General features: G+C 41.0%; 5 protein-coding genes and 1 non-coding gene across 9 annotated transcripts; 1 reads left to right on the top strand and 5 right to left on the bottom strand.

Moving 5' to 3' along the window:
* Nucleotides 1–249: 249 nt before the first annotated feature.
* Nucleotides 250–8,416, bottom strand: SELE (selectin E). The gene is made up of 14 exons (XM_065842281.2): nt 7,802–8,416; nt 7,444–7,518; nt 6,637–7,023; nt 5,748–5,855; nt 5,440–5,625; nt 4,622–4,807; nt 4,330–4,515; nt 3,594–3,779; nt 3,302–3,487; nt 2,849–3,034; nt 2,147–2,254; nt 1,693–1,714; nt 1,497–1,569; nt 250–1,160 (listed from the first exon to the last, which is right to left on the bottom strand). The coding sequence occupies exons 2-13, from the start codon at nt 7,478–7,480 to the stop codon at nt 1,512–1,514; spliced, it is 1,836 nt and encodes a 611-aa protein (XP_065698353.1). The 5' UTR covers nt 7,481–7,518; nt 7,802–8,416; the 3' UTR covers nt 250–1,160; nt 1,497–1,511.
* A 12,285-nt stretch (nt 8,417–20,701) lies between these two features.
* On the top strand, nt 20,702–23,284 carry LOC136103921 (14 kDa phosphohistidine phosphatase-like). The gene is made up of 3 exons (XM_065842430.2): nt 20,702–20,914; nt 21,360–21,484; nt 23,098–23,284. Exons 1-3 carry the CDS (start codon nt 20,785–20,787, stop codon nt 23,188–23,190), a joined length of 348 nt encoding a protein of 115 aa, XP_065698502.1. The 5' UTR covers nt 20,702–20,784; the 3' UTR covers nt 23,191–23,284.
* Nucleotides 23,285–25,764: 2,480 nt separating this feature from the next.
* Nucleotides 25,765–31,083, bottom strand: LOC136103999 (histidine protein methyltransferase 1 homolog). 4 transcript variants are annotated; one of them, XM_071810036.1, is made up of 3 exons: nt 30,668–31,083; nt 29,319–29,688; nt 25,765–28,978 (listed from the first exon to the last, which is right to left on the bottom strand). In XM_071810036.1, the coding sequence occupies exon 3, from the start codon at nt 28,761–28,763 to the stop codon at nt 27,729–27,731; it is 1,035 nt and encodes a 344-aa protein (XP_071666137.1). In that variant the 5' UTR covers nt 28,764–28,978; nt 29,319–29,688; nt 30,668–31,083; the 3' UTR covers nt 25,765–27,728. The 4 variants fall into 4 exon arrangements, with proteins under 4 accessions (XP_071666137.1, XP_065698637.2, XP_065698636.2 ...); XM_065842565.2 differs by having other exon boundaries at nt 25,765–28,975; nt 29,176–29,688; XM_065842564.2 differs by having other exon boundaries at nt 29,176–29,688.
* A 742-nt stretch (nt 31,084–31,825) lies between these two features.
* Nucleotides 31,826–42,287, bottom strand: RABGGTB (Rab geranylgeranyltransferase subunit beta). Its single transcript, XM_065842404.2, has 9 exons — nt 42,207–42,287; nt 41,307–41,414; nt 40,062–40,259; nt 37,614–37,719; nt 36,115–36,167; nt 35,885–35,995; nt 34,393–34,518; nt 33,587–33,736; nt 31,826–32,729 (listed from the first exon to the last, which is right to left on the bottom strand). Exons 1-9 carry the CDS (start codon nt 42,207–42,209, stop codon nt 32,589–32,591), a joined length of 996 nt encoding a protein of 331 aa, XP_065698476.1. The 5' UTR covers nt 42,210–42,287; the 3' UTR covers nt 31,826–32,588.
* On the bottom strand, nt 41,064–41,146 carry LOC136104160 (small nucleolar RNA SNORD45). The gene has a single exon (XR_010651719.1). It is a non-coding gene; the product is annotated as a small nucleolar RNA SNORD45 (small nucleolar RNA).
* A 752-nt stretch (nt 42,288–43,039) lies between the features above and the next one.
* Nucleotides 43,040–57,745, bottom strand: ACADM (acyl-CoA dehydrogenase medium chain). Its single transcript, XM_065842306.2, has 12 exons — nt 57,400–57,745; nt 54,722–54,821; nt 53,842–53,939; nt 53,666–53,735; nt 51,042–51,142; nt 50,875–50,955; nt 49,663–49,793; nt 47,690–47,798; nt 47,113–47,253; nt 46,937–47,032; nt 45,390–45,638; nt 43,040–43,501 (listed from the first exon to the last, which is right to left on the bottom strand). Exons 1-12 carry the CDS (start codon nt 57,421–57,423, stop codon nt 43,430–43,432), a joined length of 1,272 nt encoding a protein of 423 aa, XP_065698378.1. The 5' UTR covers nt 57,424–57,745; the 3' UTR covers nt 43,040–43,429.
* Nucleotides 57,746–58,037: the final 292 nt, after the last annotated feature.

Below are 58,037 nucleotides of genomic sequence, written 5' to 3' on the forward strand. Positions count from 1 at the left end.
TAGGCAGCCAGTTCTGCTGCTGAAGCCATATCCACAGGGCTGGCATAAATCATTTAAATGATGTACGTTTCCAAAAAGGAAGCATTACATTCAAAACATTTTATTAAATACTGTTACAAATAGGACAATACATATCAGATGCTAAGTCAGAGATTTTTAATTTATGATAACTTAAACATAACTTAAGACTTTCTCATTTCAAGTCCTTTAACAGCTTAATGAATCATATTTGCAATATATATACACACACAAATATCAGGCTTACATTTTATTTGTAAATAATAGGCAGGCATGAAATTCTTACAAACACTTCTGAATTATTTTAAAATTACTTGGGCCCAGGTCAATGGCCACAGACCTACTTGGGAACAAGTACTTTACAATACATTTACAGTTAACAGCACAGAAATATCCACAGTAAAAATTGCACCATTAAACATTTATGTATACACCTGTATTACTGTGCATAATCCCACAGGGATGAGATCATTTCAGATCTACTTGCTGCATTCAGAAACCAGAGTACCTAGTATAAGCACTACAATTCCTAGTGCTACTACAAAAAGAGTTTGAAGTCCCTAAGTCTTCTGGGACATGCAGTAGAAACCCAAATAATTGCCCATATCACTACAGGCATATTTACTGACTGGGACATCCTCTTAAAATAAACTGAAATCAACAATAAACCAGATAAATGGTTTCAAAGCTATTCATTTACTATCTTTTCATCCCAATTATTCTGTTTCTGCAAATATAACCTATATGACTCCAGAGAAGACGTCTCCAGCAGTGTAGTAAGTGATGTGAAATAATGCTTGTCTTCACCTCACCTAGGTACCTTTGAGTAGACCAGAGGAGAAACCAGCCTCCTCTTTAGGCAGCAGCTTACTATTTGCTCACCATCTGGACAAGAGATGGCAAGCTCCCAGTTATGATAACTACATGACTGAATGCAGACAGTGTTTTGCCAGAAGGCCAGAGTTTTACTCTCTGCTTGACTTCAATGGGAATACCAGGCAGCTTGAGTTCAAAATTTCTAAACAATACACAAGGTCAATCATCTTGTCAGCAAGAGGTAAAAACATCTGGACAGCTGCTGATTTGCATGCAGTTTCATTATCTGGAAATGTCCAAGACATAAGTGAAGATGGCCTCAATTCCTGCAGAGAGAACAAAATTCCTCTATAAATTGGAAAATTGGCATAGATTTGTATTTTATCTCATTTCAGAGGAATTTTGTATGCAGCAGGTAGCAAAAATGCACAACAGTGTTCCTAATGCTACATGCAGCTGGACAGAATGCCAAGCACAGTCATCCTGAAGGAGCTGAATAACCATTTCTAAAGCAATAAATCCAGTAGTCTTGTTAGGAACTTTCATGCCAAGATGCATATTAGACAGCCCAAAGCACATATTGCTATTTCAGCAACTGCATAGCATTGCTTGCGTGATTAAACGGAAGAGAATGTGCAAGTGCAGCCAGCTCATGTGCTTACCTGAAACACCTTGAGTTAAACATTCTGGGCAGCACTTTGGAAACTGCCTTCGATGGTTAGGCTCTGGCAGCTACTATAAAAAAAAAAAACAAAACCAAAAATGAAAAGGACGTTAATGACAACTGGTTTAAATCAACTGGATTTTAACAAAGCTATTGCACTGTGTTTCATGCTGCTTTTTTGAGACATAGCTTACCTGGAAGGAGTAAATTTCTTTGCTGCAAGAAGAATAAGAAAAGATATTAGCATTTCAAGATAAAAGCCTGTTATGCAAACTTTTTCTTCTCCTCAAAAACTCTTAACTTCTGAATACGTAATAAAAAGCCATTATCTAGCAGTAAGTATCACAGGTAGTTATCACTGTGCTGTCATTATCCCTATCTCAACATAAAATGTTCCTTTTATATTCTAATCCTCGCTTCCTAAACATTCAGGTTTTTACTATTTTTGATTTTTAAATGTTCATCCAAAAGCCACACATGTCATGCATGCAGGTTTCTTGAAAATAATTTTGGAATTTGTCTCAGTATGGCAATTTTCACTTTTTCAAAAAGCAAGATATTGACGTTTAGAGGGTTTTTTTTTTTTTCCTCCACTGAAAATTTTTCAGAAAGGTAAATAAAACCAGTGGACCCAGTCCAATTGCTCACCATTTCTTCGGAAACGTCTTGCAAGCCAAAGAAGGAATGATGCTGTGGACAACAGAGAGGCACTTGTGGCTGCTATGCCCACAGAGACATAGCTGACTTGTTCAGAAGCTGAAAGGATGAAAACGTTTCAGTGAGATCAAGAAGCATGTGTGATCTTCGAAGCCCTCTCTTCTTCCTTTTCCTTCTGCTTTTAAAAGGGAACCAGAATTGCAGCTTATAACCCTTACTTTTCTCTTATTGAAACAGGACACATAGAAGATAAAAAGCTGCATACTAAAAATTATCCCACCCACTGCCAAAGCAATGGCAAGGGAACAACCCAGCTATGCCAGGGTCTGTCTGACCTCCAGTCTCACATGCAAATTTCCCCACAAGGTTCTGTTTCTCTAGAAAAAGTTTCTCTTTATTCACATAGAAAAAGCTCAATATGAAAAATATTTTAATTAAAAACCAAACAAACCAACCCTAAGTCAAGTTGTAGCTTTTGGATAAGAAATCAGTATTTTTCACCAAGACTTTTTAGGAGTTTTGCCCTCTTCTATTTTCAAAAAAACATACCGAGAGATTTTGTTGAGCTTTTTAACTCATGGACTTCACTAGAAGTTCCAGCTCACTGGCTGGTGTTACCTCCTCCACCCTTCCATACTCCATTTGACTAGAAACCCCTTGCCACCTCCCTGTGGCTGGTCACAGGTTACATACCTTCACATGTGGGCAGACTGGCACTCCAGTTTCCTGAATGACCACACTCAAGAACATGAGAACCACTGAGCTTCCATCCTTCCGGACAGCTGAAGTGGCAGGCTGTGTTGTATGTGAAGTTCCCAGCACCGTGTAAGCAATCCATGGAGCCTTTCTCAGGAGAGCTCAGTGGTTCACACTGTACAACTGAAATATAGAAAGCAATGCTTAAGAATCATTAAGGACTGTCCAGTCTTTGGCACTATTTTTTTCCACTGTATTTTCAAATTCATTTGACTTTGGCACAGGAGCAGTTCACAGAGCCTTGAGCAGGCATTTCTAAGCCAGGGCAAGTCACAGCTGAACACGAAACAGCACAGAGCTTAGTTTGGAGCCAGGACCCTATAGGAATTCACATTTCAGTGTGTTGTCCAGTGACAAGAAAACTGTATTTGCTAACCCAGTAAATCTTACCTTTGCATTTTGGCACCGGTTCTGACCACCGTCCCTGAGCAGTACACTCAATACTGGATGGGCCATCCAGAACATAGCCCTCGCTGCAGTAGAAATCACAATGTGAGCGATAGGTGAGATCTTCAGGAGCTTGGTCACAGGTCACAAAACCTTCTTCTGGCCAGGTTACAGCTTCACACCTCACAGCTGCAATGCAAGATCACAACAGCAATCAGCATGGATGCCTCAGGAATTCAACATGCCAGTGCTGAGAGCCCCAAGAGCTCAGGTGAGCAGGGGTAAGTAAAGGTACCTGCACAGGAGGGCTGCTGCCTGTCCCAGGCCCCAGAAGATCCACACTGCAGCATGGCTGGTCCTGTCAGGGTAAATCCTTCCTCACAGGTGAACTCACACATTGTACCCCAGGTGAGCTCCACAGAGGGATGGGAGCAGTTCACAGCACCATGAGCAGGCACTTCCAAGGCAGGACAGGTCACAGCTAAAAGGCATAAGAGGCAGCACAGATCTCAGACTGGAGTAGATCCAGATAAACACTCTCCTTTGAGCTGACAAGAGGACACATCATGCCTGGAACTGTCCCCTGCAGAGCCATAGTACTTTAGATCTACCAGTGGCTCAGGAAATGGGGATTTCAGTGTGATGCACAGTGTAGCCAGAACCCTTAAACATGCATCTAAAGCATGCAAGCTATCCTGAAGCTGGCTCCAGATTATATTCCAACAAGAAGGGTGCATAAACAAACACTGGCTCCCATTTGGAGTGTATGAAATAAAGAATTCCACTCCACTTCAAAAGCCTGTTATCATGTATTGGGGACACAGTTCCTGAGTGTTGCTTGTCACCCTGCACTGCTGTTTCCTCTTTAACAAAACAAGCTAAATGATCCCCATCTTGAGGTCTGCTTATGAGAAGTCCTATAAACATGCTAGGGATGACTTACACTTTGATCGCACTTGAATGAGGAAGTCTGTTCTGACTATGAAATATTCTAAGCTTTAATTGATGATTTTCAACTGAGTAAATCTTACCTTGGCATTTTGGCACCGGCTCTGACCACTGTCCCTGCGCTGTACACTCAATACTGGATGGGCCATCCAGAACATAGCCCTCGCTGCAGTAGAAATCACAATGTGAGCGATAGGTGAGATCTTCAGGAGCATGGTCACAGGTCACAAAACCTTCTTCTGGCCAGGTTACAGCTTCACACCTCACAGCTGCAATGCAAGATCACAACAGCAATCAGCACAGACGCCTCAGGAATTCAACATGCCAGTGCTGAGAGCCTCAAGAGCTCAGGTGAGCAGGGGTAAGTAAAGGTACCTGCACAGGAGGGCTGCTGCCTGTCCCAGGCCCCAGAAGATCCACACTGCAGCGTGGCTGGTCCTGTCAGGGTAAATCCTTCCTCACAGGTGAACTCACACATTGTACCCCAGGTGAGCTCCACAGAGGGATGGGAGCAGTTCACAGCACCATGAGCAGGCACTTCCAAGGCAGGACAGGTCACAGCTAAAAGGCATAAGAGGCAGCACAGAGCTTAGCATGGAACAAACCATTAGAAGTTTTGTTGTGTTTTTCTTTCCTGAAAGTTAGCAACATATCCACTAAAAGGAAGCTTTAGAAAAGACCTCTACTATGCTACCATTTCAGAAAGTATACAGGACTGGAAAGATCTCAAAACAGAACACTGACTCTTAAGGCAAGGCTGTAAAATCATCTGCAGCTCATGACAGCAACTATTAATAGTTACAATCAAAAATTTTCCTACTTAGTGATGCTTGATGCTTTTATGTGCTTCAAACAGTAGCTTATTCTAAGCTGAATACTTCAAAAATAATTCCTACAGTCGGGAATAACTGGCCCGTCCTGAGTAGTCTCACAGCTAGATCATCTCTGTTCCCTACTAAGAGATGGAAAAGTATTTCCTTACAAGGAGATCTAGACCAGGGCCAGAACATTCATCCTGCCCACTTCTCTTCAGGCACAGAGACCTGTGTCCTGCAATATAATAGCACCTCCACTGCGTAATTACAAAGGAACAGGCCAGAACTTCAATTTGTACCTACTAACAGAGCAACACTGAAGTTTACAGAGCTATGTATCACGTAGAAAGCTCAAGTGTCACTGCTTGAGAAGCTTACCTTTGCATGCTGCAAGGGGGGCTGACCAGACCCCAGAAGAGGTACAGTATACAGATTCCAATGCAGTCAGTTCATAGCCTTCCTCACACTGAACTGTGCAGGACGAGTTGTAGCTGAAGCTCTCCAACGGATGGTTGCACTCGAGGCTCCCGTGGTCAGGTTTCTTTAGTGGATCACAAGCCTCAACTTCAAAAACACAAGAAGATACCGTCAGTCTCACCGGCTGAGCAGGTAAATCAACAAGCCAAACTGAACACTAGCTAGCAAGAGGAGCACCCTGGTTTAAAAGTAGGATGAAGTCATCTTACCAAACTCGCATTCAGGCCCATAGAATCCAGGATTACAATGGCAGGTGTGACTGTTAATTGTCTCTATGCATTCTCCATGGCCACTGCAGAGAGATGGGTTGCAAGAAGCTGGGAAGAAAACAAAAAAACCAGCAAATTATAAAAGAATCAGCAATGGCCACTGATGAAACCAGGTTAGCACTTTGTTTATCTTTCTGGCACTAAACAAGCACTTTGTACAGCTAAAAAATAGCAAAGGGTTTGGTACATAAGCTTAACCCTGTCATTTCACAGAAGGAGTTCAGAACTCGCCACCTTTGACAGACTAGCTGACAGTGAAATGATTCTACTGGTAGGAAATTCCATAACCACTTGTTCTCAGGTAGATATTGGCAATACTTAAAATGCAAAAGGAACAATATACTATAGGGTAGGTAGAAATCCTCAACAAGTAAATTCTTCATTAATTCACCACAGCTCTAATTTGGCTGATATGTGAGTCAGATTTTTTTTTTTGACCTAGCCTTAACCATCTCTACACAACGTGTCTAATCTAACCAGTAGTCTACAGTCAGCAAACAGATGCCTCCAAAAGGGCCACTGTAATCTAGCTGAGACATCCACTTGAGAGCAGGTTGAAAGACACCATCTGGAAGAGCCTGTTTCTCTACATTAATTATAGAGAAGGTCTAGTGATTTGCTCATAAAAGACGTATAATATTCTCGGAGCTAAAAGGTGAGATCAACCCAGCTCTTAGAATAAAAACAACCTCAGGCCTGGAAGTAAGAATAAGTGTACAAGTGCTTACAGGGTCAGGTAGTTAACATGTAAGACTAGGTTAAACAACCCATCCCACCCACCATCTCATCTCCTCAGGTGGACACTAGAATGTCCTTTATTACACTCTACCTGTGTAGCACAAGGCAACCTTCTTTTTCTCACACTGTTCATCATTCCATTTGCCGTCATCCTTTCCTCTTTTGATGTAGATTTCAACGCAGTCCTCGTTGTTCCCTTTGCCATTTGGTTCACCTGAAGCCCAGTTTTTTGCCTCTTCTGTCAGTTCTTTGTTAGTTCCAATCCAGGTCCACACCTCATTAATTTTTCTGATTCCAATCCAGTAATAACCCGGATTGAAGGGTAAGAAGTTATTGAGATAGTTGATTTCATCCTTATTCTGGATGGCAACCATGTTAGTGTACCTCTTTTTGCACCACAGCTCTGCTTCCCTGTAGGTCATATTTGTGTCTGAATAATGGTATGTCCAACAGTTCACCCCCTGCAGTATTGTAAGTCCTAGAACAAAAAGAAGTCAAAAAAGTTGGTGTCTTTGTCCCTCCTCATTCTCTAGAAGAGTATATATAAAGTTCTATAAATATTGCAAACTTGTCAGTATCTGAAATTGCATAAAAAGTAGTGGCAACTATTTTTACAAACGTTTAACTGGCAAGCATCAAACCAGGCATGTCAGCATGAAGTGCAGCGACTTCAGCTTGTGAAACTACGACTGATTACGCAAAGCTTTGCAGACCTCATAGCAAACTACAAGAGCCAATTACATATTTGTCAGTCAAGCAAGGAAACATACCAGCGCAGCTAGAGGTTCTTCTACGTGAACCTGGCTCAAGTTAGGTCAGGTTCAAAATTCTGTTTAATTTTGAGCTCAAACAGAACAGTCACGCTAATATTGCCATTCAACTAGTTTTCCACACTTACCATAAGAGAGAAGAGGCAGTAACCACAAGCAAATCATGTTTTGGAGAGTTCTCCCTTTATCTTTTAAGCAGATGGCTATGAGAGATCAAAGGAACACATTTGTAAAGAACAAATACCACCTCTTAACAACTCAACATAAAATACTGTCTATATAATCTTTTCTAGATACTTTTTAACAATTATTCTAAAGAGTTAGTATTTCAATTTTTAGGATATTATTCATTTTAAAACAGCTCTTAATATCAAGATGGCTTTTAAATGTAAACAGCTTTTAAAGAACACCAACACAGAATTCCATCTGTCCAGTTTTCCTTTAGCTGAGCAATGAAACAGAATGACACGCTCCAGTTATACTCACAGGTTGCAGCTGAGGGGGGGCAGGTGGCAAAAGTCCTCTGCGATATTTCTCAGTGACTGCTCTCCGTTGCTCAGTTGCCACGTACAGACTTAATCTCAAATTCAGCTCCAAGTGTCTGCACTGTGTAATCCCTTGCCTTTGCTACGGCTTTTTATTCCCTCAACTAGCCTGTCTTCCACCAGACGGGAAATTATGCATGGAAAAAAATTTCTTGGAAAATCCCTGGATGTGGCCCTCCCCTACATTAAGCCTGATGCTTCCCCTGGCTGTATCAACCCTCCCACAAAGACACACTGTGCTGACAAACTGCCAAGTGCTGTGTTACAGGGTTTTACTGACAGATACACACAATTCCAGGATGTCAGGAAGGAGGAAGATGGTTAGTTTGAGCGAGTTGCATGAATAAGAAGGCTCCACACTCTCATCTAGCATCGTGCTTTGCAGCAAGGAGGTGCTGGTACTTTTGGAATCTCAGTAAGAAGGGCACCAACACTCACAGTTGGTTAACTAAGTTTGGGTAAAAGATGGAAGCAGCAGCATTGGACAAGCCCTTCCTTGTGGATCACAACAAGCTGTGCAGAGTTCTCATCTGTGGTAAGGCTTGCCAGCCCCAGGACTGCTGGTGCTCTTCTAGAGTCTTGTTCACAAGGCATATTCATCAGTCACTTGTAGCAGTCAAGCTTAGAATGTGAAATTAGCTTTGAAGAGCCCCTTGAACCCTATGCTCCAACATCCTTACGTCAATAGTTATAATACCTGAACAGGTGTGTACAATATTTCAGGTGGACAAGACAATACACCAGTGTCATACTGAACCCATGCACACCTGTTGTGTGTACACCAATTAATTATACTACTACACAGAACAGTCACATGGTGCCCATGGAACAGAGACCCATTCCTGATCCTAATCATGGATACTTTGCTATAGGGGGTTGGTACACAGGCTATTCAGAGTACACAGGAGAAGGCAGTGAGCACAAGGATCACCAGTTCCTTGCACAATATTATTGCAGCTGCACCCCCAGGCTCCACACCTTGATCCTCATGCACACCCTCACACCTCCACCACTTCAGTGATAAGACAAGTGACTTTCCACACTATATACAAAAGTAGTTTTACATATTCTCACTTAAGTAGCCTTCTCGCCTCCGTTATAGAAGGTCTCATAAGTACTGTTGAGAGCTGTCAGTAGGGAACGGGCATCACGACTGACACTTTAGTTCTCAACCCTGTGCAAGGACATGACACTAGAAGCTTGTTGCAGAGTCCACATTCCCCAGCACTCTCAACCCTGGTTGACACAAAGTGCTGTTACTCCCTTGTGCCTGATCTGCCATGTCACCCAATCCCTTGTTCCCTGTCCATGCAGGTATTAACTATGGAGGCTGCACCAGACAGTCCAGTTGCCAAACTGGTATTCCAGGGATAAAGATTGACTATCATAGGCAAGGTTTAACGATGCTCAGCATGTAAAGGACTCAACACAGGTTGTCAGCAAGAGAAGGACACAGGCTAGCACCCACATCATATCTGTAAAGCATAATTATAGTTATACAGCACACGTCTGAGCACCTATTTTGGATCCTCAGCCTGTTCTTAGAGAATAAAAATCAGTGGCTCCTGGATCCCAGGCTAAGATCTTGGCTAGTATCAATTCCTAATTTTTTCCACAGAAAAATATTTGTCAAGTGGCCTAATTTCCCAGGGGTTCTGTACACTTCATCCTAATAGAAGCTAATGATAATGACTTTTCATCGGACAGCCATTTTTTTCTAAAACATTGATCAGCTGTTATAATTGTATATACAGAAAAATTATAGACAGCTCCAAAACAGTTTCTATCCTCAATGGAGCCAGTAGGCAGAAAATATTGCACTTTTTCCTGGAGATTCACTTTTTCAAGTCATTTTATGAGCTTCCTACTGGTAAGTGCTCGTCCTTCTCGTGGCAGAAGCTCCAAAGTTGAGTGGAGGAAACTTTATCAGAATCGCTTTGCCAGTGGAATCTCCGGAGGAAGGAAGCGAGCATTTCACAGTTTACAATAGTTTTCCTTCACAAGGGCTGTCTGAGACCTCTTGTCTGCAGCAGATAAAAAAGTACAGAAAAAAAATAAACCACCAAAGCCTAAAAGCAATATGCCTGTAAAAACTCCAGCCTAAAAAAAGACTGTCTCTTTTTATTGGCAGCATTCCCTTGTGCATCACTCGCATGGGACTCTTTTTGGTTTTTCCCAGGGAATTCTGCCATCCACCAATTATATTTTTATCTCCTTTTAACATAATGGAAGATGAATGCAAATGCAAATTTTTCAGAAGAAAGCAAGCCCGAAAAGCATATTCAAAAGCACGCAACTGAGAGGTTAAAATCTCATTACTGAAAGTCAAAGGCACTTAAAAATTTCAACCTTGTTTTTCAGGAAGACTGGGATTCCTGTGAGCTAAAGCTTATATTGGACCTAAGTCATATAGGTATTTCAGGAAAAATATCTTCAATATGGTCACTTAGTTTGAACTGCAGATATTCAAGCTAGAAATGCCATCCAGTCTGCCTCTTAGCTGGTTTCTATGTTGCTACTTATTTGTTCTCTTCTCATTGTTATTTTACGTTGGTGGTTTTTTTTCCTTCCTTCACCAATTGATTTGAGAATATAAGAACATCATTTCTTGTGCCGCACTGAGCTGGGTGCAGCTGTCCACTCACTCCTTTCTTGTGCTACGTGAACAGCAATAGTTCCTTAAAATTAATCCAACTCCTCTCTAACAGAAAAACATGAAATACTAAACCTGAATCAAGTCACAGGTTTAGAAATGCCAACCGCCCCTTGTTCCTATACAATCCAGACCTTCATTTCCACAAGTGAAAGCTTGGCTTTTTACAAGTGAATGTGAATACTCCAGATCACTTCTTTTCCCTTACAAACGGAGGTGCCTAACAAGGATTATGTAGCAACAACTCATTTTCCAGTTGGAAGGTTTATTTGATAGACCACTGTGAGACACAAAAGGTTAGAAAAGGCTATATAAACACATTAGGAGTAAGAACAACAAAAACCAGCTCTGCTCTTTAAAGGACAGCAATTGGGAGGTGACATGTCAAATGTCATTTCTTTCTGCACAGAGACAAGTTAACAGATACTCACTGTAATAGCCTCATGCATTGGGAAAAGAGAACAGGTCAGACTATGGAAAAACTATGATTATTTAGATTACAGCCAATCAAGCTACTGTTTAAGTATCTGAACACTCAGTAACAATCTTTGAGAGTATGGGGAAAGGTGTCAGATTGCTGTCAAAAAGCAAATACTGCCTCTGTATCTAGGAAAGGAAGGTAATTAATTAGAAGCCTGGCATTCCACATGAGCCTCTAGGAAAGACAGCAGAACCACACTGAAAAAACTTTAGAGAAAACAATTGGAAAATCAGCAGAAGGCTACTAAGCTGTCAAGAACAGCTGACATTGATATTATTGATTTATTCTTGGAAGATCAATCTAGTTTGTACTTCAAGGCCGAGCGAGTAATGAAGAAACAACAGTGCACTATAGTTTGCTATAATTAAGCCTTTTAGTACTGTACCATGAGACATTCTTACAAGCAAACAAGTGAAATAGTGCTTAGCTGAAATCACCATAAAATGAACATGCGAGACATTTAACCACTACTCCAAGGGCAGTTTTTCATAGATCACTGTCAGTCTGAGACATCCATAGAAATGAGCCCTGCAAGGGCTTACCCTGAACTGACTTGAACTAATTTAAGTTGGATGGTAAATTATCATCTAAAATGTCTAGAAAATCTGCAGAGAACACCAGGATTTCAGGAATTGTAAGAGTTCCAAAGGACCAATATAGGACTTGAAGGTTTTAATAAATTAGAAACATGATCCTAAAGAAATAATGACAAATCGAGAGAAAGAAGCACAATGGTCTTAATCTAAAACAAACCAACCCCACAAAAACCACACACCAAAACAAAACCAAACAACAACAAAAAGGAAACAAAGCGGGGAAACTGCTGGCTAGGCAGGAGAATTGCAGAAAAAGAACTAGGAGTTATAGCAGATCACAAATTCAATATGGGTTAACAATTTGTTGTCATTTTTAAAAGTAAGGAGTGATATATATTAAGAGGAATGTGTTAAGGAAAATTTTGCAATTATTCTATCCAATCTGCCATTGCAAAATCTCATCTGGTACACTGCACCTGATCTTAAATACCACAATTTCAGAAAGCTGCAGACAAAATACAATCAAATCCTGAGCAACACAGTTCACACATTACATAGAATGAGTTCAAAGTTTTATTCTCTTTTGGAAAAGAAACTAGAACCCTCTCATACAATCTTGATATCCTGCACTATTTTTACAGCAAAACAAAACACTTTACTCATTTTATTTCTTATGAACACCACCATTTTTTTGCTTCTCTGAAACACATAGGAATGCTTGTCTGATTTGTAAGGAGATTGTAAGTGATCTAATCTTCCAAACTATTAGCTCCCCACAGATCACACTTCAAGTAACACATGCTCAGAAAATATGGTTTATGAGCAAACACCCAAGGCATTTAACTTTCATTCCCACCCTGCTGTAGAAAAGGGTGCTAGAGGACAAAAATCTATTCAGTAAAGCTTAAATGTATTGTAGAGTACACAGGAGGCATGTGATGAACAATTCTTTATGTCCACTTGGTGCATAACAAGCAGTGGTCGGATTGATTTGTAGTGACAAAATTTTGAAGGGAATTTTTCTAAATAAGGAGGCCAAGAAACGCTAGAACAGGAGTTTCATGGTGTCTGGCTTTCTGCTGGTGATTTTCAAGTCTTGGTTTGAGAAACATTTGTCAATATCTTTATCAATAGCTTATAAAATAGAATGCAGTGGAAAACAACTTTAGATCATCTAAAAGTATCTGTTGAACTTGCTGAAATCACAAAAACCAAGACAAATACAGGATATGGTGGGATTTCAGGTAACCAGAACATACACATGTATGTACATATAGAGACAGATTAATTTTCCGTGGCTCATTACTTACATTATAAGATAACTGCATCTACATATTTCCAAGTACTCCTTTTTAAACATTTTAATGATGCTTTCATGTCAACAGACAAAACCAGAGAATTAAGTACCTCTGTGTAATGCAGTTCCACCTCTCTCCTAGCAGCTATATTTAGCATTCCTAAATTAAATACTTCAAGTATTCATGTCAAAATAGTTTGTATAACAGACATTTATCCCATAGTAAAGAGCTGTAAAACCACTTGAAATTTTGAAGTCATGGAAAAATCTCCATCTTCACGCACAGTAACACTCAGTAGAAAAGTAAGAGCTTTAGCCAGCCTTGAAGGGGAAAAAAGATTTCTGATGCCAGTAGTGAAGGTGTTTCCTGTTTGGAGGGGAGCTTGAAACACTAATTCTTTAGAAATTCAGAGACAAAAGGTCTAAGGCACAAGTTTTCCCCAAGGTCTAGATGGGAAGAAAATATAATTTCCGAAAACATGCTCATCCCTCAGCCTCTGTGTCTCATTAAGTGTGAATAAGGTAGGCGATACAACTGCCACAAAGAAGGTGGAATTTCTCAGGCTGCCTAAGAGAGTCTCCACTCTGTCTGGAGTGAAACCCCGGGAGCCAGAAAAACCTTATCTCCACTTCTCATTTCGGGAACTCTCTGATGTGACTCATGCTGCTCAATTTCCTCCAAGCAGGCAAAAATACACATTCAATAATCTGACCTGAGGCCAAGAACCACTTGCACTGGCAAGGTGTGATTCAGTGCATTGAAACATGAAACAGAACAAAGGAGCAGAGGCAACAGCTCACACCTCGAGCTAAGATAAAAGCAGGGCTGGTCTTAGCATCACGCATACTTGGCTGCCTGCAGCTGCAGGTGGAACCGATCCCGTGCAGAACTTGATTATTTCTAATTCTACTGCTGGAAATTATGGCAGAGAAGCTCTTGGAGCCTTGCCACCCATCATGCACACGTAAGAAAGAATAATCTGTATAAGCCATGCATAGACCCAGCACTATTGGTTTTACTGCCCAGGTCTGTTCCACAGTGCCACACTCTCAGCAGGTGTGATGTCCCAGGTGTGACACTGGTGGGGACGCTGGCTCTGAGGAACAAAACAGCTACAGCTTTTAGCAAATGAGAGGAGAGGAAGTTGCAGGATCAGGAGATAAAGCAGGTGGTTGGTTCTGTAGAAGCAGTCATCATGAGAAATGTTTGTTGTTTTGCAAATTCTTTGAATAGCTTCTCCCTCAGCTCTCTTCCCAGAAAACACTGTTTTGATTACCAGACAGCATGTGAACTACCAGTAGCACCGGAGTGCTGACACCACCTCCCATTCTCCATTTGCAGTGTTACGAGGGAGAGACAACACAAAAGGATGAACAGGGCAGTAGCTTCACTTCCTTAATACATCTCACCATTGGTTTATGAACTCTGAGTTTCAGGTCTGCTCTTTTCAGTGCTTAGGTCAGTTTCATTTAAATAATGTTTATATACCAAAGGACAGAGTATTTAATGTGTTTGAGTCCATAATTAAAGTAGTGTTCAAAAACAATTTTTTAATCATTAAACACACCACCTTGTAACTTCAAATGTTGTAATTTCTCAGCTTTCTGCATTAGTTTTCAGCCCAAATTGCCCACCCCATGAACTCAAGAAAGAAATCTGCTAAACAAACTTCAGAGAAGACCAGTCCAGATATTTTAGTTCTTTACTCTTTTTCTGGGAGTAAAAAAACCTTTCCAAGTGTTATCTGCAGCAGATCATAAACTAGAGACATTTTTTAAGGATCTACAAGTTTTGAACCATATACCTAAAAGGCGCTTTGGGTGATACCAACATCTGTATGGAAAGCCAAGCGCCAGCGACTGTCATCACTGTCTGATGCCATTAATAAAACCAAGCAGCAGAAAGGCCCATCAGCAAAGCTTCTGGCATTCTGTTGAATGAGATGTTATCATCTGGTATCTGAAATTTTCAAAGCAGAAGACCAAAGTACAAGGAATGACTGCACAGCACTGAGAAGTAGAACTTGACCCACCAACAGCCAAAGGCGTATTATTCATACTATTATACTCAGGACTTTTCTCAGTCAGTAGACCACGAGAGAACAGAAGTTCTTGAATTAAGTCCTCTTTGAGAAGCATTCTAGCCACTCCACCACAAGTTTGCCACAACCACACCATTAATGAACTATTACAAGAAATAAGTTTATTTCTATCAGCCAGATAAGCAATTATTTTTAGGACGTGTATGTTTAACATAAGATCATTAGTGGCAGGTACTTCAAATGACGCACATAGTAGTTGCTTCAAGAACAAAAATTCATCAATAACATTGAAAGCAATGGCGTTAAATTGCTCAATTTTATAATTCCCCAGACAAAAACCACACCACAAGGCTTTTTAAAGTTACAATTAACTGGTGTCAAGATCACTAGGACCTTCCTTATTTCCTGGGCCTGAAAACAATACTATAACTTTCCAGTTAAGATTTTGCTCTTCCGCCACTTCTAGATTTCTTGACTCATCAGGAAGTGTGAGTCTGTCACCTACCCTAAAATTGCTGCACTTTCATATTTGAGCCTTAAAAAGCAATCCACAAAGTCATTTTTCTCAAATGCAAAGCAGGTACCATACCCCGCACAGCCCACAGATAACCCTTCGGCAAAAGGGTTGTCAAGTACTGGAACTGGCTGCCCAGGGAAGTGGTTGAGTCACCATCCCTGGGGATATTGAGGCGCTCAGGGACACTGTTCAGTGGCAAACTTGGCAGCATTCACTTTACGGTTGGACTTTGTCATATTAAAGGTCTTTTCTAACCTAAATGATTGATCTATGGTTCCATATTTATCTTTCTTGAATATTAGTTGGGTTTTTTCCTCTCATTCATCAACAGGCGTTTATTCATGTTTTGTAGTCACACAACTGCAATTAGTAGCAGAGTCTGTTTATTTAGACTACAGAAGTAATAATCAGCAGCATGTGAAGAGACTGTCATTTATCACCTATAAAAATGATGTTCTTATTTGAAGCAGTTAAGAACTTATTTGCATTTCTTCCAACAAAATTTCCATAATGTTAGACTGCATACATAAACTACAATGGAGAAGCTACCCTAGTGACAAAACAGAATAAAAGATCTTGATTTATGCCTACCAGAATATAAGCAAATTAGGAATGCAGTTGTTTTATATCCTCTGGAGTCAAAGACAGACAAATGTTTATCTAAAGGTTAAGTCAAAGGAGATCCATTCTCTATTAAAAAAAACGAGAGCTAATACATTTGCTTAGACACTTGAAGCAATGGGAAAGAATTCAGAACAAAATTGACAGTATTGTAATTTTTCATCTCTTACTCAGGTTGTACCATTAGCTACTGGGAGGAAAAAAAAATAAGTTAAACCACTAGTTCTGTGGGTTTGCATCTGTTCTCCAAGTCAGGATTCAATTTTCTTCACCTGAAATAAACAGTGTACATGCCCTTTTAAAGGCACTTCACTTACTAGGGTATGTAACAAGAGTAAAAAGAATACATTCCTATGTATAGCAAACACTACTCTCTGACCCGAATGCCAGCATCTGGGAAAGCAACTTTTCATTGTTTTGCTCTGCATGTGATGTACCTTGTCTCAAAGCAGAATTACTGCTACAGCTAAATCAGCCCACAGACAAAAATATAAGTAGATCACCACAATGATAAAAATAATCTACCTTTTTCCTTCAATCTATATCAAGAATTCTGGAAGTAAGACGATACAATTACATTCCCCATCCATCTTCTTCACTCTGATTTTTTTCCTAGGGAACTGCAATTCCAACACCATGACTAAGGAAGGACACAGTTTCCCTGCTGGCTATCTCCAAACCCTAAAACCACCATTCAAAATACCCTCATATCTCTGCTCCATGAAGGCAAATTCATGAGTTTATCTTGAAGAAAAGCAGCTGTGGCTGAAAGGCCCTTCTAGTCAGGATGTCATATATCCCACATAAATGAACCCTGATCAGTTAAAACAACTCATTCACACCATTCGTCTCTACAGAGCACAGAGTAACAGCTGGGACTCTGGAATCATCACCTGCACACCATACTTCTGTCATGCCCCCAACATATGCTGTAAGGCAGGGACACTAAGGGCAGGGAAGGACAACCAAAGGACAGCAGAGCCCTGAAAACAAACCCAGCAGACTGGTTTCACTGACCAAGGGGACTTCTAGAGGCAGGGACACGTGTCCAGTACTTCAAGGCAGGTTGGACTAAAAAAAGGATATAAACCATCTGTGAGTAAATGTAGACTGAAAATTAAGAGGAAGTTTCTATCCAGCACAGCAATGAGGTTATAAAACTGCTTTCTATGAGTAGGAAAAAATCACCAAAACTTGGTTTTATGTTCAATTTCTGAAAGGGCTCATACGAGACCAAGGGATAAAGGACACAGCAGAGGTCCTTTGCACTCCTGCATGCCGGAGGTTGGCTCAGATTCTCAACTTCCAGTGTACAAACCAAGTCTCTGGCTTCTGAACTGACTAGACATGGACAGATCCAAAAGAAGTTAATATCAAGAGAGATAATGTTATTATCCTGCATTTGTTCTGGCCTCTTTGCTAATCTGAGGAGTTGCTAATCAATAGCTGCTGACGAAAAATATTCATTCAAAGCCTATTAAAATGAGCAGGCCAAGCAGCAAAGCAGACCTGTGATCTTTGATGTCCATGATAGTAATAATTTACAACAGTGTCCTTCATTTGCACTGGTGTATTAGGCATTCTTCAGCTCAGCTCAAGGGGCAAGTATAACTGAAAGCTAACGCTCATTTTATTTTCTCTCTTGTATGAGAGTTACATGCAATGGAAATTACCTACTCCAAAAAATCTTTTCTTAATATTTTCCTGTAACACAACAATAGGCCAAGCACATCCTTACATCTTGTGTTCTGCTGTCAAATAACTCAATAAAAGGAAAAATTTATAAAGCTGGAGTTCAAGATGATTGTTTCCCTTTTCCTGACTCTGGTAACCTGGACTGGCCTAATGTCTGGAGAGAATCCCATTATTAGCTTCACTGCAGTATAATATATATTTAACACATTTGTACAACATTAATATTCCTTTTCTAGTCACTTGCTGTTCAGAGGTTAAATAACAAAATAAATATGAGCATGTTTTGACATTAAGATACTCCTGACTCACAGTTTTTTTGCATATTCTCAAATGATATTTTATAGTTGATCTTGAACTGCAATTCAATTTCTTACTTTAAGATACCACATGAGTTAACTGGTGCAGCCTGGGCACTGCAAGCAAGCTAGAAATAGCAGGTTCAAAACCTGCACAGTAAATTGATCCTGGGTTTTGGCAGGATAAGCCAGTTGGCTTCTGTGTTTCTGTAGCCAGATGACTTCGACTACCTGAACTTGTTCAGTTACAACTGGCTTTGATATCTCCACATCCAGCCACAGTTCAGCCTCACCTTTCTCTTCCCTATCACTCCATTCAATCCAATTTGATAAAATAAATTACAGCTGTCAACAGTCAATAACAATTTCTTAAAAATTCTGCTTGAGGCCAAATTAGCTTTAAACTACAGATTAGAAAACCTCATGAGCTTTGAACAAGGGGTAACCCATTTGGGCTTTTTAACCCCAAGCTTTTTCAGGGATCCTTTCTGTTACCAGGTTACTCAAAAAGGGAAAGAAGTATGTTTTCTTTGTAACTCTCAGTTACACTGTACTACACTTTTCCACTCAGTGACTTTAGCTGAAGGCGGAAGCACAGAACATAATGAGGGGGAAAGGAGTAATCTCAGATACTCAACCTATTTGCAGGCTGCAGTGTGACTCTAAATGTAATTTAGCCTCAGAGCTGGACTCCTGACATTCAGCCCAGCAGAGGAGATGAAATGCTATACTTAGTGCTTTGCTTGAATTTTGAAAGTAGGTCCATAACTGAAGTCTGATAGCAAAATACTGACTACACAGAACTGATCTAGAGAAAGGGACAGAGAAGCTATGAACCTTCTATGGGCAAGGATTCTCTTTTGTGAAGATCTAATCTTCGAATGCGTGGAAACATTTAAATGGGAAGTCCATTTACACATTTATAAGCATATACACCTAAAGTAAAACAAACAAAACAACAAAAAAACCCCCACACTGATACAAGATACGACAGCCTTAATGCCACCACAAAGCCCAGCAGAAATGCAGTTAAGTGTGACAACAATAATCTACTTGTCCCCATCAGCAGTTTGCATCACCCAAATATTTCACCTGATACACAGGAATCCATTCCCTCAGCAGGAACAACCACAGTGTCTTTGTTCTCCACCTGTACTCATCAAATTCGCAGCCATACAGTAACACTGATATCTATCATGATCTCAAACTGAGGTGACATTTAGTAACGCTTTCAACATTTATTAAACACAAAAACATAGTCATAGGACCCTCTTATAACGGATGCAACAGAGAAAACAAGGCGTTATCTGCTTTATCCCTCTCAAGACACTCATGAAGTACTTTCAGAAGGTAAAAATATGACACACACCAGAATATTTCATACCTGTATGAAAATGAACAAGGACAGCTACAGTAGTCATACCCTGCCATCACACCATGGCACATGAACCACAGAATTTTTGTTCCTTCTTTTTAATCTCCCTGGTTGCTGGCATACGTAGAGAAGTTTGACCACGTTCAGATCAGGAGCCCTACCAATAACTCTGCTGAGGTCTTCCAGATTCAGCCTAACAACTGCATAACCACACGTTCTGTTACACCAGCAGTTCAGTTCACTCCAGGGTACCTTGCAATATTGGCACAACCAACGATAACACAAGGATAAGTGAATCGTACAAGGCCTTGCAGATTAAAACAACCTGATGATAGGAAGGGCATAAGGAATAACAACGCAGCTTTATCATCATTTGGGTCCAGTCCAAAGCCTGCAAACCATAGAGGAAAACAAGCCCCATATGTAACACAGAACAGGAAACAAGCACTGGTTAGAACTACTCAAGAAAAATATCCACTACCCTGTCCTAGTTATTAATACCATCACAGTGGTTTGCTGTAATTTGAGATACTTACAATACTTTCCCTCACAACAAAGCTTTTTGGGACACCGCTGTGAAGAGTGTCCTTGAGCAAATAAATAAAAAGCCCCCTTATTTTTCAGAAAATAGCATGGCAGTCACTGCCACGGTTAGATGAGTAATCCCATTATAAAAGAAAAGTCCCTCTGCGCAGTTTTATGGGAGGCAGGCTGTCTCTGCCATAAGACCCCCATTGCCCCGTGCCATCCTCTTTGTACCCCCGAGACCCATAAAGTGACACACTAACAATTACCGCCCAGAGCAGGGGATTTCTGTCTTTGGCCTATAAGCCAACAGGAAGCTCCTAGAGCTCAGCATGGCATGGGAAACCACTTTTGCACAAGGCAGGTGCTTGGGAAGACAAAAGCATTAGGGAGACTAGGACAAAGTTCTGCTTTACCTATAACCAAGTCACAAACTTATCAGTTTAAACTCCTATCAGGTCAAGCCAGATGCACACTCTCCTTGTGAAAGACAAATTCTTTCACAGTTTAGCTTCTATCTGAGGCATACCATAAGCGTTTCCTTTGCCATCTTTGCCCTTGCTTATCAGTGCTACCACTGTTGGTTGGAAGGTGCCCGCTGCACGGCCCCAGTTCTGTGAGCTGGGGGAGAAGCAGAACGGCTGTTAAGGAAGGGGCTCATGGTCAGGGGCACCCTTAAGGCCTCGACAGGCAACCCGAAACGTGACTCCTCTGCGGCCTCTCGTAGCCTGTGAGGAGCACCCGACGTTGCTAACCCGGCCCCGATCCCTCATAGCGGCGGCAGCACCTGCCCCGCCCCCGGGCGCGAGCGGCGCGTTCCCACCCGCCGCGCAGGACGGCGGTGACGCGGCCCCGTTCCCCCCCACCCCGGGCTGGCGGCCCCGCCATGGCGGCGGTGCGGGACGTGGAGATCGACCCCGAGGGCACGTTCAAGTACATCCTGGTGCGGCTGCAGCGCCCGGGCGGCGGCGAGCAGCGAGACATCGTCCGCGGCACCAAGGCGGCCGAGTTCCACAGTGGGTGCCAGGCCGGGGCTGGGGAAGCGGGCGTTAGCGGGGCCTGCCCTCAGGTGCGGGACGGGGCCCCCGGTTCCCAGCGAATCCGAGGGGAACCCCTGGTCTGTGTGGACTGGTGTCAGCGGGCACAGCTTGGGACCCCCTCCCCTTTTTCTTTCCCGCCTTATAGATGTCTCATGCAAATACGAAAAGTGGGTCGATGTCTGTCAGATGCCATTTCCAAACCTGATAATTTGGGAGAATGAGATGTGTTAACTGAGTAAAAAAATGAAATAAGGAACCTTAATTCAAGCTTTTCTATGTTCATTGAGAGAGACCTCCCTGTCCTGCAGGTGAAAAGAAGGGAACTGGAGGAAAATGAGTGTAAAATAGCTGAAAATAAGAGTTCTAGGGGATCTTATGCCTCGTGTGTATTCTCACGGCTCTAACCATTCTTTTTGTGCAGATCACATATTTGAAAAAGTAAATCCTGAGATGGAAAAGCTGGGATATGAATGCAAGTGCCTTGGAGGAGGGAAAATTGATCATAATAGCAAAGACAAGAAAATTAGGGTGTTTGGGCTTTCTACAGTAAGTGCATCTCTTATATTCCTTCACATCCTTTCATCTGTGATGGTTTGGGGTTTTACTGCGTGATGGCTTTCAGCAACTTGAATCACAGCATAACCATTAACTGGAAAATTTGTCTGGCTCACTTGTGAGATGGATTAGAGCACTTCTTTTTAAAGGCAGGAGACCAAAGCAAAAATAATTAGATAACTTAATGTGGAATAATATCAGCTTCAAGTTATAATTGGGGCTAAAAATAGACGTTAGCATCTTGTGATGTGGAATTTTTTTGCCTTACTGCCAGAGCAGGAATAGCTCATTTGTGGCTTCAGGGTCCTGACGCAGCTATATTGTGATCTTTATTTGCCAATAAAAATGTTGGTTGGTAGTTGACCAGCTAAATTGTGAATGTTCTATGTATGCATTGAGAAGAGTACAACCAGTGGTGAAGATGTAGTTTCAGATAAATGCATTTTGTGCGAATAAAAGTAATTTCCAAGAGTATGAAAACCAGAGCATTTTTCTTACCTGCTACTGTTCTGTTTAAGTTTGATTTCTTTATGACTCAATTGAGCAGTAAGGATTTCTTGAATTTAAGGAAAATGCTATAGTCTGTTTCCAGTGTTGCTCTGTGATGAACACAGCTGCTTCTGTAGTAATACTGTGAGTAAAGATTCTAGGCTTCTAATGTAGACAAGGAGAAAATAGTTCTATTAAGTTAAATGAATTTTTTATAAAAAGTGGTGGTTACTTCAAATCTATTTACCTTGGTAAGGTGAAGGTTGGAATTTGAATTGGTTTTTTTTTAAATGTTAGTGCTGCTTTTGTTCCAAGATGACTCTTGCTACCTGGAATCATATAAAAAAAGAAACTCTTTAGGATATTTATGGGGTGGAAGGGCAGTGTATAATGCTTATTCTACTAAATTCTTGTGGTTGTGGGTCCTTGTTATAACCGTATTTTTATATGAGGCTTGACACCTGTATTATTAATTCAGCTGCCAATTTAGTGTTAAGAGGCAGTGGTGACCTCTTGCTCCTGTAATGCAATGTCCATAGAAAATACTTTGTTTCTCTGCTTTTGGTACGTTGATGCCACAGGTATTTAAATTATGCTTTTACCAGCTATGGCAAGATTGCAAATAAATAAAACATGAAGACTGTGATTTCTTTACTGGCTAGAATATTACTCAAATGTTCACACATGTGGCTTCTTATTCCCTTTTCCTTCAGCTGAAACAAATCAGATGTTTTTATGCTCATCCATTCAAGTGGGTCAGTGCAATCTCTGTGGTTTAAAGGAACACTCAGTAACTATGGTAGCTGAGGGATTGGGAACATTTTAAGAACACCTTTCTGCTGGAGAAATCATGATGTGAAAAACACATCCTTTATTACTTGAGATTGCTTGACATTATCTCAGTTCATTTTCTGTGAACCAGGGTGGGGGAATTGGAGAGGACAACAGAAAAATAAAACTTGATACTGTGACAATAACTTTTCCAGAAACTAGATTTGTGTGTGAATTATTTGAAGTATCAAATCATAACTGGGTAATTTGTGTTGACAAGAACTTGGTGGTTCTGTGGACTTAGTATCTGTACACGTCTAATAAGTACTTGTTCTTTCTTGCAGGGCTATGGAAAAGCAGATCATTCAGTAACTGTAGAGATCCTGAAAAAAGTATATACAGATTATGAAATTACATGGTCGGATGACAAGAAATAAATCAGCTACTTATGAACACAACAAGCAGTTTAAAACTGGTAATTCTGTAAGCTCTACTTTAATAAATAAAATTGGATGTTTATGTTACCATAAATCTGGAGTAACCGAGCTCTGCTGTAATTTATTATACTCTTAGTAATCACTCCCCAGATATCTTTCAGATCATTCCTTTGTGCAGAATCTGCAGTTCTAAGCTTTTTTTTCCTGCTCCTTTTGACATGCCATCTAATTAAACACTCCCACATCATTTTACCTTCAGTGTGTTTTCCTCCAGCCCTATCCCGCTGATATATTTAGGATACATCAGGATTTTACCATCAGCTTAAAAACACTGCAGGACCAAGCCTGTTCCCTGGCCGTCTGACTGCAGTGTTTTCTGTTTCATATATTTTCTGTTGCTCTTTAGGCTTTTAAAGTCTCTAAACCACATTTATAAAAATCAGAGTGGGGTGGGGTTGACACAGTTCTTTACTAGTGATCTAAATCTTCTATTTACTCTATTCTTTTGAAAATTCAGTAATTTAGCATTTGTGTTCCATGCAAAATGATCAAGATCTTTTGTGTTTCTGGAAGATCCTTCCCCATAGCAGGCTGATGGTGATATCAAATTCTGACAATACTTGTTTCATTGTGTTTCCCCTGTACTGCTTTTATTCCCTCTGAGTATAATGATACTTTTTGCTTGTTTTATGGCAATAATTATCTTATAGTTAATTCCCTCCCAGCCAGACCCAGTACATCTAGGCAGTGTCTGAATTAAATACAGTACCTGCTTCCTCCTGTTAGGGCAGGATGTTGCCCTTCATTTGTTGTGAAGTTACTTGCTACAATTTTCACCTTTTTTTTTGTTTCCTCTTGAATCCTGTTGTAGATTTCAAGGCAGTATTTTTTTGTTCTTTTGCTTAGCTTCTTGACTTGCAGTCTTCAAGAGGTGTTTGTACATAAATCCTGGTTCTTCCCTTTGCTATGGTTCCTACTGTGGTGAGTGGTGACTTAAAGTACAGACAGTGTGAAATTTGAGAGGCTTTAGTCCACTTTCTATCACAAAAAAAAATCCTGCTGATACTGCTGTATTACACTAATTATCCATTTTATGTCACCCTTCTGTATCTTTGTTTTGGTTGGTTGGGCAGAGTTGGTTGGTTCTTCTCATCCTCGGACCTTCCAGTCCATTCCTCATTAGAAGTGTTCCAGGTATCTCCATCCCAGTAATGACCTGGGAGCAGGATCTGTTAAACCCGGTGCTGCAGGTCCTTTGGTTGGCACCTGCTTCCCCTCAAATACAGCCTGGACTTGCCCCTCCAGCACCTCTGGCAGCTTTTGCAGTTGCTGTTTGTGCTGCCCTTTATGCCCTTGTGCAATAGTCTTCTGGCTGCCCCACTTCAAGTGCCATGATAACACTGATTACAGGTTTGATTTTGCTTAACAAGATTTTTATTACAGAACGCAATTAAATGCCTGTGTACCTAGTAACCAAGAATAGCATACAAGTCAATAATTTGCAAATTGGGCGCTTCCCACTTCAGTTTTCCCCATCGGCTTTTCCCCCTAAGCTTTAGTGAAATAACTGTAATGGATGCCATTTAATTGGTGCCAGTATACACAACTGATTTAATAGCCTCATTTCCCAAAACTAGCAAATAGTCTTAGAAGGGAAGTCAACAGTTCAGGGTAGCGCCTGTTAAAACAAACAAGCTTTTAAATTTAGTTTCCTGAGATGTTTTATGACTGATTTTAATGTTTCTCTCCACAATACTTACAGGAAAGATATAATTTAGACCGGATTTCTTATTATGATGACTCTTTCAAAAGCGAGAGGACAGGGCAGGGGGAGAAAACGGGTGATGATTTGGAATGAGCTAATAAACTGAGTTACCAGCTGATCTCTACCTTTGTTTCTTCATACAAGAAATTTGGCTTGATATTAAGGGTTTATTGTGTCACAAAAAAAATACGTCGAGGATCCTCCCAATTCTGTTATTTTTTAGTGCAATGTCATTTAGGGAAATGTTAATTTCCCTAACTATTAAGTAAGATATACAAGCATTACAAGTGAGTGAAAGCTTTTTATACCAGATCATGAAGAGAAGCCAGGAACTGGTCACTAAGGTCGTGATGATTTGAGAAGCAGAGAAAGCCTTAGTGATGTATAATAGATTAGGGAAACCAATATTTGATGTTGAAACACCAACAGAATAACCAGTGTAGAAATCTTCAGTGTTGAATTCTGCTTCTGCTCAGTATTTTAAGAATAAAACTCATCTGAATTTCGGAAATCCCAATGCTAATTTTGCTGATTTCACCTGAGAACACACTTTATTAATTCGCATCTGTAATTCTGAAATGAGAACTTAATTATACTGTGTGGAGTTTCCTGTTTTGCAGGTATGTGATCACTGTGTGATTGTGGCTCTAGCAGTCTTCACTGAAAGTCTTAAAAAAGCCAATTCTATACTTGCATGAAAACACAGCTACCTGAGCAATCCAAGAATCAAGCAAGGACGCTGAGCAAAGGAGTAGTGTATTAAACGCAAGACAGTGAATTTGATCATGGAATATTTTCAGGAGGAAGCATTATGGTAGAAGATTGTGTCATCTTTATTCATCAAAATATACATGAGATTCTTGTTCTTAACCATGTTCATTGTTATAGTGGTCAGCATTTCTTATTACTTCAGGTATGCTTCTCTGAAACAGCACTAGACTTGGCAGGCATAGAAAAAGCTATTTGGTCATGATGTGCAAGCCACTATTTGTCTTATGACTAAGGTTTGAAAAATGGCAAATGGTAGTCGCTTTGTTTCCAGCTTCCCAGTTTTGACATAGAACTGTTAACAGTATGTTATTGATCCGTTAACACTTCCTTTTGTTCTTCGGTCTGTAGTGACCAGCTGTCTATCATCAGGAAGTTTTGGAGTCGATGCAGAAAAATTCCAGAGTGCAATCACAGCCATGGCACAACTGACTGCATCATCCCCCTCTCTCCTACAGAAAACCAACTTCAGTAGTTTCCAAAGCATCCCGTAGTCTGCGTACAATTGTTTTTGAAACAACTGTAGTTAAGGCTTTTCTGCAAAGTACAGGAAATCCTCTACAACTCTATCTTAATAGCAGCATGGCCAAAATAGGTATCTTGCCGTGGATTTTCCTAGTGTCCAGTGATGGGAACTTTACGCAATAGCTAAAGTGATTTAGGTCACTCCTGTAGTAAGTTTCTTTCCGTCCCCTCAGACTATTGTCCTGTCTCCCCTACATGGAGCATCCTTCTGTCCATCCTTCTGCAGTGGCTGACTGTCTCTAAGTTTATATTTCTGCAAGGGCACCTAATGAATTGTTGCAGTGAAGCAATAATAAGCAGTAGCTTTGTACCTTTTAAGAGTTGTGGAATAGTTTTTTGTCCAGTTTTAATTAAGAGAAAACATGCAATGAATTTTTGTGTGAATTGTTGGTGATATCGAGCAGACAGTTTTTGTAGTTCTTTGTGTTTGTCAGTATATTTAAGATAAATTTCTTCAGCAACATCACTATCTTCAGCCTAGGAGACAGGAGTGACTTGTACACAGGCTTTTCTGAACACTTGCTGCCCTGCCAAACTGCTGAAAAGACTGAAGAGGTGTGAGTGTTCAGTACTAGCCCCCAGCAAGTTTTGAAAATGGGTCAGTGTATAGGCAGTTAATTTCTGGAAGAAAAAAGTACAGCAATCTAGCTGGCAGTCTGCTATAAGAGTACAGTTTATCTCCTTTCCCACTTGTCACTTGAAGCTCAGTTCTGTCATCCTCCGGTTTCCTGGACTGCATTTGTAGGTTTATTGGTTGGTTGTTTTAGGGAACTTCTCTTGTACACAATCTTCTTTCAACTCAGCTTCTAAAACAGAAATTGCTATTCCCAATTACTTGCTGAAATTTTCTTAGAGTAATATATCAAAATCTGAATGTAAAAATTTACAGACCACACTAGTAAATATCCTCTGGCATGCTTTTTTTCAAAGGCTTGAATAAAAGTCAGGTGTGTATTACAGGTGGAACCATTACAAAGATTTGTGAGTACAGCACCGAAGTGATAAATACTGTCACACCCCCCTCTGGTGGAGAAGCAGCAGAGCACACAGGTACCCAGCCAATTCTGAAATCTGGTGTGCAGTTAAACCACATCTAAGTTGGGAACCACTTTCTGCAGGTTATTATGATGCTGAATTATCTGATTCGGGCCCTGCTCAGCAGCCGCTCCTGTGCTGTACAATTCTGGCCCTGCACAAGAATGAGTAGAGGAGAAAGGGAGTTGCTTCATTTTTAAATGCATATAAATAGCAATTAATTGGCATAAACAGAAGGTAGTTAGGCAGAACTACATATTTTTTAGGCCAAACCAGAATCAGAAAGTCCTTCACTTCTAGTCAGATACCAGAATTTGTCAGACATCTCAATTACAAGCATCCTTAATTTGTCAAACCAGAATAACAACAGAGGAAAAAAGCAAAGAGATAGACAACTAAAACATTTTGTCTTTAAGATATTTTTTGAAGGACCAGTGGTTGAATTTTAACTGGAATCTTTAAAGGCCAATTCCATAATACATCGCTGCAGTCCTTTATCAATTATTTTAACTATGCTGCTCCTAAACACATTTCTCTCTTCAATGAATTTCTCAAAGATGTAGATGCCACCACCAACCCCAAAATAAAGTACTTTGCCTGCCAAATACACACGGCCATTTTTATCCAAGAGCTGAGCTAGTGTATCATGCAAAGCACTGTAGTAGTCGGGATTATAGATGGTCTCAGACGTGAGGATTATATCATACTTTGAAACAGGTTTGCTGCTTAACAGGAGCTTGCTGACTGCAGACCACTCCCCAGAAAAAAATCTGCATTTGTTGAGTGCATCAGGTAAGAGTCCTTCTGCTTTTTTGGGCTTCTTTGAAGGAGGTTTGCTTGTTTTTCTGTTGACTCCACTGCCTGCATTTATACAGTTAGCCACTGCACTGGGTAAGGTTATTTCATCAATCACTGTGCTGTTGTAGTCCTGAAAATGGACTTTTTCAGCTTTACCCTTTAAGGCAACTATTCCCAGCAGTCCAGCCCCACAGCCAAGATCCAATACAGCCTTGTCGGTAAACTCTATTTCGGCCTCGGAGAAGTAATTGATGAGATCAAAGGTGCATTCCCAGATTTTCAGTCCTCCCTCGTAGACTCCAGGGATGAGATCACAGTGAGAAGAGACACTTTTAGAGATGATGCCTTCCTCATCGGTGCCATCCAAACACCTAATGTCCACTGCACTTCTGTAGTACAGGTCCGATGCTGTTTTCATGACTTTATTTTCCAATACTTTGTCAAGATCTTCAGGAATCTTGTGCTCCTTGGCAGCTTTAAAGCAGAACTTTGGTGTCTCATCTCGGTGTTTATCAGTACCTGGCCTTGGGCTGGAATCTGCGACAGTCTCAGCAGTCTTCTTTCTCTTCTTTGTGCATTCCTGCTTGTGTTTTGGTGAGCACAGCTTTAAGTCCATCTTATCCTGAGTGTCAGGTTCATTGTTCTCATTTCCATCAATAACAAAATTAAATCGAAAATCCATTTTCGGAAGTAACAGTTAAAAAAAAAAAAAAAAAAGCTTAATTTACTACAGCCAGAAACACTCATCTAAGAGTGACACTGATGCAAAGATTTTTTTTTTTCCCTCAATTTTTTTTTTTTTTTGTAGAGGCTGTTTTTATGTAGTTATCGCTATGGGGAAGAGCGCTTTGCAGGTAGAGTATCAGATGTTTTGCCAGTGAATCAGGTGAATTACTTCTGGAAATAAAGAGTTTTATGTATCATTAAACTGCAGAATATTAGCGCAAACAATATAAGTGTAGCATCCTGATTTTCATTTTTAAAAAAAGAATCCTCTAAACATTTAAATTTCTGAAAAGAGAGTAACAAGTACCCACGTACCGTAGGTACAACTCGGGTAAATTAAGGAAGCCGCTTATTCTGGTAAAACTCACGTTTCAAGCGACGCAAAACCGACACGCAGGGAGGCTGTTCAGGCCCGGCTTCTCTTCCCTGCACCCCCACGGGAGCATGCGGGCCAGACAAGGGGACGCGGCCCGGTTTGCCCCGATTCCCCCTCCCGTGCCGGTCCCCGTACCGATCGCTCTCCGCCTCTTCCACGTGTAGCGATCGTCCCTTCCGCTTCGTAAAGCGCACGCGTAAAGGAGCCGCGGAGGCTGCTGGGATAGCGAAGTTAACTTTTCCCGCCGTTGCCCGTCCCTGAGGTGAGCGGAGCCGGCGCTATGTCCCAGACGGACCCCGAGCTGCTCCTGCAGGAGCTGGGAGGCTGACACTGGGACCTCTGCCGCCGGGAGCTGCCCGCCGTCCTGGCCCGACTCCTCATATCCTTCCCGCGGCGGAGGGGGGGCGGCTTGGCTGCTAGGCGGCTGTGGGGAGCCACCCCGAAATGGTTTGGGGGGGTGCAGAGGTGTTCAGGCTTCAGCATTGCACGGTTCAAGCAAATAAATCTGTGGGAGGGAAAGCGATGCAGCGTCTTTAGGGAGCTGACACAGTACAGAAAAGCTGGTCGGCAGGTATTTTCACTAAAAAAAGAGTACAGCCCTTCACAGAAACAAAAGATTCACAGTAGAATGTAGCGTGTGGTTCATTTAGCACCATAGATAATACCCCCAGAAAACCCCAAGACTTACCCTCCCAAGGCACTGCAGAACTACCTGTGCTGATGGTGTGGGTACTCGGGTGTATCTGCCTGTGACCAAGAAGTGCCTCTTTTTCCTATGGATTGTTGTGTCGTACTGGCATTATCAATTATACACTAGTTACAGCTACAACTACTTATGCTTTAACTAGTGACTTTCAGACCCACCATGAGGGGGTTGAAGAGAAAACCCCGGACACGGGGTTGTGGGAGCAGCCGTGACCAGAACAGCAGAACACGGGATGGGCAGCAACGAGTTCTGCACAAATATGCAATTGCAGACAGTAAAATGCAAAATGCTCTGCTGTGCTCTCTGAAACACAAGTGAAGCATCTAAGCATGATCTGTGCCACATTCATTCTTCAACACTCAGACACTGGCTTAGCAGGAGCTTCACAAATGGTTTCCCCTTGCTTAAGAGTTTAAATGCCAAAAGATCCCAATAAAAAACATAATGCTTGTTTACATCTAGAATTGTCTACAGTATACATACTCCTATGCATATTTCAGAGCACTGTAACACTGCTCTGTTTATTAGCATGTAATATATACCACTAAAACTGTTTCAACCAACTGACTAGACAAAGTTTTCCTCTGGAATTTAACACACATGCAAACCTCCAAACCAAAGCCCAGCTCTACTCAGCCACAGCTCTTCCTGGTCAGCTGCAGCTTGATGGTTGCTCAGATTCCCAGTGGCATTGCCCCAGCCACCTGGTTCTGAACCGCACGCGCTCCCAGCGCCAGACACAGCCCTGAAAATGTCAGCGGCACGAACTCCAGCTCACCGCAAAGGACGAGAGACAGTGGGTGTGGGTCCAGTTACTGCTGCCATCCTGAATTTCAGGTCCTACATCCAACTTTCCATGTGCACCCAGACTCCTGGAGCTGGTGTTGGACCTTCTCTGCTCTGACAGAAATCCAAGTAAACTAAAAGGAAGGTCTGTCTTCCATCTTCCTTCCTTTCTTACGGTCACAAGCCACAAAGCTGAACTTGCCAACGAAGCTGTCTCAACAAAACTGAAAAGAAGCATCTTTAGAACAAAGCACATACCTGGACTTCACCATGTTCTTAGAAGGTAACAGAATGGGTGTTGATTCTGCCTGACACACAGATTTACTTTTGATGACTGCATGTACAGATACACAATTTTATGTACATAAATGTACCTGAATTATTAATTTTTCTTTTGCAAATTCTCATACAGCATCTGGCAAAATTTATTGCTAGGAATATTGGGTACACCACAGTACCTAAGATCAAGCACTAAGATAACATCAGGATCTTTCCATATAAAGATTTCCATGGCGGGGAAAAAAAAGTTATAAAAGCACGAATTTCTAAAAGACTTTAATAGAGGACCTGTAACTGAAGACTGAGAACAGTACATTAATTACTGCAAAATTTCTAACTACATAAGCTCAGAAAAAAATATCATCAGTACTTTTAAAATAGAGGTAGTTGGTAACAATGACACAGGTTTTAACAAAGACACACCAGGCAACTATTTTTTTCACAGTACACTTAACAGAAAAAGTGATTTTGTGTAAAAAAAAAAATAACGTTGAGACTCCCTTTCTACAAATACAGTATTATTAAAAAAAACGTAAAGAATGGAAGAATACTCTTAGGTAGTTTTTAGTTTGTGCACTTACCTCTTTTTTAACCTACAACCTTAGAAGATCTTTACAGATCACTTAGGCTCTACTGACATGAGCAGGTTGGATGAAACTGACCAGCTGGCTTTGAAACAACTTTAGACCATCCTTAAGCATAAGTACAGACATTATCACAGACTTCCTCCCCCTCACAAGTACCTTTTACTGTATATAACAGTCCAACTGGAAGACCATTCGGTCTCAGCCAGGGTGTGTGGAATGTAAATTAGGAGGCAATTTTAGGGCTCCTGTGAATACAAAGAGGACTTCATCCTTCAGAGAACAAATATTTTCCAGAGCTAGCTTTATTCTCAACTACACCATAATCAAGTGTTGGCAATTATTGTCTTAAAATCTATGAAAGCAGGATTTCAACCTAGCAAAAACTTGAGGATCATCTCTATATTCAGTTACAAGTCACTGTCCTATAGAGCCTAACGGACTCATAAATAAATGAAGACATTTATATATTTAATGGAACCATAATTTTTGTTTCACTGGTATCAACTACTATCAGAAGAAAAAGCTTGTTTCTTGGTATGTAAAAGCGATGGCAAATGTGAACAGGAAGAATTAAATACGCAAGTGTGTGGCATTAAGTGCGTGGCTTAAGTAGCATTTTGTTTGGGGTTTTTTCTTCATATTCTTTTAAAGTGCTTTGTATGATCCACCATCAAAACATGCTTGTGTAAAGACAGAGGCTAGCAGGGTTGATACCACAGGAATACAAAAAATAAGCATGCACACTATTACTTTGACTCGAATATTTAAGAAAAAAAAAAAACGCAAAGGCCCATATATTTAAATACAGGTTAGAAATGTTTCTATATCTCTCATATACAATCAAAGAACATGTTACACTCAGATTATTAGAACCAGCTGGTTCTGATACAGTTTACGAAGTGACAAGGCCCACAGTAAAGCTATTGCTTTACTATCATAATGTAAACACACCTCAACCAAGAATATGCTAACAGTTTCAGAGATGAGATGACTTAAATCAGTAAAACTAAAGCAACTGGGCACATCAACCTTTTGCCTCTACGAGGTTCAGCTCACAAGCTCAGGCTGTACATTTATTCTTTGAAGGACATCTTCTGGCATACAAAATACAGGATTGACGGCTTTAATTTGTTCTTCTCCTAATAAAGATAGTCCAGCAATTCCAAATAAAGTGTGAAATGGATCCACCTGGGAGAAGAAAGAAAGTTTGTGTCTGTTTCCAAAAGTCAATCAGCTTTTCATTGGTATGGAACAAAGCTTTTCTTTGCCAGCAAGAGAACTGCAAGTCTCCAGTGCAACTGAACCAACTCTCACTTGTGCTGACACACATTGACAGGCAAGACAATTTCCACAGCATGCATTTACAATACTATGAGTTTCTCAGAGATGCTTGTTGACTGACTGTTGCTAGGATGATTTTCAACTCTGAATTTGGCAGGAAGCACTCGTGTTTCTATTAGCATGCAATAGGTTAGCAGAAGTAAAGGCACTAAAAATTTTGACAGTAAATTTGATCAAGTACCACTTTCATAAATTCCCCACTTGCTCTTCTGCAACGTTATAATGCTCTTTAGTGGTCTCTGAATACAGAGCTGTGCTGTAAAATGTTGACTGGGGAGCAGCAACATACTGTGCTAGAAAACTGGACTCTAGCTTGCATCTCATTTTACAAAACAAATCAAACTGCCCCAAACTCCACACATACAAAAAAACCCCACCACCGAACACAGTATTTTTACAGAGATCTTCAAACTGGTCTTGTGAGAAACAATTTGTGTGGTATGTGTTAAGAGAAGCAAACCAGAATTTGTAAGGAATGGCAAATGACTTCAGTGGGGGATCCTACAGTGCAACTGCAATATAAAATATATGCTCCCTAAGAAAGCCTTCCAAAGCAACTCTGCCGTGTCCTTTCCTTCAAAGTAAACTGCAGGCTCTGCAAAACGCTTACATCTGGATCACAAGTTGAGTTACACTCAAATGAGAAAGCTTTTTCAGTTGAAATTTTCAATTAAGTATATTTTATCGAGTAAAGGATTATTTACCATATCTCCTGGTCTGTCCGCAAATCCTCCAGTCTCCTCATCCTGGCAAGCCAAAATGAAGCAGCGCAGTTTCTCTCTGTCAATCCAGTGTAACCTACCGATCATCTTCAAAGATGCTAGCACCCACCATGAGTAACACACATCAGGTAACTGGCAAGCAGAGAAGCAGATTATTATTTGATTTTGTTTTGAACAGGATGTTGCAAAGTTTACTGGTGATTCTGGAAATTATGACGTGTGCTGTCATAACACTACTGCAGAAAAACACCACTTAAAGAGTTTATCTGGGGTAACAGTCCCTGCATGCAGTCCCTTTTCAGAGGACTTCCCTTTTTCAGGAGAGGAAAGTCTCTTTTCCAAACCCCTTCAAGAAACAAAGCCACAAGAATGTGATTTTGGAACAGCCTTCACACTCTGTGGGAGAGGTTAAAAAAAAAAAATCACAGTGCCTTTTTCAGCAGTAAGTACAAAGAACTTCATATGTACTAGTGATTTCTGTACGAATCCTGCAGCAGAGATTATTCTCACTGTCACCAAATATTTAAGCCCTGATTCAACAGGATGCTGGTTCAAGCGGTCGCCAGGACCTTCAGCATGTGTGATTTCCTATGCTGAGGGCTCAAACTAAGTGTAGCCAAGGACTGCATGATAAGTGTTAGTGACAAAACGAAGAGTCAAAATGAAGGCCTGACTGCCTTGAAAAGTTTACTTTTTCATAAAAGTCATGACATTTTTCAGAACTACTTCAGCATTAGAAAAATAATCTCTGTTGAGGTTTGAACGAAAAAATAGAAGACATTTCATACCTTCTCTGGTCGCCCGTTGAGACCTCCAGAAGGCAACTGACGTTCACAAAGCCACCAACCCAGCAAGTCAACATTTATTTGATGCAACTGGTCTGTTATAGCCAGAAATCCTGTGCAACAATAGATCTAAAATTACAGACATAAATTTTTTGTGTATTTAAAAACTAAGTATAGTTTAGCAGACTGAATGCAGGAAGATCTCAAAGTAGGAATACAGTCATGCGAACACAAAACAAAATAAGCACATATTTCAGCTTTTAGTTTCAAATGAGTTTTAGTTTTCCATTAGATAATATGTTATTGTTACAGTTGCTTTTGCATAAAAGTACCAGTTACACCATGTAATTATGAAAAGGAAGGTTTTATTAATATAAGACACTAATGCAAGGTTTGGAAAAAGATACTGAATATGGCCTTTATGAAAATTCTGCACCCAGCTATGGTTAGTTCTGTATGTGCCTCTTGCCCCACGGCTTGTGGAGAGCAAACCACAGACCAAATGAGTTCTCTAGGAGAAACAGTTTAACCCTGACCATTACTATCCCAGCAATCCCACATACATCTGGTCAGCTCAGGCTTACTTTCCATGTGGCATGTAATACATGTGCACTGATTCATGCCTGTTCATTTTTTCCTAGTAAGTAACATTTACAGAGCACATTCCAGTCACGTTCCATGTGGTCACTAAGAAAACAGCTGAGCACAAACTGCAAGAAACCACAATATCAACTAAAGCCGTCTCCTAATTGCCTTTTCCTAATAATCTGTCCTAGATTACTACAAAATAAATGTGATATTCCCAGATAACTTTTGAACTATGGTGCAGGCAAAGGAGTTGCCCTTAACAGGCATTTTAAGGAGTATGTGAATATGCACAGCAGATCTAATTCTCCCAGAAAACACCAGTTGCAGAGTGGGTTCAGCTACTTAATCTGATTTCTTTAAACGCTAGAACATGATCCAGCCATTTAGACCGTACAGGCAATGCTACTGTATATAAAACTCATAAGGAAAAGGTACATAGACCAGGTTTAATGTTTTTTCCTCATTTAGAGAAAAGAAGGTGGGGGAACCCAACACTTTTTCTCAACAAAATACCTCTAGTATTTGAATGTGCTGAGGTGAATCCTGCCTATGGCACTGATCACCATAGTTACGCAAAATTAACAAGTGATTGCAACAACAGTAAAATATTTTAATAAAAGCTGACTTCTACTTATAAATTCAGGTTAAGTGCAATAGCCCCTTTCATGAAAAAAAGAAAAAAAAAAAAAGGAAAGGTATTTGTTATGCGAATTTTCTGCTGGAAGAAGTCAGTGAGATTCTCTTCCTTGTGAGATCTCTAAATTTCTTTCAATGATACTACTGCATTCTCTTCTCAACTGGATTATACTGAGTATTTTTTTGGAATTCACTGTCACTAGTCAAGCACTCTTTAGTGCCTATAACAAAACATGATAAATGTTCCCATGCCCGAGTTTGAAAAACTCACCTGTCCTGCATGTGATTCGGAACCTGGTCGGCAACCAAACCCTCCGTCCAGGTTCATACAGGACAACACGAATTCTACCGCTTTCTCCACATCAACAGCATCCAGCCTTCCCTGCAAGTCAGAAAAGCGTCTAATGCACTCCATATTCTACCACACTCATTAACTACAGAAACATCAGCAGTACCAAAAAGAAAACTCTGTACTTTTGTAAGTGACGCTTTAAGACTTACCAGAAGTGCAAGCGTTGCAGCAGCACAGAAGGAGAACCTTGTATCTATTTCTCCTAGAACATGAGGGGCAGGGAAAGAAATAAGTGTATTTTTATTAACAACAAAAAAATAGAAAATATGGAACAAAATGTTAAAATACTAGGTTTTGCATTGAAAAGCAACAAATATCAGCCAAAAATTGTCCCCATACTGTCTCCTCTTCCAGCCCATGAATTATTTCCTCAGTAACTTAGAAAGCATACATTACAACTCAAGTGATCTGTATGTTTACTGCACATAAGAGCACACAACTCCTTTAGTGTGTAGTCAGATATATATTCAAATCAATTCGAATAGTGGTAATTTACAAATAACTACATAATTTGATTTTATCTGTAATGCTCTACTGGGTAATTGCAGAGCAGTGGACTCAAAAATACTCTGACACACGTTTTGATCTGCCTTAAATCTGGGCAGAAGTAGAAGCCATTTTAATTTTAGAGGACAGCTGATGAAAGTTGCAAGTTTTCTTCCGCATACTTATAGCTGGACACTAAGCCAAAACCACTACACCTACAGGGGGACGATTGATTGGTAAGGCCATACCAATATAACTCTCCTAGCACAAACTGCAAGCAATTAATACTTGAAGTCAAAATTCAGAATTGAACACAGCCGCAAATATTCATTTTTTGGATCAAACCGATGCAAGACTTTTCTTCTTAAGAAATCCACAAGCTGAAACAGGTAAAACAAATGTGCTGTTCTGTACTACACCAGCTATATGCTCCTTCAGTTGCACTGTAAGTGCCTGTCAGAAATAACATAAACCCAATGTGCATTCAGTATGCTTGTTTTGATACTTTAACAAAAAGAATGCAGCAAACTACAAACCATTTTACCAGAGCATAACAGTTCCCTTTAGCAGTACGCATATACTGCTCTCATCTTGATTGCTGAATTTTACCAAAACAATAACACGAGTGATTTATTAAAATTTAAGTGTTCCATGGGGACAAGTATTTTTAGACTGACTAAAGATTTATGCTAGAGCTTAAAAATACCATCTTTCTCTGTAAAGAATTTATGTGCAGAAACAAAATCAGTATTAACAGGAATTCATGCATACAAAACCAGTCTCTCTCACTCCCATATAGGGAAAGAACCTTTTGCAGCTGATATGAAGATCATAACTGACTGCCATTAAATACCAAGCATAAAACATTCCTTATGGAACAGCATATCTAGTATATAAAGTACTGACAGGTTACAAATGCCCCACAGTTTTCTTCTTTAAGAGCTGGACAATTTATCTTTAATGAAAGAATGGAACTGACATTTAGAATATTTATCAAAGGAAAGAAATACAACTCTGTCCTTCACAAAATCTCTTTTTCATAGCTTAGAAAATAAAAGTGTTCGCATACAACATTACAAGCAAAAAGACCATCCACGGAAACTTAAGTTCACAGACTTACACATGTCAACCTAGTCACTAAATTTTAGGATCTAAAAATTACCCCATTCGTCTCCAGCAAATGATCCATCTTCTTTTTGCAAGTTCTGTATATATTCAACAATTTTATTTACATCAACAATATGAAGACTATCATATAAGATAAGGATCTGAAAAAAAAAAAAGGCATAGTTACAAAAGCAGGTAAAAATTTTAAAAAATTATCTCTTAAAAAAATAAAAAAAATCCTGTATATATAAAAGACTTTATTTAATTGACTATTAATACTATTTGGTGAGGTTTATTCAAATAAAATTGCATTCACTGCAATTCAAATGAAAAACATAGGCAATTCAAGCTGAACTCTTCCATGTTTTGTTACTTTCCAACTTCTATCTATCCTTTCAAAAGCATAATCAGGTTTATTTGTTTTTCTGTTAGCATTATGTAGAAGAGAGATTTGATTATGGTTAATTTTGTAATGGGATAGTGAGATCCTAGACTTGCAAATTTGTAGTTTGTGCACTGCTGCTACTTGGACACGTGCAAGTGTCAGTTAAGCAGCTGGTCACTAATACCACTTGCAGTCCAGGCTTGTCAGCAATGATTAGTTTCAAATTATAAGTTTTTTTGGTTTTTTTTACATTCAATTTTTAAATATGATGAGTAGAACCAAATGGCAATAATTAAAGAAAAAGTATGAACAATATGATTAGAAACAAACTGCACAGTCAATATGTTGTGGAAGAAAAATAAAGGTCATAGTAGGGGACACACAGTTTTCTGAGCTAGCGCTGATCTGAACCAGCAAAGCCCTGCGACACAATGTCATGTGCAAACAACAGTCCTGTGCCTGAGCCCAGCTGGCTTCTGCTTTTACTCATAACTTGCATAATCTGTAAAGAGAGTAATTAAGAATTTATAAATAGCATAATAGAACAGTTGAAACTAAGCAATATTGTAGTGCCAATCCTGAAAAATACCAATAACCATGACTTAGCACCTAGAGTTAGCTGGAATCTTTCAGCTGTTGGATAAAATTTATCTGTGCAGCTCCACAGAAAATATAAAATCATAGCATGCTCCTTTTAAAAGCAAATCTGAACAAATTACTATTAGCTGTGATCAAAGGCAGATGTGACTTGACCCTTTAAACATCCTGGGTATGCAGATGGGACTAACAGTGTTTGTCCACCCAGAACACGCCTGCTCAGTAAGACACGCCAGTTGAGGTCACCACAAAAACTGTAGTCAGCACTTGCTGACACCCTTCAACTTCGCACATTTACAGCTACATTCAGTCAAAGTGAAAACATCTCGTAGGAACATCAAGAATTTAAGAACTAACGTCTCTAATATGCAAAATTAAACAATCCTAATTTTACCCCTTTCTCCTTACACTGGATTGGAGATTGTGAAGAGTTTGATTGCACATTTTGGAAAAGCTCAAATATAAAAGCCTAAAGAAACTTTCTAGTTTCCTGATTCTCAGAGTACCCACGGGTAATTCTAGAAGCTAACATGGTGATAAATATCAATTTCAGAGCAGATAACACAAGCCAACGCTCCTCAGTGACGCAAGGAAACCGTTTTCTTCTGCCCTACCTAAGGGTTTCAAAGCCCGCACACTTTCTTTCTAAAACAGGATGCCATCTCATTATTTGCAACACCATTGCAATATTTGTTACATAAGTTTCAAATAGAAATATATTAGACAAGCAATCAACCAATTGTTCAGAACTATCTGAGCCTTTTCAGTATTTTTTGTCCACAACGGTTTGCATGAGAAGAACAAAACAAAACAAATACACAAGAAGTAGTCAGAAATTAAATCTAAAATGCAGACAGTTATGGAGAAAAAAGTAAAATAGAGAGTTACTTTTTCTCAGGGGAAGGGCACGCACCAAACAAATATAGAAAATGCTCAACAGATTTGTATAATTCTAAAAGTATACATAAAAAAAAGGAGATTTGAGGAACATAATATGAAGCGAGCACTACAATGTTTCTTTTGTACACTACTAAAGTGTAAACACACAATGCATAATTAAACGTATTACATATACAGCTTATAGAAATATCACATAATTATGGTTATAATATATATAAAAATATATACATTAAAAAATAAAATCCCAAACTTTACTCATGTTCTGTTTATACATATCTTCCCCCTTAATGTACAGTAAGAATTTATAAAATGCAAAATTAACTACAAAAACCTCCAGTAAAATCTATAGCTAAGAAGTATTTCAAGATGACTTTTACAAAATTCATCAAGAATGCAGTCAGCGTTATACAGTCAATAAAAGCACAATGTTCTCGAATCTGACAATTTTTTAGAAAACGGTACAGCTAAATCCTAAAGTTTTGTGCATTCGATTTTTTTAATAACATACTGAAATATTTTTTGCCATTGGCATCCAACAGCACCTGGGTTGTAAACCTGCAATCATCAAAATAATTAATGAAAAATTGTGTTGTTTTTCTAAAATGACGCAGTCACATTTACCTGGACAGCGCTGAGGGTGTACAGAAGATGGGGATCGTGACCTATGCTGGGACTTATTCCACCACATTCGTGTTGACACGATTTGATGAATTCCAGAATTTCTTCTTTGTTCATCCGGTGCAGCTGCCCCATGAGATCCATTGCTGTCAGACCCCAGTAAATTCCGCTCATCCGCAGATACTCCGACATGCAGTATTCCTAAGCAGTGCATTATTTTAGCTCTTATTCAGATAAGCACATTATCAACACAGAGCAATGAAAATTCAGCAGTTAACGAAGTTCCTACCAAGTCAACCATCTTCCATCCCATTAATGGCTGACTATGCATCAGCTGCTCACAGGTCTTCTGTACATCGTGTGTGTGTGCATACACACATATACACACATGCTACATTCCCTTCCTTCCCTCTATTTTCTAGCTCAAAGTATCAAGCCCAGTGTCAAATTAAGCACACACAAGTAGTTCGGCAGCAGTTCACTTCAGATCAGTTATTATCTTGGTATCCAAACTACCACTCCAACTAGTCCCCAAAATAAGAAGTCCAACGTTTAATGAAACTTACTTCCAAGCACCAAAACTGCCACAATCTAAAGTTGCACTACAAAGTAAAAATCTGTGCGGAATTCTCTTACACTGGTCACATCATCTGCGCTACCCGCACACGTTACTTTCCACATTTGGTACTTTTTAAACACAAGAACAACAACAATAAGCGATAGTACTTGGAGTTACTTTGTGGCCAGCAAAGGTAACTGCAACTTCAGACATAAGCAGTTATCCGCATTTTTCACCTGTTGGAACTGGAATCTTATTGATGTGGGCTACATCGGATAACCTATGGCTATAAAACTGATGCTAGTTAAATATTAACCAAACCTAATGAGCACAAAGCTGTGCTGTGGTGAGATTCAGCTCTCGTCCCATGGAAAGAGCAACATGTAAATGCAGGTGCATTCCTTGTGTGTGTCAGCAGACAGAAAAGCAAAAACTAGTTAATTTCTCAGGTCTCAGAGTAATTCTAGAGCTAGAGTGATAATCTTCAGAGTTACACTCAGGTAATACATGCCAGAACTCATCACAGACCTGTGGAAATTAACAAAGGCATCTTTCTTTTATACTTTGGATTGTGGGGCAAGGAACAAGTAGCTTGTACTCATGCATCTAACCCTCAACTCCGGGCAAGTAAATAAGGGTTATTATAACTATTAATAAACCACAACGGAACTAAACAAACCGATACATACATAATCATCCTTCTTTGTTCCATACGAAGCTATATAGTCCGCATGTTTCTCTGACAGTAATGTGCCTGGGGCATCGGGTTTGATTATAACATCCTTTTGTGGTGTCCCCTGTAAAAAGTATCAAAATTGTCAATTGTGTTGTTGGTTCCAGAGGATTTAGCACCTGGTGCGGTTGAGCCAGCAGCGGTAATCAGGACAGGCACATTCTTCGCACAACAGAAACATTAGAAAAGGACACAAAACGCACCGATGAGCACTAATTTCGGCTCATTTTTCCCTCCTTTTGTTTTTTATTTTTATTTTTTTCCTGCAGTCAGGGATCTGAGGCATCCCCCCGCTTCTCTTTGGATACTGAGTTTGTCCCTGTTTCCTCAGCCCTGAGGAAATCCCTTTACTATGGCAATTGAAACCTGAGACTGTGGCAATACTGTCTTGAAAAAAAGCAATTTCCAGCTGGAAGGTACGGCCGAGTTGGCGTGCTGGACACCATCGGGCAGTTTTGCTTTTGATTTGGGCACTTAATTCCAGTCGCCCTCAGTTCGCATTTGATTCGCTTCACCAAAAAAAGATCCCTTTGTCAGGGGCCACATCACACGCTACCGCTTTCCAGTCTGGCTGGACCCTTCCCAGGGAAACAGACCACAACAGGATCTTTCAATAAAGCTACGAAAAGTCAACAATTCTGCAGAAATAAACTGAACCACGGGAGCAGGAGTCCCACACCGCGCCCGCCCGGCGGAGCCCGAGGCCCCGCAGGCCGGAGCTCCCACTCCGCTCTGGAGCTGGAACCGGATTGACAAGGGCCACCCGCGGTACCACCACCGCCACCGCCCCTCGGCCCCCCTGCTCGCAGCGCTGCCGGACCCGCGGGCCCGGCCAGGCCCTCCCGCCGGTACCCACCATGTTCGTCGTCTCTACCGGAAGGAGCGTTGTCCTGCAGGGCGGGGCGGGAAGCGGCGCACGGCAGGACCCCGTTATAGCTGCCCGCCCGCCGCCTGCGCCGGGGAAAGGTGAGAGTTCGGCGTGGTACCGTCCGCGGGGCCCGCTGTGCCGAGAGCTGCTGCTGCAGCTCGGCCGCTGGTCGGCTCACGGTTGCTTCCCCGCGCAGGCAAGCGCCGCGGCTCTCCCGGGGCGGGCGGCTCCGCTCCGCTCCCCGGGTCCCGCCGCAGCTGCGGGTGCTCCCGGAGCAGGCGCGGGGTAAAGCGGCCGGAAGTAGCCCCTCCTGTGCCCTGCCCTGCCCCGCTTCACAGCGAACACCACAGCGTTTAGATGTGGCTGCAGTTGTTACCTCCGTTCCATGGAAAACTAAATCCAGAATTCAGTCACAGATGGGGATCTCTGTCCTTTTGCTCATACAAACCCCTTTTGCCTCCTCATTGAAGCTGTCTCTGGGAAGGAATAACAGGTTTAAATATACCGGATTTGAAATAAACACCTTTCTTAAGGAAAAGCTACACACTTGAAGTGAATCATCCTAATTGAACGTTTACTTGCTGGAGTAGCAGTGCAAAAGGCCTCGTTCTCTCAGGCCAATGTTGTTAGTGTTGGGGAGTATCTAACTCCTCAGAACAGACACACGTGTGGAGAAAAGCGATGAGGCCGCTGTGTTGCTGAGCTGGAGGCATTGTAGGAAACCAAGTACAGCGATTAATGTGTTCAGACACTGGACAACTTACCCAAAATACAATGTAAGTGATGTGACAAACGAATAAAAACCAGCCACACTTGTCTTAAAAAAAAAATTTATTAGAAGGCAGCAGTGACTGTCCGAAATAACATTCTCATCATCTGATTTCACAGTGAGAAAACACTGCATTGTGAGGTTCTCATTTCTTGCTCATTTTGTATTGGAACAACCAATCACTTTGGAATTCAGAATATTCTGTTTAGAAAATACCAGCTTTGCTAGTCAGGAATGAAGCGAGGGACTGGAAAGGGAGAACAGAAGTAGTGCTTAATAACGTACAGAATACAAAGATTTTAAAGGAAAGTGTGTTTGTGCGGGGGGGGGGGGGGAAGGGAGGGATTTATGCCTTTTTAATTTATTGAGTAATGCACTAAAATCCTCTTTCCATGAGAACACAGAACACCACAGCAGCGCTGGACACACTTCAGATGTTTCTTTAAGACTTAAATTTGCTAACATGTTCACGAGCTATGATCATCCTTTGAATCTGAGCAGTTCCCTCATAAATCTGAAAAGAAGAATTACAATAATGTTAGCTGATGATTTTTTAAAAGGTTACTCTCTTAAACCTTCACAGCACTAATCCAGTGTGGATTAGGATGTGCAGAAACAGAAAACCGAGAATTCCAGTGTGACAGAGTAACTACAGTGGGCTAAGTGGAACAAATCACATATTGAGAGATGGTTTTGTTCTCTCAGGTGCTCTTATCTAAACTCAAAGTTCTCATGAAAATAAACAGACATGGTGGGCGAAGAAGGATGAGGAAAATTTCTTATCTGAGGAAGAAAATAGATAATTTAGGTTTTGCGAAGTAGGATTTAAAAGAGTAGGTGGAGGGGGGTGGTGACCTGTGCGATAGTGGTGTATTTCCTTTGACTATCCTTTCAGGGTCATACCAAATGTTCTCTTTGATCCATTTATTTCCATTGCTTCTTGTTAACTAGCACGCTCACCCATACAGTTTTGTTTGGGATTTTGTTGTGTGTTTTTGTTTTTTTTTTTTTTCAGTATAATCTATTCTTGCACTTTCTTCTAGAAACAGTCTGCATCATCCCTCTCTTCTATTTTTCCTCGCTCTAAGTCAAGATAGAAAACAAAGCACACATGAAGCTCCAGCACTGAAGGAGCCCTGTGCTCCTCAGGTACACTGCAACATAATGCAAGAGCTGAGCCAACACCTTTTAGGGGCTTAAAGTATTTCAGCTCCCAGTTCTGCCAGAATTTAGTTTGGGAAATTGTTTAAATTCATGCAAATTCACTTTCTCATTTACTTATAGGAATAATACTCCCTGGGGAGCCTGTTCCAGTGTCCAGCACCCTCTGTCAGCTGTAGGAGAAACATTAACTACCTGGAATGACAGCTGCTATATCTAACCAGCATTACAGGGCATGGTCCACACGCGTTTCTTGGTATCTCTTTTGATATGCTTTGCCTAGTCATTATTAACGTCATAAAGAGGTGAAACTGAACACAATTAAAATATGCTAATAGAATTACGACATTACATGGAATAATTTCTTGGCAGTGACTCTGCAGAAAAAAAACGAGGGATTATGGGTAACTATGGACCAAACACGAGTAAATATGAACAGGTTTTGATGTTACAAAAAAGGCGAATCGCTCCAGGCTGTGCCACACTTCTGTTAATACAACACAAACAGGATAATCATTTCAGGACACTCAGTACTCAGCTCAACCAGAATACTGTACTCAGCTTATGATACGGAAGTTTCACACCAAATGTTTAGGGCAAAGCAACAAATGATGAAGGGGCTGGAAACAGAAAGAAAAAAAAGAAACCAAACCAAACCCAAAACCAAACAAGGAAAAGAAATTGACACAAACACAACAAAAGAAACCCCAACCAAACAAAAAAGCCCCCACAGTTTATGAGGAACAAGGTGAAGAAGCTGTGTTAGTGTTCAAGCTGAGAGGAAAGCTACAGGTGTCAGGCAGGGACCATGTGAATGTCAGCGGATTTCCATCACTGGGGGTTGTCAGGAACAGCATTACACATAAACCACCTCCACTTACAGAATACCAAAGCAAGCATTGTTAGTTTTATCATTTTTTTCTATGGTGTTTTTTTTTCTAAGGGTACAAAAGCTTCAAAATCAAAGAATCCAAGAGTTTCAAAGAGTTACCACATTGGGAAAAATAAAGAAAAATTAAAAAAAAGGAAAATCAATTTATTTCTCTTACGTGGGTTTAGTTGTTGGTCCAGTGCCATGACTTTTGTATGCAAGAATTTGCCTGACTCTTTAAATTGAAGGATTATTGCTTTCACTCTAAAAACATTTTTTTTTAACATGTGTACATCATGATTTAAGTAGCCATTAGTTCACTTTATATAAAATTTATGCATTACTATAAAGATGACATTCTTTCACTCACCTGGTAGATTTTAGCATCCCTCATTAATTTTTCTACAGGATATTCAGTATTAAACCCATTTCCTCCAAAAATCTGCACTGCGTCTGTAGCCACTTGGTTGGCGATGTCACCGGCGAAGGCCTTGGCGATGGAGGCGTAGTAGGTGTTCCTGCGGCCCATGTCCACCTCCCAGGCCGCACGCTGGTACGCCATCCGCGCCAGCTCCACCTTCATCGCCATCTCGGCCAGCAGGAAAGACACGGCCTGGTGCTGGGGACAGGGACACACCGGATTTAGCAGCCCGCTCAGCGCCCTGCGGCATCCAAGAACAACCCGAACCAGGCACCTCTCCAACAAATTCTGTAAATTACACTAGAGGAGTTCTACGGAATGAGGATCAGGTTCTCGCAATCATATGGCGAATCAGATTTTTAAGTCTCAAATCCATTTAGTCATGGCAATTAAATACCGAATTATTAAGTTCTTCTTTACTGAGATTGTGTCCTGGTTTTGTTAAAAACAAGTTTCTCTTTTAGTGAATTTCCCTGTCAGCTGAAGTCTTCTTACTAACTGCATTTTCCTGAAAAGCTAGATACATGTTTTGGTAGACGCAGCAATGGAATGCGAGGTCACTGATAAGGATGGATGGACATCCCGTGAGAGGGGCAATGAGAAACAGGTGACCAAAAACTGACCAACTAAGTATTCCATCCCATTCACATGATACGTCATATAAAAGTGGGAGATCACAAGGATCTCGTCTCTTTTTCCTTATGGCCGACATTAGGAGAGGACCTTGCGAGTCATCCCTGCCAACTGAGGCCTAGTGACAGACTGAATCCAGCTCCGGTTGGCTGCAGAGTCCAATCCAGGACTTCGGGTGCTGGTTCTGCAGTTGCTGGGACTTTGAAGATTGGTATATTTTGTACTATTTTCTCTACTTTTTATTAGCAGCATTAGTAAAACACTTTTAAATTTTCCAACTCTCTTCTCTCGGTCCTTCTTTCCCTCCCAATTGCCTGTCCTTAGTAGGAAGGGGGAAGAGGGAGAGGTTAGAGGGGGAGAGGGGGTCAAAAATACATCTGCCGCAGTTTTATTGTCACCCTGCAATCAAACCTCGACAGACTGGTATTTACCTTGCTGTTTATTCGTATTTCTTTAAAACTGGTAGGAGATGCGATTGGCAATGTATTATTCTATTCGTGTTAATACTGTGCCTTGTTTCACATACCTCGGAGGTTTATTCCTTTCCTGAAAATCCCTGTTTATTAGTATTGAAGAACTTACATATGTCCCGATAGTACATGAGTTTCAGGTTTTTGGGCAGAGTTTTCTTTTTCCTTTTACTAGTATCATCGATAAATTATAGAAAAAAATCCTGAAGTTACCACATAACTAAGTTTACTATGTACTTGGAAACCCAAAAATTGCAGAGATATAATATAAAAATTAAGAAACTAAAAAGAATCAAGGAACAACCTTGAAAAAAATCAGTAGTAGTACACCTGGGGTGAAAAGACAGCTTCTATTTATATTCTCTCTCTGTCTGCCACCCCATCTCCACTTACTTCAACGATTGCTCTCCCAAAGGTTTTCCTCTCCAAAGCGTATCTAGTAGCTTCATCGAGTGCTCTTTTCGCTAATCCAACAGCACCAGCTGCTACCTGAATTGAATACAGCACAGAATTTTAAAAAATCCAACATTTCTGCTATATTTCATACATAAGTTATTGCTGATACTTACGGGTGGTCTGGTCTTATCAAAAGCTCCCATTGCGATTTTAAAGCCAGCTCCCTCAGCTAGTAACACATTTTCCTTCGGGACTCTCACATCCTCAAAGGTAATTCCTCTTGTATCTGAGCAGCGCTGACCCATATTAATTTCCTGAAAAGGGAAATGTATAGAGGTGCGACTAAATTGGATTATTCAAGGCCTCTTCTGCAACCAGAGTTGCTAAAATTAAAGCTCACTGTGTGTGCATTTATGGTTAAACCTCTCCAGCTTGCTCCTTATCCTTTCAAGACCTACCACTTCTCATTGACTGGCACTTGTCAACAGAACAGTTCTCAAAGATTCCTTTGCAGCTCTTCAAAGCCATCTTACTTTAGGTCATTCTGAATAATTCATTATCTGAATTAATAAAATTATAATTATGTCTTACAAATAGTTTCTGTAAGTTGTGAAAATGGAAAGATCATCTGACATGAGCCTATGAAAATATTCAGTTGCATAACAGTCTTTTAAATGGTAATTTGTTGCATTACTGGTTTAGAATTGAACAACAATTCCTGGTTTCTCAAATAAGAGATACAGTCTTCACCTTTCTTCCAATTTGGATTCCAGGGGTATTTGCTTCCACAATGAATCCAGTAAAGGCTTTGTTTGCAGGAGCTTTTGGATCTGGATCGGTGCGAGCTAGCAAAAAATACCTGGTGTAAAACAAAGAAGAGGGATGCAGTTTGTTCTCACAATTAACCACCAGATACTTTTTAAGCTAAAAATTTAAATGTTTTTACATGCATTTCTACCATCTAATAAATACTATCTTTAAGTCAACAAGCCTTTTTTCTTGCACTGCCTAAAAATAAACCGAGAGGGAGTGAGAGGAAGTTTCAAAGATTCACGATTTCATTAAATTTAATAAAGTTACTGCAGATCAACATGCAGAGATTCTCCATTTTTTTGATGTATTCTAAGTCTTCGTGATATCAGCTTCATGAATAGTACAAAAGAAACCTATTCACAGCACGTACATAAAAACTAATGCTTAGGAAATACATTCTTGCACATAATATGTTATCACCTGGTTTCAAAAATCTTAGTTTTATTCTTCTAAGTATTTATTTTAGAAATGAAACAGCTGTAAATCACATTTACAGTGTTCAGTAATGTCAAAAGGTATCTGGCAGATTGTCTTTGATGGATCTGCCTTGAACAAGGAAATACATAACTAGAAAATTCAGCTTTTGGGGAAATGTATAAAGTTTTTCCACTTGAATTAAGTAGAATTTGCATGTTGCACGTTGCCAATCAGTGTCACATGAGACTTGATGAAAGAGTTTGGTGTTATAAAGCACACTTCATAGACACCTCAGCAGGATCTGGACTCTTTGATAGCTGGAAAATGTCTTCCCTCCAGACAGCGAAATGTGCAATCCAGCCATGTTTCTGGCCCCACCAGCAGTGACGGAGTTTCCAAGAGAATCAGCATCAGAATCTCAGTCACCACAACTACACAGCAAGGGAGCCGGGAACATGAGCCATTATAAGTTGGGCAATGACCTATTAGAGAGCAGTGTAGGGGAAAGGGACCTGGGGGTCCTGGCGGACAGCAGGATGACCATGAGCCAGCACTGTGCCCTTGTGGCCAGGAAGGCCAATGGTTCCTGGGGTGTATTAGAAGGGAGGTGGTCAGTAGGTCAAAAGAGGTTCTCCTCCCCCTCTACTCTGCCCTGGTGAGACCACACCTGGAATATTGTGTCCAGTTGTGGCCCCTCAGTTCCAGAAGGACAGGGAACTGCTGGAGAGAGTCCAGCACAGGGCAACAAAGATGCTGAAGGGAGTGGAGCATCTCCCGTGTGAGGAAAGGCTGAGGGAGCTGGGGTTCTTGAGCTTGAGGAAGAGGAGACTGAGGGGTGACCTCGTTAATGTCTACAAATATATAAAGGGTGAGTGTCACGAGGATGAAGCCAGGCTCTTCTTGGTGACAACCAACGGTAGGACAAGGGGTAATGGGTTCAAACTGGAACACAAAAGGTTCCACTTAAATTTGAGAAGAAACTTCTTCTCAGTGAGGGTGACAGACACTGGCCCAGGCTGCCAAGGGAGGTTGTGGAGTCTCCTTCTCTGCAGACATTCAAACCCGCCTGGACACCTTCCTGTGGAACCTCATCTGGGTGTTCCTGCTCCGGCAGGGGGATTGGACTGGATGAGCTTTCGAGGTCCCTTCCAATCCCTGACATTCTGTGATTCTGTGATGAGCCTCCTGGATACTTTTCAAAGTAAATGATGGTGTTGCTGTTCTGCCCCGCAGGAAAAGCAGAGAACAGCACGACTGGAGAGGCTTTCTGGAGCGAGGAGCTGTCGTGTCACCGCCCATGTGCCTTTTCAGGCTTTGCACAGCGCTGAGGCCGCGTTCTTATAGCCCATTCTGATAAACTGCTCAGACATTAAAGCATAGTGTGTTGAAACATGACGAACATCCAGATTTATAACAGAACTTTCAAGGATTTAACCTGGGGGGGAAGCCACTGTATAACATAACAACAGAAAATCAAACATGAGTTAACACACCAGTTTGCTTTCCCACCGTTTGTGATCCACATCTTCTGACCATTAATAACATATTCATCTCCTTTCTTCTCAGCCTTTGTTTTTATGCCAGCCACATCAGAGCCTGCTCCAGGTTCTGTTACACAGTAAGCCTAAAAGAAATCAAAATATTGAGGAATAAAAGTTCTATTTTTAGTCAACCACAAATTATCACAGACCATGTGCATCAAAGTGATCTGTAAAAGCTTTAAGTGAACTACATGGTAAAACCCCAAACATGAAATTAAAATAAAAATTAAAACTAAACAAAACTGAAATAAAACCAAAACACACAAAAAAACCAACCAACCAACCAACCAATCAAACCCCGACTCAATCCCCAACAATCCTGCAACAGCTGTCTGAGCAAGTGTCCAAACATATATGGGTTAATTTTCTTTATAAATCCATAATAATATATAAAATTGTCTTTTAATCAAACAGAACCGTTCTGTAACCCTTACGTCATTACTTCCTCAGGCTTCACAAACTGTGATGTGAAAGCTGAAGATCTTTAAAATCTGAAAGTAGGAGCACTGAGCAACAGTTTGTTCACAGTGTCCTTCATTTCACGAGGCTTAGTTCTTCAGATTTTAAAGCATTGCACATGAATCTCTACCTCTTTCTATGTAACAAGTACTGCTTATATAATATTCAAGATCACAAATAGAGTTTAATTCCCATCCAAGCTTAGTTTCTCCTTATACAAACCTTGTATTCTTCTTAAATGCCTACAACTCCTCTTAAAAGGTATTAATTTTTGATAAGTGACTTAGGATGGGGACAATTTTCCAAGTAGTATCTTCTATTTGCTTATTGATTATATCTCATTAGCTATTCCCTGACTTTTGGTAAATGCTGCTGTTCACTTACAAGCTAAAAAGAGTTGAGTTGTGGGTACACAGTGTTTTCTGGGAAGAAAGAAGAAGAAAAGAAGAAAAAGAAAGGAAAAGGGAAAGAAAAAGGGAAGGGGAAAGGGAAGGGGAAAGGGAAGGGGAAAGAGAAAGGAAAAGGAAAGAGAAAAGGGAAAGGAAAAAGGAAAAAAAGAAAAAAGGAAAAAGGAAAAAGGAAAAGGAAAATAAAAAAGAAGGAAGGAAGAAAATAAAAAAAGGAAAGGAAAGAAAGGAAAGAAAAAAGGAGTAATACTGGTTAATATGATTTAGGAACATTCTACAGTGTAGCAGTTCTACTTACACACATCAATGGTTCCTCTGTCATTCTTCCTAAGTATTTTTTCTGCTGCTGCTCATTTCCTGCAATGATTACTGGCATTTGCTGAAAGAAAATATTTAAACCATTAATCCATCTTTTTAAAGTACGCGGATTCTAGTTTAAGGGACATAAGAAAAGACAGAACTTACCCCCAGGGAATTGGCCTCGATGGCCGTTTGAACCCCTGTACACCCGTAAGCCAACTCCTCAGTTATAAGGCAGGCTCCAAAACTGCCCAGGCCAAGACCACCTACCGGTGAAATATTCCGTTTACTAAAATTGGTTTAAATTGTAAAATACTAGCGATTTATACAAACTAATTAATAAAAATTGATTTCCCCATGTGCATTTGATTAGACATTCCCATGCAAGCTTTTTAAATAAAGTTTTATCAAAAAAATAACAAGTGATTTGAAAATAACATATCATAGTTCCAGGGCAATTGTGTGATTCATGTGGGACCCGCTGCACAAAGTGGCAAGAATGAACCACTCTGGTTTTTTGACTGCTTTACACTTGAGAATTAAGAGTTCTTAGGAAGCAGAGAAAGGGCTCCTGAGCTACCACAACACTTTGGGGGGAGGAAAAAAGATGTGTCCATATTAGACAACCAGCTCAGTAATGTGTTTCTGACAGGAGTCAACACTTTGGGAAGTCCGTACAAGCACAAGAACAATAAAACTCCACTTCGTCACAAATATTTTCCTGAGCTTCCAGGTGACTCCCCCAGCCACACAAACACCTCTCTTTGGTACCTTCGTTATGCTGACCCTTGACACACAGTTCTTACATGAATTTTTTCAGTCTTTTTTAAATCTATGTAAAATTTTAGCACCAATGTCATCCAGGGACAATGAGTTTCACAGCATGTACAGCCATCTCCTTTCATTTATTTTGAATCTGCCATCTGCTGACATAATTTGATGCCTTCTAGTTACACTGAAAGGGACACTGAATTATCGAACCCTTTTCACACTCTCCACGACACTGACATTTCAGTCATTTCTCACATGGAAGATACATTTTCTATAATCTTTGTCATCCTTTAGGAACCTTTTCCTCTTCCACAATGCTCTTTTGAGATGGAAGGATTTGTCTACATAATGAATTAAAGAGGCAAGTGCAATTTGGATTCAGGCAGCAGCATAATTACACTTCCTGCTTTTTTCTTCATTCCCTTAAAGGTCCTTCTGACCTTAAATTTTATGGTTTTGACCACTTCTGAGCATTATGCTGATGTTTACAGAAGGCCAGACATGAGGAAAGAATTGTTGCCCCTGAAGGCGGTGAAACACTGGGCCAGGTTCCCAGAGAGGTGGTGGATGAACCATCCCTGGAGACATCCCAGGCCAGGCTGGACGGGGCTCTGAGCAACCTGAGCTGGTGAAGATGTCCCTGCTCATAGCAGGGGTGGCACTGGGGGAGCTGGGAAGGTCCCTTCAACACAAACCATCCTGTGATTCCATGTTTCCATACATTAAAAACCCAAAATTTCTGTTTTGAGAGGCAGTAACTAGTTCAGAAGACACCATTTCTCTGTGAAGTTTGGATTGCGTCTTTCCCTTCACATGAGTATCTCTGTTCCTTTTTTGAATTGCATTTGCCATTTTAACCGTCACTCAGTGTCACGACCTTCTCCTGCAGCACTTTGCACCAGCCTCATCTTTTGTATGCTGAATCACTTGATATTACCAGCAAACTATCCCCTCAGCATTGACCCCCCTTTCCAGTTTATTGATAGATTTTCCAAACAGCACAAGAATCAGCGATGTTGTGCTGCTCATTTTTTCACTATGAAGCCTGTTGACTTTTAAAACTCATTTTCGAAGTTCAAGCATTCTATATCAACCAGGCATCCCTTGTTCACACACTGAGAACCCCAGAGATTCAGAGAAGCCCAACGACCTCCTGGGGCATGACCTCCTTCCATAAACCCTTCTCTACCGCACCATGTTTACCGGTGTCCACTATTTCTGTACTTCCTCTCACTTGCTCTTAATTAACATGGGTGTACCAGGATTGCTAGTATGTATTTTCCGACATCTTCCCTAGGCATCTTTATAACCACTGGTGTCCAATTTGCCACTTATAATTTTTCATTTAATAACCAAGTGATTATACGCTGCAGTGGTCCAGCTATTTCAGCCTTTAGGTTCTCTAGAATTTGTGGTTTAATAAATCTGGTCCACACAATTGCTCCTTTTGTCTCTTTGCTCCTTAACCTCATTCATTAAATTTTTGATACAAGATATAGCTTCTGATCAGTCTCCCAAAAAAAGGCTCTGCTGTGGACAATTCCCTAACTTCTTTTTTCGGGTAATACAAATGCAAAAAAGAAAACAATTTAAGCTTTTTTCCATGGTTACTCATATACCTAAACACTCCCAAAGCACTGCTGTGCTGCACCTAATGTAAACTGGAAAATTCTCTTTCTCTTAAACTGCTCCAGCTTGTGTCAGAGACTAGAACAAAATACGACCTTCTAATTTCTCTGCCTCATCAGCTGACACAGAGCACCAGGGGAACATTAGGCACCTGCAATCTCTGTAGGAAAATCTGGTCATAAATTACTAAATCATAATCTGTCTAATTTGTCTCCTGATTACATCCACACCTACCAACACTTGTATGTGTCAACCTGCCGACTGATTAAATTTAGATTATTCAAGCATGCAACTCTCTATTTTACACAAAATCCATAATTACACATATAAATCTAATCTAATGCCCTTTCTTTGTTTCATTTTATAGATTGAAAAGAATGTTTACTTACCACAGCTTTCTGGTATGTGTGAATTCATAAGACCAAGTTCCCAAGCCCGTTTTATAAGTGGAAAAGGATACTGAAATAGGGAAAAAGCACCTTCTGATTCATCACAATCAGCCTTTTAAATTTTACGCAGATTAAGAGAGAAATTGATTTTTGCCCTTACACTATGGTAGATTTACCTCTCCAGTTCTGTCATATTGGGCAGCAGCAGGAATAATTTCCTCTGCAGTAAATTTACGAGCAGTAGCTTGAAACTCTTTCTGTTCATCAGTAAGTTCTATTAAAAAAGAAAAAAGCAAGATGTCACAAATTTTTTACTGTCTTTAATTCTGCCAGTTGTCCAACTATGAGTAAAGAAAGAAAACCAAGAGTGTCCTTGCAGGACACCCCAAAGCAGCACTGGCTGGGCCTCTCCTGGAAGCAAAAGGCTCCGCTTGGTCCTTCTCCTGGGAGAAAACCTCCGCTGTTCGCTCACCAGCACCAACAATGCACACAAAGTCATCCACAAAACATTGAAAACTGAGCATAGAGGACCGCGTAACACAAAGCTATTACCAAAAGAAACAAGGAGAACGCTGTGCTAATTAAAGGGAGGAAGAGCAGGCGAACGCCGTCCAAGGATCCCGGCTGTTCGGTGTCAAACATCTGGCTGCTGACCCACGAGATCCGCTTCATGTTTGCAATAGCCCAAAAGGAGGATTAATTTCTTTATGACACTTCCTTATGACCAAGTTCAACTATGACATTTATTTACTTTAACACTGTAAATGGCAATGTGAGATAATTATTTAAAGATAAGACACTTTGGCTATAGAAAAGCTTAAGATAAATACGAGTTTAAAAAAAGAAAAACAATCTCATAAACAGTACACACATATCTGACTTGACCAGGCTGAAGAAGAAAGTAATTTTGGTTTTCAAACTTTTTTTTTTTTTTAAATAATAGAAATCAATTTAGAATAAACAGCATTTAAAATTCATGTGGAACTTAATTTCACTTTTTTACCTCTGCAATTTGCCCTTAATTGCTCTATTTCTTTCCAAACCTGTAATACTTACCAAAGCTAAAGCCAGCTCCAGGTTTACTTATGTGTAAGTTTTGCGCAGGTTTACTGGAATGTGACCTCCATCCATGCCCTGCAGTGGTCTGGAGCATTCGCTGAAGAGAAAAAGAAGGCGAGACTGAGTTGGAGGGCCCCATGTTATATTACACATTAACTCATGTTATATTATCTATTAACCAATATCTATCAGGATATTTTGATAACGTCCCAGACTCAGGTCTGCTTTCTTTTAATAAGCTGCTGGCCTGACTTTCAGTGATTATTGTTATTATACTCCAAACAGGACAGAACTCAGCAGACTGAAATCTATTTTTCTTCCTAATACTTATCACAAATTTATTCTTTTTCTTTATATATTTGCTTTCTTTGCTTTTTTAAGTTTAGGGCACACAAGCATTCTTGTTACAGCTCTTTTCAGAATGCCTTAATACTGTACAAAAACATGTGTGAATTTGATTACAAAAGGCTGGTTTACTCTCTTTCATCCTTCAATAGCTATGAATCTCTGACATATTTGGGAAAAAAGCGAAAAATATTTAATTGGATACATTTCTAGAAAGACCCAAATCAATACTGTGTGAAAACAAAATTGCCTAAACACTAAGAAAAGGCTTATATTTGATTTTCTTACATGAAAACGTAGAAAGAAAAAAACAAGCGTGATTAGATCAGCCACTTATTTCATAACATCAAAAAAACTGAACAACTCAGTGCAAAAATATCACAGAAATGTTACTGGAAACTCTACAAGACAAGGACATTACAGAAAGCTACACAGCAACAAGTAGCTTCGAAATAAAGTTGTGGCAATAGCTGTGCTCTGACAAATGGGAATGCCACGCAGAGATGGTTCCTAACCCACACCGCAGGAAACATAAAGAACACGGGCAATAACAGGTATGAACACGGTGAAGAAAGCACTTCCAGAGGACACCGAAAACACCTATAGAGGTGAAGGGTGAAGAAATGCAGTGAGTGCGCTGCTGAGCAGGGAGGGGAGGTTGTGGTGTAACCGAATAGGACTGTTCGGTCGGGTTATAAATAGTCCAGGATTGCCCATGGGACCTCGCCAGGTCTTGTGTTACTGACACGAACAAAACACACAATACCAACAAACACCTAGAAAGACCTCCGTCCTTCAGAATGTTTAGACCTTATTCCATCTAGAAACAGACAAGATGAGGTTGAAAAGCCAGATGACTCTAATTGTTATCCTATATGAAAGAAGCTGTCAAATTTATCCTAGAGAATTCACATCCATTGTGGGTTTTGTACCAGAGCAGTATCCAAGGTCAACACTGAAGGTTACTCTGGAGAGGCTCAACACTCCCGACACAAATAGAACTACGGACAGGTGGAATTCATACCTGGAAGCTGCAAGAGTGATCAAGTGACAAAGGATCAGGGTTTGCCACATGTAAGAATCTGGATGACCACCTGTCTGCTCTGTCAACTTCCCTGTTTCTTGACTCAGAGAACAGTCGGATTAGTTAGACCAGCTTAGTTAATCAGACAAGCTACTGCCAGCGATGCTCAGGTGCAACTCCTCCTGCATTTCCTTGCACTATTGCATAAGCTCTGCCACAATCAGAAATATGAGTGCTAAACTGGCAGGACTAATATTGGAGTGATCCGCTGTCAGGAGAAGGATATGACATGGACACACATGGAAGCAACGCAACCTTTATTACCTTACGCCGAGAGGACTGCAGAACGTGTTTGAAAAGCCTCATGTCACAGGCGAAGGCAGGACAACAATAAACTAAGGTCACTAACCTCGACTCTCCCCCACACAACTCAGGACAAAATGAAACGAGGTGGCAAGAGCAGTTTATTGCTGGGGTAACGTGTCAGAAGCCTGGACTTGAAATATCGATGTGCTATGGTAAGCACTAACTAACCATCTTCGCCCTAAGCATAATTTCTGATATATAAAATCCCAGCTGGCTTCAGAGCAGAGCTCTGCCCCTGACACCCACACAGCAGCACCGGGACACAGCGCAAACAGCCCAGGTGAGGGACTCACAAACTACTCTGAAAATGGGGAAACCAGAAAAAGCCCTGTGTGAGTGTTAAACGAGGATACTACCTGAGTTTGAGTAATTTTTACTTCCTAGGTTGAAGCTAGGAGGTTACTGGTGGTTCAAACAAATATTATTCATCACACACGTTAAAGAAATTAGCATGTGTAGTACAGCCAGCTGTGCTTAAAGAAGTGCACTGTACAAACACCCTGGGCTGCCAGCCGCGGTGCTCCGCAGCCGCCTCTCGGGTTTGGACGGGCAGCAGGTGCGGCCGGGCCGGAGCGGCCTTTGGCACAGAGAGCGGGCCGGGCATCCGCCCGCGGGGCGGCGATGCCACTCGGACACCACCGAGGCCATAAACTCAGGGTCACAACGCGGAGTGAGGACGAACGGAACCGCGAGCAGAGCTCAGCCCGGCGCGGGCTGCCCCGGTGCCGCCTCTCACCCAGCACGGCCGGGCAGGGCGACCGGGGCTGCGCTCGCCCCGCGGCAGCGCCCGCGCTCCGCGACGCCGAGGCCGCCGGAGCCACCGCCCCTCCGCGCCCCTGGGCCCGCGGCCCCGTGGCCCCGTCCCGCAGCCCGCCCGGCCCCCCGCCAGCTGCCCCGTGTCCTCCGAGCGCCCGCGCCGCCGCCCGGCCCGGCCGCTCACCCGACAGGCCCTCAGCGTAGACATCTTGGCGGCGCTGCCCGGAGAGGCACTGCGGGACGGGGGCGGTGCCGAGCCGGCCCTTGGCCCAGCGCCGCGCGGAGGCCGGGCCTGGGTACTCTGGGCCCGGGCCGGGGACTGCCCAGGGGGATCCGCGGGGTGTGCGGCGGCCCGGGCACGGTTGTGGCCCCGCCCGCCGTGTAACTTGCTGCCGCCCCACGGAACCGGCGCGGCCGTAGCGGCCTCTGCCCTGTCCCCGCGGGGCCGCGCACACGGGACCGAGCGCTGCGGGAAGTGGGGTTTGCCCAAAGCTCGGACAATTCGCTCTTCACATGCGAAGCTCCTGGGCTGTCCCCAACCACCTACGTCTTCTCCCGATCAGCAGAAAAGTCCCTGTGGGGAGTTTCATTGTATTTTTGCTGGATTTTGCAAATTGTCTGCAGTGCATAAATTACACTTTTTTTAATATTATTTCTTCAGTGTTCTAAAGCAGTATCATTTAGGGTTTTATTAATATAACTTTCAGGATAAATAGCTACTTTGAGTTATTAATTACTTTTTTTGGTATGAAATTTCAACAGAATTATGAAAACATAAAGCACTTTTCTGGAAGCCGGGTTTTGGATAACACATTTTGCATA

Source organism: Patagioenas fasciata, chromosome 6 (genome assembly GCF_037038585.1).
Source record: "Patagioenas fasciata isolate bPatFas1 chromosome 6, bPatFas1.hap1, whole genome shotgun sequence".
Taxonomy (NCBI): domain Eukaryota; kingdom Metazoa; phylum Chordata; class Aves; order Columbiformes; family Columbidae; genus Patagioenas; species Patagioenas fasciata.

What these genes read in the sequence shown, in the direction of transcription:
- SELE (XM_065842281.2), bottom strand. Translation starts at nt 7,480, where the DNA reads ATGATTTGCTTGTGGTTACTGCCTCTTCTCTCTTATG. An exon ending in GCAGCAGCCCTCCTGTGCAG is followed by an intron (nt 4,516 to 4,621) that starts GTACCTTTACTT and finishes CTTGCATTGCAG; the next exon opens with CTGTGAGGTGTGAAGCTGTA. An exon ending in AAGAAATTTACTCCTTCCAG is followed by an intron (nt 1,570 to 1,692) that starts GTAAGCTATGTC and finishes TTTTTTTTATAG; the next exon opens with TAGCTGCCAGAGCCTAACCA.
- LOC136103921 (XM_065842430.2), top strand. Translation starts at nt 20,785, where the DNA reads ATGGCGGCGGTGCGGGACGTGGAGATCGACCCCGAGGGCACGTTCAAG. An exon ending in CAAGGCGGCCGAGTTCCACA is followed by an intron (nt 20,915 to 21,359) that starts GTGGGTGCCAGG and finishes CTTTTTGTGCAG; the next exon opens with ATCACATATTTGAAAAAGTA. An exon ending in GGGTGTTTGGGCTTTCTACA is followed by an intron (nt 21,485 to 23,097) that starts GTAAGTGCATCT and finishes TCTTTCTTGCAG; the next exon opens with GGCTATGGAAAAGCAGATCA.
- LOC136103999 (XM_071810036.1), bottom strand. Translation starts at nt 28,763, where the DNA reads ATGGATTTTCGATTTAATTTTGTTATTGATGGAAATGAGAACAATGAA.
- RABGGTB (XM_065842404.2), bottom strand. An exon ending in CCGAATCACATGCAGGACAG is followed by an intron (nt 34,519 to 35,884) that starts GTGAGTTTTTCA and finishes CTGTAATTTTAG; the next exon opens with ATCTATTGTTGCACAGGATT. An exon ending in TCAACGGGCGACCAGAGAAG is followed by an intron (nt 33,737 to 34,392) that starts GTATGAAATGTC and finishes TCTGCTTGCCAG; the next exon opens with TTACCTGATGTGTGTTACTC.
- ACADM (XM_065842306.2), bottom strand. Translation starts at nt 57,423, where the DNA reads ATGTCTACGCTGAGGGCCTGTCGG. An exon ending in AATATGACAGAACTGGAGAG is followed by an intron (nt 53,736 to 53,841) that starts GTAAATCTACCA and finishes TCCCTATTTCAG; the next exon opens with TATCCTTTTCCACTTATAAA. An exon ending in TTGGGAGAGCAATCGTTGAA is followed by an intron (nt 45,639 to 46,936) that starts GTAAGTGGAGAT and finishes CCCTGTCCCCAG; the next exon opens with CACCAGGCCGTGTCTTTCCT.